The 72,089-nt window shown below is 35.9% G+C and overlaps 1 protein-coding gene across 3 annotated transcripts; it reads right to left on the bottom strand.

Annotated features, from left to right (window-relative positions):
* Positions 1-50,542: 50,542 nt before the first annotated feature.
* On the bottom strand, positions 50,543-60,444 carry LOC101256776 (BRCA1-associated RING domain protein 1). 3 transcript variants are annotated; one of them, XM_010322723.4, is made up of 10 exons: positions 60,228-60,425; positions 59,825-59,987; positions 59,304-59,595; positions 59,006-59,106; positions 57,637-57,823; positions 57,427-57,536; positions 52,403-52,493; positions 51,724-51,889; positions 51,266-51,384; positions 50,543-51,109 (listed from the first exon to the last, which is right to left on the bottom strand). In XM_010322723.4, the coding sequence occupies exons 3-10, from the start codon at positions 59,535-59,537 to the stop codon at positions 50,768-50,770; spliced, it is 1,350 nt and encodes a 449-aa protein (XP_010321025.2). In that variant the 5' UTR covers positions 59,538-59,595; positions 59,825-59,987; positions 60,228-60,425; the 3' UTR covers positions 50,543-50,767. The 3 variants fall into 3 exon arrangements, with proteins under 3 accessions (XP_010321025.2, XP_069154043.1, XP_004239249.2); XM_069297942.1 differs by having other exon boundaries at positions 59,825-60,017; positions 60,228-60,403; XM_004239201.5 differs by lacking the exon at positions 59,825-59,987 and having other exon boundaries at positions 60,228-60,444.
* Positions 60,445-72,089: the final 11,645 nt, after the last annotated feature.

Raw genomic sequence — 72,089 nt, 5'->3', positions numbered from 1 at the left:
CACCAAGTTAGTTATCTTGGATGTTGCAGAGGTTTACATGTCTTTTTCCATGCGCATCAATTCGTGTCAACCCAGTCTAATCGTAGGCTTTCGAGACACATTAAGCATGACTTAACATATCCATTTTTTAGGGTTGTTACACCTCTCCCTCGGATTGACGACTTGTTTGATTAACTCTAATGGGAAAGCTACTTTTCTAAGATTGACTTGATTAGGGTATCACTAACTTAGGGTGAGAGGTGACGATATACCAAAGATGAAATTTTGGATTAGATATGGTCAGTGTGAGTTCTTATTAAAGTCTTTTGGTCTCACTAATTCCCTGACAACATTTATGGATCTCATGAATAGGGTTTTCGAAGTTACCTAGATTTCGTTTGTCATTGTCTTCATTGACGACATCTTGGTATATTCAAAAAATGAGGGTGATCACATAGACCATTTAAGGGTGGTGTTACAAGTGCTTTAGGAGAAACAATTATTTGTCAAGTATAGATAATGTGAGTTATGGTTGATATCGATGGAGGTTCTTGGTCATGTCATCTCTAGTGAGGGAGTTGAGGTTGATCCAAGGAAAATGGAGGCAGTGAAAAATTGGCCTAGACTATTTACTCCAACCAACATTAGGAGTTTCTTTGGTCTCACGGTTTATTATCGGAGGTTAGTTGATGATTTTGCGTATGTTGCATCTCCTTTAACTACTTTGACCATAAGATTAAGAAGTTTGACTTGTCGGAAGCATGTGATAAGAGATTCCAAATATTGAATGATAGGCTTACTTTCGCTCTGATATTGACCCAACTGGAGGGTACAAAGGGATTCATGGTATATTGTGATGCATTTCGAGATAGGTTGGGGTGTGTTCTTAGGCAACATGAGAAGGTTATAGCCTATGCCTCTAGGCAACTTAAGTTACATGAGAGAAATTATCTAACTCATGACCTTGAATTAGCGACAGTTGTATTTTCTTTACATATTTGGAGGCATTACTTGTATAGGGTCCATATGAATGTGTATAAGGATCATAAAAGCCTTCAATACTACTCACTCAAAAGGATTTAAATCTTTGGCAAAGGAGATGGTTAGAGTTGTTGAAAGATGATAATATGAGTGTTCTCTATCACACCGGTAAAGCTAAGGTGGTAGCGGATTCTTTAAGTCGTGTGTCCATGGGAATTGTGTCCCATGTTGAGGAAGCCAAGAGAAATCTAGCTAAGGATGTTCTTTCATAAGTTGGCTTGTCGGATTGAAGATTCTACTATAGTTGGTGTGGTGGTACGTCATAACTGCGAGTCATCTTTAGTGGTTGAGGTGAAGTCCAAACAACACCTTGATCACACATTGATGGAGTTGAAGGAATCAGTTCTTCATAAACTTAATGAGTCATTCTCCTTAGGGGGGGATGGTGTCTTGAGGTACAAAGGATGGTTATGTGTTACCAATATAAGTGATTTAAGGAGTCGGATTCTTGAGGAAGCTCATGGGTCCTGTTACTCCATTCACCAGGGTTCAACAAAGATTTACCATGAACATAGGAAAGTGTTTTGGTGGGAATGATTGAAAAAGGACAGTGAAATTTATTGCTAAGTGTCCAGATTGCCAATAAGTGAAAGCCGAACACCAATAGTCGTGTGGTTTACTTCAAGAAATCCAAACTCTTACTTGGAAGTGGGAAGACATCAATATGGATTTTGTGGTAGGTTTGCCTCGAACACAAAAGCAATATGACTCCATATGGGTGATTGTGGATAGGTTGACCAAATCTGCTTATTTTATTCCCATCAAGTATACTTATTCGGTAAAATATTATGCAAGGATCATCATAGATGAGATCCTGTGTCGCCAAGGTATCCGTTTTCCGTCACACCAGATAGGGGTGCACAATTCACACCTATGTTTTAAAGTCATTCCAACAAGGTTTAGGTACCAAGGTGAAGTTAAGCACCACTTTTCATCCCCAAATGGATAGTCAAGTAGAACTTACTATTAAAACCCTTGAGGATATGCTTAGAGCTTGTATCATTGATTTTATGGGATATGCATTTTGCTTTGGTGGAGTTTTCTCACAATAATAGCTACCATTCATCTATATATATGTCTCCTTATGAAGCCTTGTATCGTAGAAGATGTAGATCACTGAATGGATGGTTTGAAGTGGGTGAGTCTTCACTTTTTGTGACTGATTTGATTTATAAAACCTTGGAGAACGTTCATACTACAAGGAACCAATTGTAAAAAGCCTATAGTCGGAAAAAGTCTTATGGCAATCATAGGAGAAGGAATTGGAGTTTGAAGAAAGTGATAAGGTGTACTTGAAAATTTTGCCTATGAAAGGGGCGGTTAGATTTGGCAAGAAAGGGAAGTTGACTCCTTGTTATGTGGGTCCCTATGAAATCTGGCAAAAGTTTTGTAATGTTGCCTATGAATTGAAACTTCCTAGTGAATTGGCTTCGGTTCATTTGGTCTCCATGTTTATATGCTTAAGAAGTGTATCCATGATTCTGAGTCCATTCTTCCTATTGAGGTTCTTAGTGTGAAGGATAACCTTTCTTGTGAGGAGGTTCCGATTCAAATTCTTGATAGGCAAGTAAAGGAGTTAAGGAAAATGGAGGTGGCTTCCGTAAAGGTGTTATGGAAGAATCACCTAGTTGAGGGTGCGACATGGGAGGAGAAGGCCATCAGGAAGTACCGTTACCCTCATCTATTTGATAACTAAGATCAATTTTTCTTACTAGTAATTAAAATAATGACTAAAAATTGAAGTTTCTTGATTTTTTGTGAAGTTTTGCAAAAAAAATACATTTGTGGTGTCATTACAGTGAAGTTACACTAAAATTGTGCATATTGACTTAAAATTTGGAGTTCTTCTTGTTTTGAAATATGTTGTGCATTTTGATATGGTGAATCTTTATGAAAGGATATATATAATGTTGATAAGTTAAGATTTGGCATAATTGACTCAGATATGACATGTTGAGCTCATGTTGTTGTTGTGAGAAGGAAATTCCTCATGATTTTATTTTAAGCCTTATGTGTGGTAATTGAAGTTTTAAATTGCCTCTTGTAAAAGATATGATTATTGTTTTTATGCATTTTTGTTGGTTGGGCTTCTAGTCTTGAGTCTATTCCTTCATTCGAAAACTTTTTAGTGTAATTCGTGGACAAATATTCCTAAGGGGATAATGTAACACTTTGAAAATCTAAGAAGTGTTCTAGAGACTAACATGAGTATCATAAGGTTTAGAAACTCTTTTAAGGTCTATTTAATGAATATAAGTCATTTAAGAATTTTTGAAGTCAAAATGTCCAAGAACATCCATGACGTCCAAAAAATTTGTTCAATAAGGTGCTAGCAAGCCTTAGCCTATTTTACTAGCTTTTATGAGTTGGAAAATGATAAAAATTAGTGGAAGGGTGTATAACATAAATTATAGTTAATTCATAGTCAAAACTTTCAGAAACGACTCCCCAAGGACTAACCAAGGTCCCTTGAGGAGGACCCTATCTTTTTGGGATTAAAGAACAACACAAGGCAATGTGTACAGACGAGTGCCATCGACGAGGCGTGTATCAATTGATGGGGTGTCGATGGACACCATCAATGGTAACTTAGACAAAATCTTGGAAGGTTCATTTTGCATAGTCACTGACCAAAACGACGGACTAACAAGACGGAGGGTCCTGTGGCCGTCATCTCACAGATGGACTGTTGGTCGGGGTCTTGTCTGTGAGGGCCTATTTTTGCTCTACGTTTTTACCTAATTCATTTGATTATTTAGTTTAGTTAGGAGGTTAATTAGTGTTTATGATAGGTCTAATTAAGTTAGTTAACCACTTATATCAAACCCTTAAGCTAATTAGACTAACCTATGTTCTCATAATTTCCCAAACCCAAAACTCTGTTATTTCTCTCTTCTTCCTCTCTCCCAAAGAAAGCCCATTGAAGTCAAGTCTAGAGGTGGATTAAAGGGATGAAAAGGATCGAATATATCCATCAATAATAATGAACTAGTACGGTATGAGATTCGTTTCACCTTTGAGGCCTCTTTCCTCAAAGGTTCCATGGAATTAATTGCAAAAGTTGAGTTTTCAAGTGGGTTTTCATCCAATACGAAATTGATGTTGTGAATTACTTTGTTTATGATTTATTTAGGATATTATGAATAAATTAACATGTATTTTAACTCAATTATGTTATATATTGATGAATTGGTCTAGTTTGTAGAAGATGACCTATTCCCCTTTAACCTTAGGTTATGATCTTGCTATGAATTGTGTAATGTTGGTTCAATTGTGTTGGTTATTGGTTGAATTACTGGTATATATTTTATTTTATCTATTATGAATATATTAATATGAGTTTGAGTCCTATCATTCTAGTTCTTATGTAATTGATTTAGATTATGTTCTTGACCTAAGTCTTTTATCTACAGCTATGAACTAGTGATGGATTGTGATATAGTGATTCAATTAGCTTTGTTATCATGTTGGTTATCATTATGTGATGATATTACATCCTTATTGGGTTGAATTAAGGGTTTATGGTATGACCTTGATGATTGATTATGAAAGAACTTGGTAAGACTTGTGATCCTATTCTTTACTTCAATTAGGTTAATTGTGATTAAGTCATGATGTTGCATTAAAGTATTCCTTGTATTAGGATTTATAGTGTGAGTATGATGTTGAATTGAAATGTTTTTAGGATTGATTATGAGGTGTTGGCTAAGATGTAAATATTTTAAGGATGGCAATGATTTACCAATGTGTCTTATTATGAAGTGATATGTTAATGTGCTAACCTCACTTATATGGATTGTAATGAAAGGAAAATACTCATGCATATCTTAGTGATATATGATGATGATGTTTATACAAGGTTTAGACCCTATGACATTCATTAAGTTATTATGATTGACAAAGGTATTAAAGGAATTTCAAAAAAATGGACTTAGCTTAGCACCGAGTGAACTTGACAATCGGAGGTTTTGACTTTCCATATAGGAAGATTCACACTATAGTTCCACATGAGATGTTGACTCCCCTATGAGGGATACTCACTTTATGTATTCCCATGAGAGGAGGCTCCAACTGCCAAGTGCAATGTAGAGAAGTTTTACTTATCTCTTAGTTCTTAAACTATGTTGTCCCTATCGGAAGACTAGCTAGTGAATCCACCTACAAAGCTACATTTATGTTTGGTTTTACTTTTTACAGTAGACCACCTTCCATTGGTGTAAGGTTTTACAATAGTGGATTCCACACTTATCTCCTGTGGTCTATGTTGGTTAAGGCAAGTGTTCCCTAAATTAAAGTGAAGTAATAAAGTATAAACCAACAAAGGTGACTTAACATGTTTGACTTAGCCTAGGTAGGGGTATGGGACTCTACCTATGCCTTGCATTAGTTTGCCTTGAAGAAAGCCCTAGGAGATTTTTCTTATGTATGTATATGCTTATACATGTCAATGATATGTACATGATGATCTTATATGTTAATGGAACTAGGTGATGTTGATTACTCTTATGAACATGTATTTGGCCTTTATTGCTAAAGTATGATATTATGTATGTTTTTTAAATGAAGTTGGACATTGGTTATGGTTCTTTCTAGGTTTACTTGATTAAGTAAGATTATGTGGCTTTTCTTAGTTATTGCACAAGTTGACTTAAAGAGGATCATGAGTAATGGTCTTGTTTTGGTTAAGTGAAAATGTACTCTTATTAATTCTTGTTGCTACTATAACTTGATGATAGAGTTACTCTGATTTTGTGTTCAATTGTATGATATGCATGTTGAATTGACTAGACTTGGTGTTGTTGGTCTTGTGATGTATATGCCGATGCCTAAACAAATATGTCTTATTGATTGGTATGGTCTTGATTTAATGTGCAAAAAGGCTTTCAAAGTAAATTGCGTACTAAATAGTAAATTGCATACTTAATGAAATGGCCTTTCTTAGCATGCTTTCATGATATCTGTGCATATGATCTCATACTTAGTGCAAGTGGTGTACTAATCCCATTGCTTCTTTTTTCCCAACATTTTAGGTTCCGCTCGTTGAAGGGCTTTTGGGGATGACTTTTAAGAAAACATGGAAATCTCAATCATCCAAGCTGGTAGGTCCTAACTTTTTGAGGGCAAAGCCACTATCAAGATTATGATATGGCTTGTAGTTTTTTAAGAGTCTTATGGTCTTTCCTTTTCATTTGGATACTACACATTCTATAACCTATATGTGGTCTTATTCTATTGATGTATGGGCTAGACCCAAATTGTTATACTCTTATTAGATGGATATTAGATGAGACGACTATTTGAGACTATTATATTTTATATATCTATGTGCAATAAAAGTAGAAGACTAAGTAATATTCATATATAAAGGGTCTATGTATACCTAATATAACTATACTATGTGTATATAGAGTTCTATGTAAACGTTAACGTAGAAGTAGTAAAAAGTTTTAAATTTATGCTAATTTTGACCTATGAATATAATGGTGTAAGCTAAGAGGCTAGTCTAGTCCTCAAAGAGAACGACGACGTCAATTACGTCTAGGGGGGCTTACCGGATATGACAAGGTGTTAGTCTCCCATGACCTATACTAAGTTGTGATGATTAAGAATGACATAAATACATTTTAAAAAGGGAATTTTGCTTAGCCTCGAGTGAACTTGACAATGAGAGATGTTGACTCCCTATAGAAGGGAGATTCACCAAGCATTCTAATGAGATGAGGGATCCAATTTCTAATGGGCATATAGAGGGTTTAAGACATCTCTCCTAGTTCCTTAACTATGTTGCCTCCATAGGAATACTAACTAGTGTATCCACCTAGAATTCTATGTTCATGTTTTGGTCCTACCTTGTCTACTAGACCACTTTCTTTTGGTGTAGATTTTCATGACACTAGATTTCATGTTTAGCTCACATGGTCTATTGTTGCTTAAGGAGATTGTTCCTGAAAGTAAAATAAAATTAATAAAGTGAACACTAACTAGGGTAACTTAAGGGGTTCTACTTTGTGTAGTTAGGGTTGTGGTATTCTACTTATACATGGCACAAGTTGACCTTGAGGAAAGTCTTAGGAGTTTGTTCTTATGTAATTATGATGTAAATAAAATGTATATGATGACTTTATATGTTGATCATGCTATATGATGTTAGTCTCATTGTTGTATATGATATTGATCTATGTTGAGGTACATGATTATGAACATGCATGATATGAAGATATATGAAATGTTGATGTTGCTTATGATCTTGTACTTTGTTTACTTGATTATATGGGGTTATGAGAATTCACATAAGCATTGCACTTGTAGGATTGGAAAGGGGATGTGAGTAAGGGTCTTGTGTGATATGATGTTTTGAACTCTTGTACATGAATTGTTGTTATGACATTATGTGGGAGTTGTTATGCTTATTTGATCTTATTATGATGCCATTCATGTTGACATTATCCATGTTGACTTGAGTTTATCATGATATTGGTCTTGTGTTGAATATGGGATTGTATTTAGTGATTTTAAATGGCTTGTATATTTTATTGATTATGCATAACGGCTTTTGAAAGTTACTTAGCATGGTTATGAACACAATGTCCCTTTAAGCATGATTTCAATCTTTTATGTACATATGTTTCCATACTTAGTACATGTGGTTGTACTAACCCATATTCTTTCCCAATTCCCAAATAATGTAGGTTTGGGACGTTGAGGTATCAAGGTAACTTTGCGAGAGACTTGGACTTTTCCCCAAGTTTTGCTAAGTCCTCTAGTTTGAGTGTTGTGCCACGTATTCTACCTTAGTAGTATTGCTATGGTCTAAAGACATTCATTTCTTTCCTATTATTGAAGGCATTGTTGTAGTCCCTATGTGGCAAATATTAATTTGTATAAGGGTTATTCCCAAATGTTCTACTTCGTTTTAGTTGGTTTTATGTGATACAATATTATTAGACTAAATTATTACGTATTGGTTATGTTGACTAAACAAGAAGCCTACGTAAGCTTCATATGCGAGGAGTCTAAGTAAACTCCATATATAGTATGTGAGAGGTATATGTATACCTCAATATGTAAAAAAGTTTTACTTTTTTCGGATTTTAACGTATGATATGTTATGTAGAATGCTAAGAGGCTTATGTAAATCCTTTCCGAGGACGACAACACTGGTTATATCTAGGGGCCTCTCCCCGATCGTGAAAGACTAAAACTTCGGTAAACTATTGTTCATTTTGTTTTTATGCAAGTTTTAGTAATTTGTAGCTTTTGAACCTTGAACAATCATGTTGATCACAAGTACAAGAAGATGACCCTTAAAATCTACTTGTAACGATTTGATCAACTTTAGAAGGGTCATTTTATGCTAGTAGGATAGTTGGCATGACTCCCAAGGCGTTTAGTGCGAGCTTATACGATTAAGCATTTTAACTTTCATGCTAAGGCCTAAGTTTTACTTCCAAAAATATTTGAGTAAACAATCAAATATGAGAATTTTTTCAGTGCGGTTAGCTTTAAAATATTGAGTTTAGTCTAGAACGACCCTTCCTTCGGATCTTCAGGCCTCTAGGAAATTCTAAGTTCCCTTATAGATTTTGGATTAAAAATTGGGTTTGGTATGGAAACACTTTTTGCTAAAATAACATAGTATGGGAATATTAGCTGCCGTATTAAATGTACAATATCAAATTTGGTAGGCATATATCGTTTGCATGCATGGGATTCTAATCAAATACAAAATGTCTCACAGAAGAGAGGGAAACTTGCCAGAAGCTGATATTCATCACTTGATGGAGAGAAAATTAGTCTTTACAACTGTGGATGTTGGTTCACATTCATTGAGAATACCATCGCATTTGGGGGTCTAAGTTACATTTATTAAGGGCTAGGCTGCTTTGTTGTTGCATTCGTGGATACCTAGTCGTGATTGTGGAGTTGTCATTCCTTGGACTTCTTGATCGTGAACTCGATGCCTTTGATTCGCAAAGGGAAACTCCGCAAATCTCTAAATTCGAAAAGAGTAAAATCATCTAGTCTTTTATTTAAAGACTAGACATGATCAACTTTTATTGCAAAGGTTCAACTAGTGATATTTTAGTTGTTTGACTTTGGATTTAGGCGATTTGAAGTATGGTGGATTCATCAAGGTTTTTGCTAAGATATGGAGTAACCAAAAGTCATTGGTGAGCATCTGTTCGAGGTTAAATTGCGTTTTAGTTGCCTGCCTTGTCTCTTTAAATGAACTCGATTGTTATCTTTGTTGCATGTTATTGGTTGTGGCTATTCTGAGCCTCAGATTGTGCATTGTGTTCCTTTTTGGACACAAGTTTGGAAGTTGTTTAGAAACTTTTAAAGAAGTCAATTATTAATTGTGCGTGGGTACCTTAATTCCTGTTTAATTTTAAATGTTATTCATTTCCATTTTCTGTGTTTTGGTGTCTAAATGACTCTATTGACATTGTAAGCCTATTTGATAGCATGGCAGTGTTTGGAGGCCATTCAGAAAGGAAAATCCCCAACCATGTGATTTAGAGCGCATATGTTAGGCCTGCATGTAGGATACAACTTCCTTTTGATTTGGATTTAGCTTTAATTTGAGTATGCATTATGATTACAATGAATTAGGGGTAAGTACCTAGTTATTCTCATTTCTGTTTAGAGTACCATGTTATATGGTTGATCAATATTGTTTAGGGTTTAGGACCATGCTAGTCGGGGATTATATGTAATTTTTCTTGCTTTTGGGTATTAATTGTATTTTTTTTCATAATGAGCATGTTCAACCTTAGTCTAGGATTATACTTGTCACGACCCGAGGCACCCCCTAGTCGTAACCGGCGTACTCAACCTCAAAGAGGTCTTATACAAGCCTCATGGATCATTCATTGCATACAATACTTAAAAATAAAGAAGAATTAAAAAAATTCTTCACACAAAGATAATTTCGTTAAATGGCAACCGGAAACTTCTAACTTTATACACGTATATCTCAAAAACCATCTAAACTTTAGAAAATGTGAGCTAAACATGGAATCCGGTATTACCCACACTCAATATGGTTTTCCTACATTCCTAAGGTAAGACCATGGTTTGTTAGATTTTGGGTGGATCCACTAGCTAAAGACCTATAGGGGCACAGACTTTATGAGACAAGGAGATTAATACTAGAAACCTGCCCTTTCTGACAGGGGACCTTAATTTCAATAGATTGCTTATCGTTCTGACGGGGGATCTTCTATATAATGCAATATCCACTCAGTGTGAATTTATTCCACAGAGTACTTATTAATTCATAACATGTTTTATTAGGGAAGCTCATAAGATCACGCGTTAGAATAACCTTTCACCGTCCATGTCAACATGTAATACTAGATTCAATTAAGTGAGAATTTACTTTGAACTTTAGAATCATTACATTGTGATATAAACTTCACATCATGTTCATTTTGTGTTCACTGTAATAGTCTTTCAATCAACACATAAATATTATTCATAATTATGGACATTTCCCTGTCAAAATGTTTAGAAAGAGTATATATTACCTTCATAAAAATCATGCATTATATCATATCTTGCCTTATTGAATTTCAAAACTCATATCAATTAACACATCAAGAATTACTAATTTAGACATGGATAATAACATGATTCAAATAACCCCAATACTACAAGCATAACCTCATAATTTCCTTTTTTCATTAATTCACTCATATCACAAGGTCATAAATTATAAGTATGGGTGATATCATTGATTCTTAGGGATTTCCACAAAACAATAATAATAAATCATCAATTAAATCATAATAATAATTAATTAAATCATTAGAATCGTTTTTAAGGGAATCCATGATTTGGAGTAAAACCATAGCTTTTGGGGAAATTACAAGTTTTGAAATTGAGTTTGGAGGTACTTCATGGATGAATACTATCAATGGATAAAGGACTGCCGTACCTTAGCGATGAATCTCAAAAGAAATTGAGTAGAAACCTTGCTCCTCCAAATTGTAGCGTCAACTTCCTTCTCATTCTTCCTTGAAGTTTTAGAGAGAGAATTTTTTGGAGAGATTGAGTTCTTTTGGAATTTTTAGAAATAATCACTTGGATATGTTAATTTAGTGAAAGAAATTCCTTCTATACGTGTTAAATATTATGCTATAACGACACCACTTAAAATTAATCAAAAATTGGAAAACCCTATAATTCCCCTAAGGTCAACTACAAAAAAAGCAGTTCCAGGCCTTACCCACGCCCTACCTCTAAAGAATCGTGGTTAAACCCACGACCCGTTCTAGTGAACGTGGATTGGGGTTTTAGGACTTGCTTCCTGGGTGCTTTTCACGATCCAGGGGTACCCCCTAGATGTAACATGATGACTCTACCTCGTAGGGGGTCGCATATAATTCCTTAGCATAATCATACACATAAATTCATAGAAATTATGCGGAAAACTTAAAACTTTTACAATCAAATTCAAATTATTTTTCATAAACAAAAATAAGAGTCTAGACTTGTCTCAATCACTTTCTAGTATAATAGAGTGTACATATAGGGTCGAAATCCCTTAACATCCATTAAGTCTGAAAATAGAAAGTACAATAGAAACTAGAAAAAACAATATCTTGTGCTCGAACTTGAGGATTTAACAAGACTAGGAAATAGTCAACCCAAGCTTCACTTGAAATAAGTAGTACGTCTCAATAACCAGAACCTACACTCATAGAATGTGAATATATGGTTTAGCACAAATAATGTACTAAGTATGAAATCAATGCATAAAAAACTTTAAAACATGCACAAAAGGGACATTTAGTTGAAATCATGCATTTATCATTTTTTGAAAGGCATTATGAGCATTTATGAAGAAACATAATTCAAAAAAACTTATGAGAAACCCAAAGCCATACTAGTGCAATGCAAAGGTAAGATCCCATAACCCTACGAAATTCTAAGTATCACATTTAGATCACCAATATCATAAATATCTTACTATTCCTCACCCATAACCAACATACATAAATAAGGAGTTAATAATATTCATAACTTGTAAAGAGTGAAGTCAACCTAAACCTTAATGCACAGTATACATACATAATCTTTAAGTCTTCCTAAGATAAGAGAATCTCACTATAACCTCTCTTAAAGCCTACTTGTGCAATGCATAAGTGAAGTCCATACCCTTACTCATAAAAACCAATATCTCTTACGAAATCATAATTAATGTCCATGTTCTTATCATAGTTCATATTCATATCATATAAGCAAGAATAGGCTTATTCAACACAGACCATACGAGCTACATGAAATCTGGTGTTCTATCCCCACACAAAAAAAAGGTGTCCTACTTTCCTAAGGTATAACATACATAATAGCTTTTAGATGGAGCCACTAGCTAAAGACCTATGTGGGCACAAATTTACGAGATAAGGAGATTGCTAATAGAGAGCAAAAATTCTAGCGTAAATGCTTTACATCTAATGAGATAACATATATTGGGATGCAATACTTTGTAACATAGAAGATAACATATCCACTCGGTGCTAAGCATAATTCCCCTTAAATCCTTCCAACATTAGAATAATAAATATGTGAGTGAACCTTTCACATCATATTCATTCTGCTTCATGAAATTGCCATTTAATCAACATAACAAACTTATTTTGAACATATATACATACTTTATGCATAAACAAGTGGAAGAGTATAGGGAAAAATGATATTTCGTCAATACCACAATTAAAATATAGTCACAAGATCATTACTATATAAGTAAATCACAAGTTCATATACAATCATCATCAATGTGTATAATCCCTAACAAGTTTCTCTTCAAAGCTAAGGATCAATATAAAACCTAAATTCTAGAATCTTCACATTAGTAGAAAATTATCATGATTGAACATCTTAACTAAAGTAAGCATAATCAATTGTCAAGCCCCATCATCAATCAAGCCATACTATAGTTCAATATTTAGGAATAAACTTGAAATCATGGGTCCAAGAGAGATTTTCATAATAATTCATAAATACTTAAACATTCCAATCATAAATCATCATAATCAACCATTGTAAACAACAATTAAACATTTAAAAATGTTTTTTGAGAAGGCCCATGTTACAGATTAAAAACCCTCGATTCGGGGAATTTGAAATCTTGAAAACATAATTTGAAGGATCTCTTTGGGTGATAGACTCCCAAATATGAAAAGCATCCATACCTCAATTAATAATCTCAAATAAATTTGGATAAGAACCTTGAGAATCTACAAACCCTAGTTCTAATGGTTTCTTCTTCTTCTTCTTCTTCTTCTTCTTCTTCTTCTTCTTCTTCTTCTTCTTCTTCTTCTTTTCTTCTTCTTTTTGGTCTCTAGAGAGATAAATATTTAGAGAAGAGAGGATTTAGGAATTATTTGGGTGTTTGAGTTTATGACGTGAAAATGGGTGAAATTGACTTAAAATTTACATATATAATACCCCTAAAAATAACCAAAATGGACTAACTTGAATTGGACTTAAAAAAGAAACTACATTAAAGACCATCACTTAGTGAACTCATCTAGGAACCATGAGCAGTAGTGAGGACCACGACCCGTGTTCCTACCCATGGAGTTTAGGCAATGGCTTAGGAAGTGGTGACTACAGACCACGAGTCATAGTCCCTCTTGTGGTCCTTAAAGTTGTGAGCTTATCATTAGGGTACCTAATCTTCAATGCCTAAGGCATATTCACGAAGGGCTTGATCAAGACCACGAGGCATTGTCCCTTTTGTGAATTCTAAGACAAGATATAGGACAAAGAGTGTCCAATTTCTCATGGCCAAGGAAGCTTCAGTACTACCTCCACAAGCCGTGGAGTGGACTATAGTTCATTGTTCCTCTAGCAAAGATGGGGGAGTGTGCTCCTAGCTAGGTGAAGTCTTGACCTTTGGCCTTGGATTGTCACTTTTGGACTAGGAACTTGCCCCTTTTTTTCACTCAAATAAATCGCACTTAACTTTTGAATGACTTATTAACATCCGGGGAAAAATTTTATGAGTACCAGTAATTATGTTATGCTCTAGTTTACCCTATCATTTTTCGAGGTGTTACATGACTTGACCTATGGCCACTCACCCACACAGCGTGGTGGGCCTTCGTAGCGTGAGTGGCCCTTCGTGGGTCACTTCCTAAGTACATTATTGGTTTCCTACTGTAACACCTTGAAAATTGAAGACTTATTGTAAAGCCTTCATAGGTGTCACAAAGTCTAAACACTCTTTCTAACTCCATTTTTAGAAATATAGGTCATTTAGGAGGTTTAAGAACCAAAACGTCCGGGAAGTTGGTTCAAAGGGATGTTAGTGTGACTTAGCCTATTTGACTAACTATTAGGAGTCGGAAATGTACTAAAATTGGTGTAAAGTTAGTTAATAGATGTTTCAGTTGTTTTATCATTGAAACGTGTAAGTATGAATTCCCAAGTACTAACTAAGGGACCTTGAGGAAAACCCCTTAGTTTTGTGCAACACTGACTTGCAGTGTGCATAGAAGGAACAAAATATGGCCCGTGTGTGGATTGATGGGGCATCGATGCCACAGTCGTCCAAAACTTAGTCTATTCGATAAGTTCCTTTCACCTTCATAATCTCTGGACTCATCAACGGAGTGCAGAGGTGCAGGTTAAGGTCCGTGTGTGGAGCGATGGAATGTCGATGCCACCGTCGACCAACACTTACACAAATTATAGGGAGTCATCTCCTGCAAAGTCTCTGAGCGAGATGACGGAGTGCAGGACAGAGGGGGGTTGTCCGTCGACTCACAGACGGCCCATCAATTGGGTCTCGTCTGTGAGGGTCGATTTTCACTGCCAACTTTTAAATGATTTCATTTAATTAATTAAGTGGTTTAGGGGTTAGTTGGGGATTAAAGGGAGACTAATTAAGTTGATTAATCGACCCTATAAATACCCTCAACCCTTATTAACCTAAAGACATCTCTCAAATCAAATCTCTTCCTTATCTCTTCTTTCTCTCTATAATTGGAAGACTCTGTAAAAGCTTACATTGGGAGGTGAATCGGGGGATGAAAAAGTCTTCTATTCACCTTTGAGATTCTTTCCTCAAAGGGTTCTTTCAAAATAGATTTCAAAAAGTTTAGTTTTCTTTTGGGTTTCATTCAACTACGAAATTGAAGTTATGGATTGAGTTGTTAAGGAATTCTTAAGGTTATATTGAGTATATTAACATGTAATTCAACTTTTTTATGGTAATTATTGATGGTTTGGTCTAAATTGAAGAATATGATCCTCTATCCCTAACCCTAGGTAGTAATCTTGTCCTATATAGTATTGTGATCATTCAATTGTGTTGGTTGTTGATTTGATTACTATTTTATGGTGTTATTATGATTAAATTAAGATGAATTATATGCCTATCATGCTAGTTCTTGACATGTGGTTTAGGTTATGAATTGTCAAGGTTAAATTAGCCTATGTATCTTGCCTAAAGTTGTGATCTAGAGTTAAATTGGGTTATAGAGATGCAATTGGACCTGTTATTTTATTGGTCATCATTGTCTGATGATATTACTCCCCAAGTTCGGTTGAGTTATAAGTTGATGGCAAGTCCTTGATGATAGACTATCAGGAAGACTTGGTAAGTCTTAGAATCTCTATCTTTACTTTCAATTGTGGTTGATTGTTGTTAAGCATGATATTACATTGGAGTATGCCTTATACTAGGATTATATGGTGGTATGATGTTTTATTGAAATGTCTTGACTATGTTGTGAGGTTGATTGAGGTGTATGTGATATAAGGATGGTGAAAACTATCAATGTGCCTTGATATGCTATGAAATGCTAATGTGTTAACCTCACTTATATGAATTGTGATTAAAGGACTTATACTCATACAATTCTTATTGAGCTATTGATGATGATGATTATACAAAGGGTAGACCCTATGGCCTAAATTAAGCTATGATTGATAATTAAAGGCTTAGATACATTTCAAAAAGGGACTCTAGCTTAGCACCGAGTGAACTAGATAGAGGAGTGTCCTTTCCCACATAGGGAAGGTAGGAACACTATGTTACTCTTGAGTTTGGACACTATAATACATGGCTCATAAAGAGGGTCCCAACTAAATCTCCTAATTTTGTAACTATGTTTCCCCCATGGGAATACTAGCTAGTGGATCCACGTAGTTGCTATGTTTCTTGTTTTGGTACTACCTTGCCAAGTAGTCCTCCTTTTTTGGATGTAGGTTTTTATGAAAACGGATTCCACACAAGGTCATGTGGTCTATGTCGGTTAGGTCAAGATGTTCCCAAAAGGGAAAACGAATTAAAGGACTTCAACTCTAACTTGAATAACGTAAGGGGTCTAGCTTAGTCTAGGTAGTGGTATGGGACTCTACCTAGACATTGCACTAGTTAGCCTTAAGGGTATTCTTAGGAGGAGGTTCTTATGTATGTTTATGTAATGATAATATATGATGTATATATAATTATCATGGAACGTTGTTGATACTATATGTGGATTTAGTATATTTATGAGTATGCCTTGGGTTATAACGATAATAGCTGATGAAATGCAAGCCTAAATGCCATGATATGTTAAGTTGGACATTGTTCATGTTTTGTTGTTGAGGATACTTGATTGAGTAAGGTTATTGGGTTTTGCTTGGTCATTGCTCTTGTTGACTTCATAAGAACTTGTGAGTAGTTGTCTTGCTTATTATGATATTTTTAACACTTATTCATTCTTGTGATATTATTCCTTGATATTAGGGTTGTAGTAAATCATGGTTTCAAGTATATTCGGTTTAGTATTACTTATATGATAGTAAGCATGTTGGTTGATTGATATGACTTACGTGACTTTGCATTAAGTTCCTAAAGGGGTAAAATGGCATGTTTTTGATAAAAAGTCCCTTTTAGCATGTTTTGTTTGCGCATGTGCATAAGATCTCATATTTAGTACATGTGGTGTACTAACCATATTTTCTTTACTTTTGCCAAACATTTTAGGTTTGAGTTGTTGAAGAGTTTGGAAGGCAATATTATTAAAGGCTTGGATTCTTCATTTCATCCAAGTAGGGTAGGTCCTCAACTTTCGAGGGCAATGCCATCCTCTAGCTTTGGATTTTGTTATGAGAATATTAACTCTATCATTCCTTTCATTTTTAATTGAATATTGTACTTTTGTATGACCTACAGATGGTCTTGTTGAATTGATGTAAGGGCTATGCCCATATTGTGATATTCGTTTTGATGGTATGCGATGAGACAATTATTGAGACTAATTCTATATTTTTATATATGTATGTGCAATAAAATTAGAAGGATAAGTGACCTTTCTATATGAAAGGTCTATGTATACTCGATATTAATATATATTATGTGTAAGTAGAGATCTATGTAAACCTCCAAGTAGTGATAATGAAAGTTATAAATTTTTCCACATTTTCAACCTATGAATGTTATGACATAAGACTAAGAGGCTAGTCTTAATCGTTGAAAAGGATGATGACGTGGTTACGTCTATGGGGTAAACTCGGATGTGACACCTACTCAAGGACCCATGGTTTGAAATTCCCTAAAACAAACTAAGGTAAACTAGAGCTTCCTGATGGTTTCTTGAGTTCATTTTAAGTTAAAATAAGTTACATTAGTTTTCTTAGGAAGTTTGTGAGGTTTAGTTATGTGTGGAGGTCAAACGTCCAAGAACATCAATGACGTTCGGAATGTGTACCTTATAAAGCAGTTGTGTGTCTTGATGTGTTTGAGTGAGTTTTACGTGTTCATTTTGCTTGAAATTGGTGTGCTATGTTCCTAAGACCTAGACGAATATGTTTAAGGGTTTAACTTTTGGGAACAACCCTACCTAGGACCCACAAGAGGCCCTAGATAAGTACCCAAGACTTCCTATCAGTGTCCTTTAACGGGACCAGTCCACGACCAGTTCACCAATTGACGGCTTGTCGAATTGGTCCGTCGATTGGACCTGCATGTCTGAAGGGTTTGAGGGTTTCAGACTCAACCAACGGACACTCACCAATGGGGCGTTGGTTGACGAACGGTCCGTCATTTGTGGGTCGTCGATGGGCCTGTGAAAAGCTGTAATTTTCTGCCAAGTCTTGAGGTGTTTGGTAAATTCACACCAAGTCTTTTATGACCCTAGGACATTTATTTTAGGGTTATTTAGGTATATTAAAGTATTTAAAACCCTAATCCTTAATTTTAGACCTCATTTCCTAAAACCCAAAATCCCTCTCCCTTCGAACTCTCTCTCAAGTCTCTTTTGGAAGCTATAAGTCAAGAAGAGATATGAGGACTGTTGGTGTCAAAATTCATCATCAAGATAACTGAATTTTCTCTTACCTAAGGTGTGGTATACATCATTGAACTCTCTTCGTACAAGAAGTATCTTCTAATTGATTTTTAAAAAGTGTTTGCAACCCTAGTTTTTTCTATCTTCAACTCTAAAAATGGGTCTTGCATGAAAACGTGTTGAATAACTTAATAATGATGTTTCTAATGTTAGCTGATGATTTTAAGTTCAAAAATTTAATGAAAACATGTAAAATCTTTTCATCAAACGTTGGCTTAAGAAATTGATTAAATGACCTTAGTTTTGAAGTCTTTGAGCTTTGCTTTACTTATGTTGTTATTGATGTTAAGCTACTGCCCTAAGGGATAATTTATGACGAATTATTGAGGAAAAATTCTACAAGTTATGGAAGTTAGGATTTAAGGGTAAGTTGGTTATGTTGTTTAAGTTTTAATTATTAAATGCTCTTGAGTGGTATGGTCCACCTTCTTGGTGGCGGTGTGACTACGAAATTGATTATATTTAGTATGTATTATGAGTGTGGCTTTGATGGACTAATATGTGAAATGAAGTGACAATGAATATGGTTCTTGTTTTATGTATTATGAAGCTGGAATTGAAAGTTTGACTTGGATTGTGCCTAAATGAAGTATATGACTTTGTAAAGCATGTAAAGTGTGTGATTTGACGAATCAAAGATCTAAAGTATGTGCAGAAGTAAAATGTAAATGAAATTATGCTTATGTTCAAGGTGTACTCACATGTACACACAGACACTTAAGTGAATGAATGAAAATAAGTTAAGTAAATAGAGAAGTTTTGAGGTGGACACCCTTTGTAAGTTGAGATGAAGTGTTTAGTAGGAACCTCACTACATACTAAGATCTTTCCAAGATAGGTCGGAGGATGACTGCCCTTCGTGAGTTGAGATGTGGTGTTCACTAGTTATACTTTACCTATAGTTTATAATGTTTAGAATCCATTGGGGTTCTTTATAGCACTGAGAGTACATGAAGAAGACGTGGTGACACTACCTGTGTTAAGATGTTGTATTCCAATGTACCTCTTGAAATATGTAATCTTCTTTAGTAGATAATAAGTTACTTAGTAGTAATTTCCTTATCCCTTAACTATGCGCCCGCATAGTTGTAGATATTGGGAAAGCCATATAAAAGCTAAAAAAATGACTTAACTCTAGGAAAGTAAGGATCCCTCATCCGATAGGGGTTAATATCGTGTATCTCTCATGGTATATGTCGGTCAAACAAACCCCCACAAAAGAAATGAAAATGCTAAGTCTTCTAAAAGAGTGTACCACATGGGGTAGGTAGTGGAATGAGACGCTATTTATCCATTGCACTAGGTAGGAATTATAAAATAGGAGTCTTAGTGAGCCTTATATGAATTGAATGACATAAGTCTCTTAATATAACGTACTACTTAGGGTAGGTAGTTGAATGAAACACTATCCATTGCAGTAAGTAAACCTTCCGAAAGGGGATTCTTGGTGCCAAGCCTACTAAAAGAGTGTCGTACTTATGATAGCTGGTGGTATGGGACTCTATCTACTCATGAACTTGGTAGGCATTCAGAAAGGGAAGTCTTGGTTGGTTGTTGGGGTGTTCTTCTAATGTCTTGTTTTTAAGTGGGGGCCTTTTCTCCCGAGGTGTGTAAGCCAAAAAGGGTAGTCTTGAGGATTGTTTGGTGTGTATTGAAGGAGGCACATGTGTACTTCTTTTTGTATCTTACTTTGGTGAGTCTTAGGATAATCCTTAGTTAGGGAAACTCCTATGGAAATGATTTCTCTTCCTCTTTGCTTGGACTTGGAAGTTCACTCCTTTGGAATTAGGGCAGTTTACTGCAAATGCTCAAATTGAATTCACTTACTAGTTTGAAAGTGTAATGTAAAGGTGTATTTTGGTTAAAATTATTGAAATTCTTCTATAAGTGTTAAATGATGATTCTTGTGTTTTTTTACTTCTAAATTCATGAATGTTTTTAATTATTTGGCATGAAAGGTTATTTTACTAAAAGTCCCTTTGTGCATGTTTTTGCATATGCCTTGCTTAGTACATTGTTTTGTACTAGCCCCATACTTCTCTATACTCTATAAGTATAGGGTGGAAGATTTTTTGAAGAATTGAAGGTGAAGCTTGGGAAAACTAATCTCTCAAGATTCGGTATGACCTCATATATTCGAGGACATAGTTTATATTTTTCTTAGTTTTAATATTAAGACTTATTATGTATTTTTCGTTCAATGTAAATGGTCGTGTTCTTATGATATTATATCATGTCTTTAAGTTGCTTTGTGACGATGAGATTCTCTAAATATTTATGACAGACTAGCTTTTTATTAAAAATTTTGCAAACTTTAAATTTTTCACTACTTTTCATGTCTTATGTTATGAACGATAGTTGAAGGGCTTATACAAGTCCCCAAAGGTTCAAGTATGCGCTGTCATGACCTAGGGGTTCTTCCTAACTTCTAAGGGGTACTTTCAGCTTATGACAGACTTGGTATCAGAGCATTAGGTTATGGGAAATAGTTTAGGGTCTAAAATTCTTACAAGACACATAGTATATTGGTCATTGGTGTGAGTCTTGACACATCCATGGACAAGAGGCTATATGATGATAGAAATTTCACTTTCTTATCTATTCTAATGTCGTGCCTTAGAGTTGAGTCATATAAGGTGTCTTTTCTCAAGCTAACAAAGGATTTAGACCTCAACCTAATGCTAGTACTCCCGCTTCTAGAATCTGAGATTTCATGAGGATGAACCCTCCCACTTTTCATAAAACTCAGGTGGATGAATATCCACAAGGTTTCATAGATGAGGTTTTCAAAGTATTGGATGATATGGGTGTGATTATCCACTTACCAACTCAAGAATGTGTCTCAAGTGTGGTTTGAGCAGTGGAAGAGAGAGAGACCCTTAGAAAGAGGGTCTGTTGATTTGGAGGAATTCAAAGAGTCTTTGTAGATAGTTTCTTTCTTTTAGAGTGGAGTGAGAAGAAGATGGTGAATTAATGAACCTTCATCAAAAGGGAATGAGTGTGCAAGGGTACTCTCTCAAATTCACCCAACTCTCTAAGTGTGCCCAACAATGGTAGCAAACTCTGGGGATATAATAAACAAAATTGTGATGGGAGTGTCTAGCTTGGTTGAGAAAGAGTTCCGTACAACAATGCTTCTTAATGACATGGATATTTCTTGGTTCATGGTGTATGCACAACAAATTAAGGACTCCAAAATTAGGGTGATAAGGCAAGACAGTAAGAGGCCTTGGTCGTATGATTCTAGTCACCAAAAACCTAAGAAGAGGTTCTATCCCAAATATCTTCCATGGGAAACAAGGATAAGACTCCAAACAAAAATACCCAAGGTGGTGGCCATACTTTTGAGAGGCCTAGGTGCACTACTTGTGGAAAGAAACATTTGGGTAGGTGTCTTGCAAGAACAGATGGTTGTTTTAGTTGTGGTAGAAAAGGCCACAGTATTAGAGACTTGCCTAGCATCAAAGCAAGAGGGAAAGAGGTCAATCAAGCTTCCTTAGATTCTAATACTCCAAAAGAAGAACCCTACCTATGGGATGGGAGCTATGAAGGATAACTAATTCGGAGTTGATAATCCAGGTAAGTCTTGACTCTTTATTATTGTTATTTTAATGTTATGAAATGAGTTTATATAGTTTTATACTCCATATGATCATGCCATCTTGATGAATTTCTCTAAGGATGAATTTTTGAACTTAATGATATTCACGATAGGTTTTTAAAATTTTGAAAAAAAAATTATTTCGTCTTTGGTTGAATTTCAATGTGTAAAAGTGTGTTGTATATGAGCATGTTTAATGTTGGAAAAGGTAGATCCTCCATAAACGAAGGATAAGGATGAGTTTTGAAATTGTGAAGTTGATGCAAAAGTTGCCCATGTTGCTAGTGTGTAAAATATGAAATGGCGCTCCTTGATAGATGATGCTTTGATTTTTAGTGAGTTGATCATCATTTTAATTTCTTATGTGTTTCTAATGAAGTCCTTGAATGTCTTGACCTTTTTGTGTCATTCGAGAGGAGAATGTAACGCCCTAAAATGAACTAAGGTAACTAGATATTCGTGATGATTTTTTGAGTTAATTGTAAGTTACAATGAGTTACATTACTGTTCTTAGGCATTTTGTGAAGTTTGGAGGTCAAACGTCCAAGAATATCTATGACGTTTGGAAGGTGTGCCTTAGAAAGTACTTGTGTGTCTTGATGTGTTTTAGTGAGTTTTACGTTTTTGTTTTGCCTAAAATTGGCTTGGGATGTTCGTAAGACCTAGAAAACTATGTTTAGGGGTTTGACGTCCAGTCACGACCCCACCTAGGACCCACAACGGGCACTAGAAAAGGGCCCAAGACTTGAGTCAAAAACTGTGTGACAGTGTCAACCAATGGGGACCAGTCGACGGCCAGTTGACCAATCAACGTCTCTTCGACCTGTTCCATCCATTGGACCTGCAGGTCTAGAGCGTTAAAAGGTTATTGACTCAACCAACGGACCTCACCAATGGGGAGTTGGTTGACAAATGGTCTTGTTTGTGGGTCGTCGATGGGCCTGTAAAAAGCTATAATTTTCTTCCAAGTCTTGGGGTGTTTGGTGAATTCACCCCAAGTATTTTACGACAATGGGACATTTATTTTACGGTTTATTAGGTATATTAAAGTATTTCAACCCTTAGACCTAATTTTAGACCTCAATTTCCTAAAACCCCAAACCCCTCTCCCTTAGAACTCTCCTTCAAGTCTGTTTGGAAGCTAGAATTCAAAAAGAGATAGGAGGCATTCTTGTGGCCAAATTCTTCATAAAAATCATTAGGTTTTAACTTATCAAAGATATGGTATACATCCTTGAACTCTCTTCAATTCAAGGAGTCCCTTCTAATGGATTTTCATAAAGGGTTCGCTACCTTAGTTTCTTCTATCTACAATTCTAAATATGGGTATTGCATGAAAACGTTTTGAAAGAATTAATTATGATGCTTCTAATGTTAGTTGATGATTTTTATGTAAAAACATCAATGAAAACATGTTAAAGTTTTTGATCAAATGTTGGCTTTAGAAATGGGTTAAATGAACTTTGTTTTGTAGTCTTTGAGCTTTTCTTTACTTATGTTGCTATTGATATTTATCTACTGCCCTAAGGTCTAATTTATGATGAATTATTGAGTAAAATGGATATAGGTGAAGGAAGTTATGATTAAAAGGTAAGTTGGTTATGTTATTTAAGCTTTAATTATGAAATGCTCTTGAGTGGTATAGTCCACCTTCTTGGTTGCGGTGTTTACATAACAAAATTGATTATATTTAGTATGTATAGGTATGTATTTGATGGCCTAAAATGTGATATAAAATGCTAATGAAGATGGCTCTTGAGTTATATATTATGAATGTTGAATTGCATGTTTGACTTAGATTATTCCTAAATAAAGTATATGATTTTGTGAAGCATGTAAAGTGTAAGATTTGATGGATCGAAGGTCCAAATCGTAAGATTTGATGGATCGAAGGTCCAAATCATGTATAGTAGTTAAATGTGAATGAAATGATGCTTATGTGCAAGGTTTGCTCACATGTACACATATCTCACACTTAAATGAATGAATGAAGCTAAGTTAAGTTAATAGAGGAGTTTTGAGGTGGATACTCTTCGTAAGTTAAGATGAAGTGTTTAGTAGCAACCTCACTACATCCTCAGAGCTTTATAAGAAAGGTCAGAGGATGAATGCCCTTCGTGAGTTGAGATGTGGTGTTCATTATTTATACTTAACCTATAGTTTATAATGTTTAGAATCCAAGGGGTTATGTCTAGCACCTACAGGATATAAGAAGTGGTGGTTAAGCTCCGTGAGTTTAGATGTTGTATTCCTATGTTATTCTTGAGATTAGTACTCCTCTTTGGTAGAGAATGAGTTAATTAGTAACCATCTTCCTATCCCTTAAGTATGCGCCCACATAGGTGCAGCTATTGGGAAAGCCATGTAAAAGCTAAAAAAAATGACCTTACTCTAGTTCAGTGAGGATTCCTCATCTTATAGGGTTTATATCAGGATTTCATGTCTTGATCTCATGGTCTATGTCGGTTAAGTTAAACCCCACAAAAGAAATGAAAATTCTAAGTCTTTTAAAATAGTGTACTACTTAGGTAGGTAGTGGAAAGACATGCTATTTATCCATTGTATTAGGTAGGCATTCCGAAAGGAGAGTTTTCGTGAGACTTCTGTGAATTTAATGAACTAAGTTTCCTAAAAGAATGTACTGCTTTGGGTAGGTAGTGGAATGGGACGCTAAATATCCATTTCAATAAGTAGACATTCTAAAAGAGGAGTCTGGGATCCAAACCTTCTAAAAGAATGTCCTACTTAGGGTAGGTGTGGTATGGGACGCTATCTACTCATTGCACTAAGTAGGTTGTAACATTCAACAAAATGTACTTGAGTATTGAAGTGTCTATTAGGTTTTAAGAATATGTATTGGGGTACATAGGCATCCCAATGCCTAATATTGAGTAATATTGAGAATGTTAGAGAATATTGGCTTAAGGGTCTTAGTAAATTTCTATGTATTAATAAATAACTTAAGATATACTTTGATGTTCACATAGTCTAATCCAAGCTTTTATAGGAATTGTTCCTGCAATGAAGACCCTGAGCTAATAATTTTCATATCTTAGATTCCACACGTTAGGTACGAGGCATCCAAGTGTCAAGCCTAGGTACCATAGCAAATGATCATTTTAGATTAAAGTTTGCCCAAGGACATAGTGAGGATCCTTGGAACAAGAAGTGCACAAGAAGTGGACAAGAAATGAGCAGCAACACATGTGCAAGCACATGTATTAACTGCCAAGAGACCAAGAGCCAAGCCCAACTGAATTTGGTTAGGGCGGTTAGGGGATAGAGACATGACGGGTAAAGCCACGTGGGGCCTAGCTTCCTAACTAATCCTAGGATCTAACTCACTTACCTAAATTGATAACCAACCTAAAACTAACTAAAATAAAATATCTAGTGTTCCCGAAATACTAAGACCTAACCGAGTGACACTAGCCGAGTAACTAACTATAGAAACATCGTAGTACCTAACCTATGATTGTCCAAAGGGGTTGGTTATGGTCATAGTCACTTAGGGTAATTAAGTAATTACCCTAGGTCACTTAATTAATTAAATTAGAAAAGTAATTAATTAATTAAAAATCATGGTCAAACCCGATAACTTAGCAAATTTGTAGAATTTGGCTAAGTCAAAAGTTCTACTTTTTTTGTCAAAAAAGAGGGGCGTTTTGGTAATTAGCTAATGGATTTATTTAAATATGTTAATTAGCCTAAGTTGAATTAGTCAATATTTTATTCCTAAGACCTATACTCACATTTATCTAATAGAATCTCACGACTAAAAACAGTGAACAAACGTAAGAAAATTAGATCGGTTCTCCTTAGAAGATTTCAAGGCAATTCTTCAAGATTTTCATCCAAAGTACATGGTGATCTTCGTAGATTCAATTCTACAGTAAGGTATGGGTTTTCACTCTTGGATTCCTTTCCCCGAGAGGCTTTTCAAACGTTTTGAATTCAAGAAAACTGAATCTAGGGTTGTTCCCAATGAAATTTTTGAATCTTCATCTCCCTAGTTCTCCCTAATTCTGATGCTAGTAGTATGTATAATGCAAATCTCGAGCATGTTGTTGGTATGTGGTTCTAAATGACCATTATGTGTAGGTTTCTATGATTTGATAATTTCGAATGAGATCTATAGGTTAGATTCGTATGAATAATGCCTCATTGTGTTCGAGAATATGAAATTGTTATAAGTCATTTATGAAATTCAGTTTATTGTTGAAAGGAATGAAGGTTTTTATTACTGTTTGTGTTTAACAGTAGTATGTCTGTAAGTGTTTGGTATGCAATGTTTCCAAGAAGAAATAAAAATAGGAATCAAAGCTAGTTAATGAATCTTCAATGCCAAATTAACTTCATAGCTTGGCCAAACAAAGCACTGAATTGTTCTTACGATCTAATCGAAAGAAATGTTAAAAGATGGCTTGCTTAAAATGATGAGATTACTTTAATATATACATGAAGTTAATATAATTGGCTAGTAATAATATCATGAAATGTGTTTAGTGAATGCTTGGTTTATGATGATAAATTGGCTAGCAATATTATTTCCAAAAAAAACGATATAGAGTTGGCCAATGACTAAGCCATACAAATGTTATATGGCCAATGTAAATTATGATGTTTCTTGTAAGGGAAAATACATGTTAAAGATTAAATTGAAAATTTATAACTCTATGAACTCATAACCGAGGGTATTAAAATGATTGGGACAAATCCCAACATACCCTATCTAAATTAACTTGTGAACATAATAGCACATTGAATAAGTCCTTGCAATTTTCATAAAGAATGGTTCAACACTACTAAATAATGTTGAACAAGATAAGGTGAGTAATGAAATAACATAAAATCATATGAGTCATACAATATACATATAATGGGGTGTTAAAGGAAATGAGACAAGCCTCCCTTGAACCTAAATAATTATGTTAAAGATTCTCACATAAGAGGGTGCTAGAAATCGTGAGACAAGTCTCATTCACCCCATAATGATAATATAAGATTATGTCCACATCCATAAAAAATAGAAAGGGATGAAAATTCATCCATTAAGCTAAATATGCCTCATACTACAAGCAATCTTCCATAATGTATGAGTCAACTCTAAAAGCTGTAACATATAAGAAGATGAGCTAACCACCGATAGACTAGTAATAAGCTTGTGCAAGCATATTTAAGGCTCATAAGATAATACTACCACCAAGGTGGACAAGGGTCTCCAAATTCTCCTAGTCTTTGAACTATACAGCCAGCATACGCTACTAGATACTAGATCCACCTATGAAAGCTAGGAAGTATTCAGTTTCACTTTGGCCGGTGAACCACTTCTTTTCAGTATGGGGAAGACACTACATTTCATGTTAGCTCACATGATCTATGTCGACTAAATGGTAAAGATTTCTTTAAGAAAGTAAGAAATAAAGAAAGAAAGAAAGAAATAAAGAAAGAACTAGGAAGATGAGGGGTGTTCGGATAGGATGACCAAAGGGTGAGGTTAGACTAAGTATTGATGTAAGTCATTCTTAATCATTGCACAAAAAGATCCCATTGGAAGTCTTAAAAGAATATCCTAAATCAACCTAGCATGTTAAAAGTGAACATGAGCTCAAAGAAGAAGAAACGTACGTTAAAAGTGAACTAAGTAACAAAAGCATAAGTATATAAAATCAAGAGTGTTTGATAAGACTAAAGTTTTAACAGTTATTGGCTTATGTCATAAAGGGAGCAAAACTGACTCATCAATGGGCATAGCCAATAAATATATGCCACAACATATTTATATTTTTCAAATGATCAAATAATGGGCATATCAAATAAACATATGCCCTAGGATCTTAATATTGTGCAAATGATCAAATAATGGGCATAGACAATATATGAAGACTTCACGAATTTAACAAGAATGGAAAGAATAACTTGTATGAAGGGTAGTCATTAGTCTTTTGGATTACTTACTTGATTCATCTTAGGAATGAGACTACGATGAATCATTGCATCATAAGTAAAACATAGGATCAAAGGAGATCATTGAACCATCCAATAAACCTTACGTCTCACATTCCTTTACTTTAAGGACACCATTACGGCTTTCGACTACAATACTCATAACCTTAACACAAGGTTCAAGGTTTCACATAAAGGACCCTCTTAAATTCATTTAAGGTCTCATGTTATTCATACATACAAGACTAAGAGCTTTAGCATCCTAATTCAAGACATCTCATATTCACATTCATACATGCATCAAGTAAGGGACACAAGTCAACTAAGACAAAACATCACGTACTTCACCTTAACACATATTACATGTCATTCTAAAAGCACAAAGAAATAACATTTATAATCTTTAAGTCATCCCATAAACTATCATACCATCATCAATATGACCAACATAGACTCAAATAGTCAATTAGGAATAACCAATCATCAATTTTAAGACTACACACACAAAGCGATAGTCACAGTCTAACATAATCATTTACTTAACACCAATAGAATAACACATCAACTTTCATATTACTTGACATATAGATATATATTGTCATACTTCACATAATAAACTACATAAATAATCACATTACTTCAAGTAGTTGTCGATAAGGCCATGATCATCATAATACATAAAGTAATGTCGACAATGCCATATAGATTGCAAATAAAGCACATAACACCGCCATCATAAGTGGACTATATCAATCACAACATAATTGAAGTCTAATAATCATAAAATAAATGGAAATAGGGCATTGTGCCACCACTCCATCCTTAACACCTTAATTCAATGCTAAACCATCCAATTCAATACCACAATGCCCTTACCCATGACTATAACCAACAATTCAATACAATTATAAGAATATTCAATGAAACTAGGTAAATTACTAAATATTCATCAATATAAGCCCACATAGATATCAATTTAATCCTATTATTACATCAATCAACGGCCCATAGAACACTACATTAGAATTCATAAACATTAGATCAACATTACTTAACCCATAACTTAGTCAGAAAATAGGGTTCATCAAATTCATGGGTTCATAGGTTAATTGAGTTAAAATCATCTAATTAATAACAATTTAAGGAACATCCAATGCTTAAAAACTGCAAATGCAAGAACCCATGCATAGATCATGAAATTGGACAATTCATCTTTGAAAACTTTGGAAAACTTCTTCGAATGTTGAGATCCTTGATGAAGAGAGTTTCAATGATAAAAAATAATACATCAACGAATATAAACCTCCAATTCAATGAAGAATATCCACTCGATTTTCCAATCCAAACCCTTCCTTGAGTTTTGGCTCCAATGGAGTTCTAGGGAAATTTCTAAGGGATTTGGGTTTTGATTTTTGAAGAATAAAATTTTCTTAGTGTTTTAGGATTATAAACACATTTAAAATACCCAAAAGAACGTTAAGGAACCTCAAATACCCTTATTTTGACATGGGGTGAATTTACAAGTTCACCCCTCAAACTTAACAGTGAACTGCATGAAGGGACAGACCCATCGATGGTTGGCAGTCGACGGACAGTCCTGTCTTTAAATCGTTTGTTTCAAAGACTAACATTTGGTATCTCCTCTTCTATGCTTAAGTCTCAATGTATAAGGCACCACCAACGAGGCGTTGATTGACCCATTGGGCGTCGATTGCCTTCCGTTGGTAGGCTCTCTTGGGCACTCTTGAAGGGTCCTTCCTCAAGGAAGCTTGTATGGTCCTAGGGGATGTTTTCCCAAACATTTCCAACCCAAAAATGATTGTATACGATTTTAGTACATTTCACATAAATTTCATCAAAAATGAACACGTAAAACTTGATGACACATGCCGAGACACACAAAGTCTTTTCAAGGCAAACCTTTCGAACGTCATGGACGTTATTGGACGTTTGACCTCCAAACTTCATGAAACTTTATACACTGACTATATATATTATAATTAATCATATAATTACCTTATAACCTCATTAATCTCACATAACTACATAGAACCACATATGAGGCACATAAGTGGCTTAGTCATCGAATGTTTTAGTCATCCCTTGATGTTTCACTTCCAAATACCTGAACTCTTAAACAGTACCTCAATACCAAAATATAGACCATTTTAGGACCTTATACCATCATGACAACCATTTTAGGATCTATTTCAGTTAATTAATTTTTGGGATCTTACATTTTCCCCCACTTGGATAACATTCGTCCTCGAATGACACTTGCCACTCTCCGAACACTTCTAAGAATAGAGATTCTACTATCATCTAATGACCATACCATATAACATATCATACAATACAAACATCTAAGAGAACATCAATTTCACAGATTCAAAAGATACACAACACAACAAGAAATTAGAATACATTCAGTAACTCATTATTCTATAAAACTCACATGCTTCATTTCAAATAGCAAAAACTCTTTTTATATTCAATATTATACTTGTATAAATATGTTCTAACCACAACGTGGAAATTTTATACCAAACAATGAATTAGTCAAATTTTGAAAAATTTAATAGTGAGCAGTCCATTTTACAGTGAATTGGGCCATTTTTCAAAAATGCATTTTTTAGGCAATTCTTGATAGGAACATGCCAATATGCAAGGTAAAATCATATAAACATATCCTACAACATAATCATGGATTCATAAAATACACAATGCAAGAAGTTAATGAAATTCAATTTCAACCAAAACTCCTAAACACCATACACAAACAACATGCTTCTATGACATTTTGTCCCATCTACTAATCACACTCCCCACATAGAACTAAAAAGATAAATGCAAGGACTTACCCTCATCACATCAACATCCAGATTCTCTCCTCTAGTCCGGAGTAAATAGAAACACCTCGTTGCTTTAACATCATCCTTTGGAACATTTAGATCAACTTTCTTACCCTCTTTTCCTCTAGAAGCAATGGTAGGAAAATCTCTCACCTTGTGTGCTTCCTTACCACAACCAAAGCAACTCCAGGTACCCCTTAGACACTCACCATAATTCCTCTTTCCACAAGTGACACATGTAGGTTTTCCATTTCGAGAACCACCTCCTTTCTAAAATTTCACCTTAGCACTCTTGGGTTCTTCTTGAGTTTGAGCCCTCTTCTTAAACCTAGGTTGATCACACTCACTAGAATCACCCCTTTTAAAGTTTCTAGACATCCTCTTAATTTTGGACTCTTGATTGGGCATACACCATGAGTCTATCTAGGGTCATATCATCATGTAGCATCACCGTACAACATTCCTCCCTCACTAGATCGGCGACACACGTCACAAAATGACTCATCTCATCCCTTGTATTAGACACATGGGATGGGGCATATCTATATAACATTGAGAACTTCAAAGAGCATTCCTGAATGCTCATATTTCCTTGCTTGAGATTAATACACTCCTTTACTTTAACTTCCATCCTCTTGCGGGGAAAGTACTTCCCAAGAAAAGCTTCCATAAATTATCCCCACTCAATAGGACCCGACTCCACCATCCTATTATCCTTTCATTGAGGATACTAATACTTGATAATACTCTCTCAATTAATACGAAGCTAGATCCGCCTCCTCCCTAGATGTAACTCCCATAGCACTCAACACCTTGTACACACCATCTAGGAACTCTTGGGGATCCTCTCCCACCTTAGATCCAAGAAATATAGGAGGATTCATCCTCATAAAATCTCTTAAACTAGTCGTCATAGTGCTCTCCACAACATTCACCCTAGGCACCTTACTCAAATTCTCTTGAGTAGTCACGGATCGGGCTAAAGCAAGTAAAGCCTCTCTAATATTACTATTACTCAACTTCGGGGAAACCACCAAAACATCATTACCTCGACCCACAATAGGGACTTGATCACCTTGAGGAACTTGCTCAACTTGCTCAACTTGAGGAGGAATCTCCTCATGCACATCATTCTCGTAAACTCTCCTAGACAATATCCTCCTCGTATTCATCTTCCTAGAAACACAAGGAAGACCATAGTAAAAGAGTACTCACAACTTTTACTCTACGGCACGACATAAGAGTATAATAAAGGGAAACTCTATCGTCCTATAGCCTCTCTCCCATAGATGTGTCGCGACTTACACCGATGGTCAAGACTCTACTAGACGTGATTTGATGAGAATTTTCGATTCCTAAGACTAATTTCATAACCAATGCTCTGATACAAAGCTTGTCACATTCCGAAAGAACACCCTAGAAGTTAGGGTCGATCTTAGATTTTCAACCGGCATACTTTACGTCTAGGAGGTATGGTACAATCCGTTTCTGTATCATTCATCGCATATATATAATGAAAAGTATTACAGAATTATAACTTTTCACAAAACATTAGAAATATCTTTAATAACATCTTTCATTAGAAATCATAGGAAATACTAAGTCTTAATCTCATAAAACTTAAGACATGTGAATATTTTTGGGACACGGCCCATACTTCAAAATATAGAATTACTTAGACTATTCCACTACTTTGAAAGGTAAACATAAAAGACAACTATATATGCCCTAAAGTCAATTGGGGACATACTTCAACTTCACATGAATGAGGCTACGATCCAAGTCTTGCTTCTCAAATGCTCCTCACCCACCAACAACTATAGAGATATATAAAAGCATGGATTGGTACAACCTCTTGTACTAAGTATTGCATAATGCATGAAAATCATGAAAATGGACGTTTATTAGAAATATGAATATACAACCATTGGGCGTCGATTGCCTTCCGTTGGTAGGCTGTCTTTGGCACTCTTGGTCACTCTTGAAGAGTCCTTCCTCAAGGACCGTTGGATGGTCCTTGGGGATGTTTTTCTGGAATTTTCCAACCCAAAAGTTATAGTATACAAGTTTAGTACCTCTACATGAATTTCTTCCAAAAACAAACACTTAAAACTCGATTAAACATGCCTAGACACACAAGGTCATTTCAAGGCAAACCTTTCGAACGTCATGGACGTTCTTGGACATTTGACCTCCAAACTTTATGAAACTTGAAACAATGCCTATATATACTATAATAACTCATATAATTAACTTATAACCTCATTAATCACACTTAAGCACATAGAAGCACATATGAGGCATATAGGTGACTTAGTCGTCCCTTGACGTTTCACTTCCAAATCACCTAAACTCTTAGAAACTACCTTAATAACACATTATAAACCACTTTAGGACCTTATACCATAATTACAACCATGTTAGGCTCTAGTTCACCTAAGTCATTTTTCGAGATCTTACACACATGTAGCCGGACTAAAGTACAGCGTTAAATAGTCTAATTGTCAAACCAAGGATTTAGAGATATGAAACTTGTCATATTGTATGAATAATAATAGTTAAATATTCTTATTAGCTAGGAATACGATTTTATGAAACTATGGGGAACACTTACACCCTAGTTTTTCTTAGAACTTGATAAAAATCTAAGCTTTACTCCTATTACTTGTTTTACTTATAGATAGTAGAAGACTATAGCTTCACAAAATCCCACCTTTAATTATCCATTTTTAGAAATAACTAAATTAAATCTAATTAATCGTACGTTGAAGTTATGTATCATTATTTTTATGGGATCGAACCCAACCAAATAGTTCGGTTTTGTACTTGATATGACCGCTTATACTTCTTTAGTGATGTGTAATTTGAGTGTATTAGATTTTGGCACTGCTGTCGGGGAAAATTGGCTTTTAGATTAACCTTAATAACATTACTTAAGTTTAGTCAATGATTTCTTGATTTTACATTTTGTTTTGTTTTTGTTTTTTTTAGGTCTAGCTCAAGTGTATGACAAGTACACGGAGCCGAGGAAACCACTAGTTCCATTTGACACCAAACTTAACCGTAAACTTCAAAGAATGTACAACCAGCAGAACCCAGTAAATCATGATTATGGGTTAACAAAAAATCTTCCACCACCTATTGATGCAAATAATCAGGCAGTTGCAGAAAATCAAGCTGAGAATGTTATGAGGATGTAGCCTCCCATTCCACGCCCTCAAGGGTTCTATAAGGTAAATGTCAGCATTAATGATAACGATGGACCTCTAGTTCTACCCCATGGACACACATTCGTGGTGACTAGTATTTTGATGTAGGTGCTCATCGCGGGGGGTTTGTTTTCAGGGATACCATCAGAGAATCCCTTTGCTCACATAGAAAAATTGAGGTCTGTATGCAAAAGTTGTGTGGGGAGTCCAGACTTAGACATGAACGTCATCGGGTGGCAGGTGTTTCCTTTATCATTGACGAAAGACGCAGCGGTATGGTTTAGTGAGCTACCCTATAATTCCATCTACACTTGGGATTGGTTGAAAGATGTATTCCTAGAAAACTACTATTGAGTGTCAAAGAAGATTAATCAAAGAATAAGGTGAACAACTTTGTGGCACCACCGGGAGAGTTGGTAAGTAGCTCTTGGGACAGTTTAACTACATTTTTAGGAGTGTCCCAAACCACCACATTGATGATGAGTCGTTGAAAAAGTACTTCTCTCGGGGTCAAAATGATAATAATAAAATAGTACTCAATACTATCGCGGGGGATTCTTATGGTGAGTACACTTATGCCGATATCGCAGAAAAGTTGGAGAAAATTTATTGCAACAATAAGGCTTGGAGTAATAGAAAGTCAACACTGAGAGAAGCACCTTTGCAGTGCAAGCTACACACAATCTGGTGATCGGTGAGATTCATGAAGAGATGGCTCAAATGAGAATGAAGCTCTAGTTCATCTTAAAACATATCACTGGAGGTGCAGAAAAGGTAAATGCAGTTAACTATTTGACTGAACCACCACCGCCAGCAGATGAGAACTATCATGAAGAGGATAGTTATGCAGTCAATGATCAGACCGAGGGTTTTCGACCAAACGCCCAAGGGTCCAATCAAGAGAATTGGCGTCAAGGTCAAGGAAATCAAGGTCAGAACTATGGGAATTACAAAAGAGAGGGACAGTATTTTCGAGATGGAAACTACAACCGCGATAACAACTTCAACCGGGGTAACTATGGTAACATAAATGATCAAAGTGGGCCCTATGTTCCACTTCAAAATCGGGAAGTTGGTCTTAGGTATGGTGGAGGTGGTATAGCGCAAGTAGAAGATATGTTGCAGAAGATGATAAGAAGGCTTGATGCTAGTGATGAGCACGTCAAGGAACTGAGAGGTGATTTATCTAATATCGGGCAAAAGTGGTTGTACATACGGTCTCGATTAAGCATCTTGAGTTACAAATGGACCAATTGTCTACTACTGTGAACCCACGACAACTGAGCACTCTTCCTAAAAATAATGTACATTCTATGGCAGTCACTACTCATGGAGGGAAGCAAACTATTGATCCACCTATGCCGTCTGTGGTAGAAGATGAGATGAGAAAAGATGAAGCGGTGGTGGAAACTAGTGGTGAATTGGTGAACAAAGAGGGGAAAGAAGCAGAGGTACTCCATAAAGCGGTCCACATTCCTAGACCACCATCACCATTCCCTCAGTGATTGGTGAAGAAGACAGAGGATGGTAAATACCAGTGTTTTATCACTATGTTGAAACAACTTTTCATCAATGTCCCTTTGATAGAAGCTTTGGATCAAATGCCCGGTTATGCCATGTTCATGAAGGGTATTGGGTTTACAAATAAGAGATTTATAAGTTTTGAGGATGAAGACCGAATGCATAATTGTAGTGCTTGCTAAAAGGTCTCTTGTGTAAATAAGGAAGATCCGGGCACTTTCTTTATTCCATGTGCCATCGGATTATTACAGTTTTCCAAAGCACTATGTGATCTAGGTGCAAGCATAAATCTCATGCCTCTTTCCATTTATACGAAATTATGATTGGGTGACCCAAAACCCACTGCAATGTGGATACTGATGGTCGATCAAACATTGAAGAGGCCAATCGGAATACTCTATGATGTGCTCGTGAAAGTGTAGTCTTTTATTATTTTGGTCAATTTAGTGAATCTTGACTATGAGGTGTACTTTGAAGTCCTATTATACTTGGGAGGTCGTTCCTTGCTACTGGTCACGCCTTGGTTGATACGGGAAAGGACAGATGAAGTTTAGGTTGAACAATAAAGAGGCAACATTCAACAATTGTAGGTCCATGAAGCAGAGTGGTGATATCCAAACGGTATACGCTTTATCCTTTAGGGTTGAGAGTACGTCTGAGGTACAAATTGACGAGTGCCTAGGTGTTGAGGCACTAGCCGCAGTTATCATGAATTTTGAGAGTGATGGTATTGAAGAGTATGGTTCATTGATTGCGGCACTTGAACGAGGCAACTATCGGTCGAAACCAAAGAAATTGGAGTTATATATGAAGCATCGCAAGTCTCCATACATGAAACAATCTATTGAAGAGGCTCCAAAATTAGAACTTAAGGCCCTACCACCTTATCTGAGGTATGTATTATGGGGTAGATATGACACTTCACTGGTAATCAGTGCATCGGATTTGAATGTACAATAAGTAGAGTGTTTGGTTAAAGTTTTGATGAGGTTCAAATGAGCCATTGGTTGGACTATTTTAGATATTATGGAGATCCTTCCCGGTAATTGTTCACACAAAGGTCAAGTCATGACTGATCACAAGCCAAGTATTGAGCACCAGATTTTGTTGAATCCTCTATGCAAGAGGTAGTGAAGAAGGATATCATTGAATGATTGGACGCCAGAGTCATATATCCTATAGCAGATAGTAGTTGGGTATGCCCTGTTCAGTCTGTGCTCAAAAAGGGGGGAATGTTAGTAGTGCCCAATGAGAGGAACGAGTTTGTTCCAATGAAGCCGGTGACTGGATGGAGAGTTTGTATGGATTATCGAAAACTGAATGCATGGACTAAGAAGGACCATTTCCTATGCCTTTCATGGACCAGATGCTAGATAGACTCCAGAAAAAGGATGGTATTGTTTTCTTGATGTCTATTTGGGTTACAATCAAATCTCTATTTCCCTGGAGGATCAAGAAAAGACAACCTTTACTTGCCCTTATCGAACTTTCGCATTCAAGAGGATGCCATTCAGGTTATGTAATGTACCGGCCACTTTCCAGAGATGCATGATGTCGATATTCTCTGATATGGTGGAGGACACTATTGAGGTGTTTATGGATGACATTTTAGTTATTGGAGACTCCTTCGATACTGAGTAACTTGGTGGAGATTCTCAAAAGGTGTGAAGATTGCAATCTTGCGCTAAATTGGGAAAATGTCACTTTATGATAAAACAAGGTATAGTATTGGGTCATCGCATCTCTAAGAAGGGGCTAGAGGTTGATCGAGCAAAAGTTAAAGTTATAGAGAGAATTCTCCACCTATCTCTGTAAAAGGTGCGAGAAGTTTTCTTGGACATGCGGGTTTCTATCAGAGGTTTATTAAGGATTTCTCAAAAATTGCACATCCTCTATGCAAATTACTTGAGAAGGAATGTAAATTGTATTTTGATGAATCCTATTTGAAAGCATTTGGAGAATTGAAGGAAAGGTTGGTGTCTGCGCCCATAATTATTTCTCCAAATTGGAGTAAGTCATTTGAGGTGATATGTTATTTTAGTGGGGTTGCTCTTGGTGTGGTATTGGGACAAAGAAGGGATAAAATCGTTCACTCCATCTATTATGCAAGTAAGGCCCTAAATAAAGCACAAAAGAACTACACAGTGACTACATAAGAGCTTCTTGCAGTGGTATTTGACTTCGACAAATTTTGCTCCTATTTGCTTGTCACAAGAGTCATAGTGCATACTGTCCACTCAGTTTTGAGGTACATGGTAAAAAACAAGGATGTGAAACCAAGGTTGACTAGATGGGTTCTACTACTGCAAGAATTTGATTTTGAGGTAAAAGATAGAAAAGGGACTGAAAATCAAGTTTCCGATCACTTATCCAGATTGCAGGATGAAGCTATACGAGAGTAGGATGAAAAGTTTCAAATTGATGATACCTTCCATGAAGAGCATGCATTGGCTTCTTCTCATGACTTGATTACATGGTTCGCCGATTTAGCAAATTATCTTGCCAGTGATATAGTCCAATCGGACTCATCCTTCCATCAGCGGAAAAAGTTTATGCATGATGTGAAAAAGTTCTTTTGGGATGAGCCTTACTTATAGAAGAGTTGTGATAATGGTCTTATTCGTCGTTGCATGCCTGAAGTTGAGATGTTAAGTGTTTTGTAGGCATGTCGCTACTCACCTAGGGTGGGCACCATAGGGGTATCGGATTGCGCATAAGATTTTTGTAGTGTGGGTTCTATTGGTCAACCATTCACAATGATGCTCACGAGTTCTCCAAATCATGTGATCGGTGAAAGCAAGATGGAGGAATCTCGAAAAGGCAAGACCTCCCTTTAAATCCTTTTATGGTGATTGAGTTATTTGATGTTTGGGTCATTGACTTTATGGGACCTTTTGTGGGTTCTCATGGAATGAAGTATATACTTGTGGCGGTTGACTATGTGTTAAAATGTGTGGAATCTATAGTGCTTCCTAACAGTGAAGAAAAGAGTGTCACTTCGTTCTTGAAAAAGAACATCTTTTACAGATTTGGCACACCTAGGGCCATTATTAGTGATGGTGGCTTTCATATTTGTAGTAAGTTGTTCAAAGGGCTATTGCAGAAATATAGGGTTTTCTATTATGTGGTCACTCCTTATCATCCACAGACTAGCGGGAAAGTTAAGGTGTCCAATCAAGAGATCAAGCAAATCCTATCAAAAACAGTAAATGCTAATAGAAAGGATTGTTCAAGGAGGCTTGCTGATGCTCTTTGGGTCTACCATACTGCATACAAAAACCCCATAGGTATGTGTCCACACCAACTTGTGTATGGGAAGGCTTTTCACCAGCCAGGTTGAGTTAGAGCAGAAAGCCATGTGGACAATGAAGAAACTGAAGAATGATTGGAATGAAGTTGTGGAGCACAGACATAATGGATCGAATTAGATTGATGAGTTTCACCTAAAAGCATATGAAAGTTTATCCATCTACAAAGAGAAGAAAAAGAAGCTCCACGACCAAATGATTGAAAAGCGAGAATTTGCGGTTAGGGACTGATACGCTCAAACTTACTTCTCAAATAAGAAGTAAAGCGGTCGTGTCAAGTAAATAACCCAACTAATGAGGTTGGGATCGTTCCCACGAGGAAAATAGTTTAGACTTAAATTCAATCTATTATTACTATTGTTCAGTTAATTACTTTCTTGGAAAGCAAAAATGACAAAAAGAGGGGTTTCCAATTTCTAAATGAATGAAAATAACTAGAGAAATTAAAGAAGACAACTAACAGCTTCAAATGTTGGAGTTTAATCAATTAATAAAAGTAACTAGGATTTATGTGTTTCCCACATGTTCATACTTGATAATTCTAACTATAACAATTCTTTGCTACTATCTTGCATGCAAAGTGATAAGTTATGTATTTCTAAATCCTTGGTCCGGCATCTAGAAAATTTCACTCCGCAACTTGGTCCGGCTACGTGTGTTGCTATAGTAACCCTTACCTTTACCTCATATTAAGCATCGTATTTGATATTTGACTAAGTTATTACCTCGTACCAGTCAATACTAGCCTATTAGATAGTATACACTAAGGCGAGTTCTAACATTGGCCATCTGTTAAACAGACTTCTAAGAAAAAGAATTATCAATACATGCAAGACACTATTCTAGAATTGTTATTTTAGTTAGGTTTTACCTAATTATTCGCCTATTCTTCCCACAACCCTAGTTATGGAGTTTAGTTACCCATAGTCATAATCACCATATTCAAATATTTGATATAAGAATTCATTCACTTACTTCAATGAGAAAGAGTAAAATCCAAAAGTTCACTTGATTAATCAATAAAAATCACCAACTATCAATTACTAAAATTTATTGAAGAACAAAGATTCTCCAAAAGTGTAACAATAATCCTGAAGTCTAATCCACAAAAGAAGCTCAAAATCAAGAGTCTAACAAAGATTCTAAAAATAATCAAGGGTCTAACCTCAAAAACGAGGTTTTTTGAACTATTTAAAAAAAGATAAAAACCTAATTAAATAAGTACTCTATTTGCTGGAAATTTGTCAAAACGCGATTGGATCGACAAACCTCGCGATGGATCGTCATGGTCACGACGGACCGTCATGGACTCCGCCTTCCCATACTTGTGCAATTTCTTCTGCTTCTCTCTTCATTACCCTCGACGGCAGGTATGACGGATCTTCACAGGCACAACGGTCCGTCGAGGGTCTCTGTTCCAAAACACTTGAACTCTTGGAATTTGGGTACAGGGACTACTTCTCTAATCTTCATGACGAACTAGCAGGACAGACCGTCATGGCTACGATGGTCCTTCACTCACTCCGTAACCCCACACTTGGTCAGAATTCTCTATCTTCCTTCAGCAGCTACACTGCGATGCCACCTACGGATCGTCACGAGCACGACAAACCGTCACAAGCTCCATAGGTGGTACTTTTCTGTATTTCTTGCTCAAAAACCTCTGCATTCATCTTTTAGACAGATTTTCTGCAATTAAAGAGAAACTTACATAAAAATTAGTATAAAAAGGCTTTTGGACCCACTAAACTTAAGGAAAAATCATTAAAAAAATACCGTGAAACCACGGTATATCAGGGATTTGGTGCTTCTATTCAACTCAAGGCTGCATTTGTTTCCGGGAAAACTCAAGTCCAAGTGGACGGGACGATTCCTTATTACTAAAGTATTCCCACATGGAGCGCTGATTTGGAGAACAAGGAGTGTGCAAAGTTCACTGTCAATGAGCAAAGAGTTAAGATCTACCTAGAGCATGCGCAGTGGGTCCATGAAGTGGTTGAGTCATACCACCTTGATTAAGTCTGAATAATCAAGGATCGTGTGTCGTACCGCGACATTAAATAAAGCTCTTCATGGGAGGAAACCCAAGGTGTATCCTCTAGCCAACAATAGGTTTTTCTTTTGTTTGTAGGAATAGTTGCATTCTCTTGTTTCATTTTGTTTAACTCATCTTCATGCATTATTTTTCCACTGTTGGCTAGAGATTAGTTTAGGGTCCGTGTCTTAAAAGTGTCCAAAAAACACACAAAAAATAGGTTATTGGGTGTTTAATGTGCAGGGACCAAAACAAAGAATTCTAAAGAAAATGATTTGGTGCACATATTTACGAACCCTATCGATGGGCCGTCGTTTCAACGATGGATCGTCGATGGTGTCCGTAGATCCCAAGTATGTCTTGAAATATTATCTAAGTTTGTGTGCAATCGACGGTTTGTCTACTAACATATGGACCGTCGACGGGGTGTCGTCAGTCCAAAGAGACAGTTAGCCGACCCAAACCCGGCTTGTTATATTAAAACAAAACCATTCATTAACCTCCAAAATCTTTTCAAATTATTGTCCCAACCGTTTCCCTCACCTTATTTCCTTCATTTTCCATCATAACATCATATCTCTTCCTTCCAAACTAATCATATTCCCCAAACTCCCAAATTCCCCCAAATTCCCAAAATCCTCTTATTCTAAAATTCTACTTAGTTGTTCTTTCTTTCTCTGGTAGGTTGTTGAAAAGATAACTCACCCAGTTACTCCACTACGATTTTCAAGTATTTTGATTCCCTTTGATTTATGAAATCTCGTTCATTTACTATTGGAAATGAAAATTGGTTTGTGGGTCTTGACTTAGAGACAAAATTGTATGTTTGTTCTTGTTAACTACTGGGTAAAATGTCCCTTAGAATGATGGAAAGTGAATGGGTAGTGGTATGTTCCGGTTAAAATGAGTTATATGCTTTCCAACTTAGGGTTTTGTAGCATCTTTGAATTCGATAATGAAGCTTGCGAAATCGAAACCCTAAGGATGAAGAAATGGTCTTGTAATTGTTGCTATGTGTTGGGAAAACTTATGCGAGTCTAAAAGCGGTCAAAATGTGCTACTAAAATCAAGGTCTAAAATCTTTCTTTGATCAACAGCAGGAGAACCCGTCGACAGACCATCAATTGATCAATGGGTTGTTGATGGGGTCCGTCAAGTGATCAGCTTTTAAATTGCTCAACCATGAGATGACAGTAGTTGACTACGGTCCGTTGACTAATTGATGAGTCATTCTGCATGTCCGTCATTTCTAGATGAGACCCTAATTTGTGAGAGTCAGTGTCAGACGACAAAACTGGACTAAGGTTTGTCAATTGATCGACGGGAAGTTCTGCACGTCCATCGTTTCCAATTGAGAGGTATGTATAATGAAGCATCTAAAAAGTTCCTAAGTGACCAACAACGAATACTATTGACGGACCGCCGATAATGCCTGTCAACCAGTACTGCAGTCTGAACTTGACTATGATTTGTTTTTCATTTTTTTTTGATTGTTTTGTGTGTGTAGTAAGATTTCTATGAGACTAATAAACTGCTTTACAGGCACATATGGCCCTAAACAAGACATTGTTTATTCCAGGTGCAGGTCCAAGTCTGTGTCACTATCCCATCGGATGATTGGCACTTTCGACAATGAATTGGATCCTGAATACATGCTCCTAGGCACCCGGACCCCTACACCAGCTGCAAGAGCCACTCGGGGCACCTCCAAGAAGGTGACTGACGGCGTAGTCACTGTCTCTCGGTCTAATGAGGAGATCACACTTACCAGCACACCGTCGAGATCTCCCTCGGGTTATGAGGGAGCGCCTGGCTCTAAAGCGGCATCATGTTCAGAGTAGGGCTACTCTACGGGGTCAAATGAGGCCACTACCTCCGGTTTCGGATCACTTGGAGCCACTCACCTAGAGGTGCCTGCCCACCAAGCCTCGTCTGATGAGGCTCATAGTTCAAAGTCTGCTTCGGCACTCCAGGATGATGTCTTTGCACATGCTCCTAATGAGCCCAACCGATGGTGCGTAGATGGTCAGTATCAGGTCTACAGGGACATAGAAGTTCTAAATGACAAGGGGGTGATGACCAGGTTGAAGCCTTCACGCAGTCCCTGATGTGCATAGATTGTTTACCGCCATAGGCTCGAGTGGATGGTTAGGAGTTTTGGGTCGTATATCAAGGATATTGTTCGAGAGTTCTATGCCTCATTTGAGGCAAATCTCTGAGGTTCTTTCGATAGGAAGGCGAAACCTGCCAAATAGGACCCACTCACATATGTTCAAGTTTGAGGTTGCCTAGTGGACATTTCTCTTACCACCATCCTCCGTTTCTTATATGGCACCTCCATAGATATTACTCGAACCCCCTTGACCCGGAAGTTTGATTACATGCAGGGTATGGTCAAGAGTGGCCATTTTTAGAGGTCTAGCGATAAGAGAGATTCCACCAAGAGGTGGCTTGCACAGCATTCGTCCATTGATGGAGAGAAAGACCCAGAGGACTTATAAAAAAGGCCAATCTCAATTTCACAACCAAGTTCTTCTGGTTGTTAGTTTGCCACTGCCTATCTCTCACGGCAGTAGATAACATTCTAACATAGGATAGAGCAGTACTGGTAGCAGCTTTGGTGGCTGGGTTGGATATCGACTTTGCGAAGTTATTGATTTCAGTGATACATGGGAGGGCTTTTAAGAACTCCACTACTTACCCATTCGCTTGTATAATCTTCCAGTTATGCAGTAATGTTGGAGTACCCATTTGGCACCGTGATGCCCTCCATACTCCGGTCAGGACTGTAGGTATACGTCTCACCAGGGATGAGGCCAATGTTGCGACACTGCAGACAGGGCCTAGAGTTTAGTTGCAACCCAAAAGTGAGAATTCGGTGGATACGGTAGAGTTAGCCCATGGGGCTGATCCTGGCACTTCAGAGCACACTCACACCACCCCAGCCGAGTCCTCCCCTGGAACTAGTAGAGCACCCAGTTCCTCCTGGTCTACTCCACATCTGCAGCACTGGTCCCGATAGCAAAGGTCCAAAAGTTAGAGGCACAAATGGCTACCCTGATGTATCATATTCAGCCTTAGATGCAGAAATGCATTGTCGAGGCTGAGGACCGAATTGAGAAGTAGGTGTCCCAGCAGACTCAGTAGAAGATTTAGGCAGGTAACTAGCACCTTGATGCATTTGAGTTGCAGGTTATAGAACGCCCATACCACACCATTAATTTGACCACTCTTCAGGAGACTGTGGTGAGTTTGCGGGCAATTGTTGACTGCATTCTAGAGAGGAGGGGGTCGGAGTACGAGACTGCACCAGTCGAGATAGAAAAGGACACAGTGTTTGTAGCAATACTCACTACCCCCACCACACCGTTGCCTGAGCCACCTGAGCGTGCCAAGCGGCACCATTCCAGTCGTACCACTGAGGGAGAGGATGCTCGTGCAAGGAAGAAGGAGCAGACGAACCTTGAGGCTGCGAGGAGAGCCTCTGTGATTGATGAAGAGACCCGTCAAATGAGGGCTCAAGAGTTGGATGTTGAGCATCTAGTTCTAGACCTGATCCTGTTGAGAGGAGCACCACTGAGGGTACGAAGATTGTTGTGGGCACCACTGAGGGCGACCCTACTACTCTGTGATTGATGATCATCGGCGCTATGCTCCTCAGGTGTACTTTACCTAACACCCTATCTTTATATTTCTTATGAATTGAGTAAAATTGCATGTTTCCTTTGTTGGGGTGGGGTAAATTTAAAGTGAGTGTTAGGGTGAAGTCTGAGTAGCTTAACTCAGGATCCTCTCTTCGGGGTTTTTTTACCTGTGTTCTTTTTCCCCAAGAGAATGATTACCTTACTGTTGAACCGGCATTTCGTAACTTGTACAAAGTATGAAAGTGAAATATGAAGCATGATCTATAAGAATGAATGATATCCCATTCAAAGAAAATGCTTGCATGAATAGGTATAAAAAAGTTAAACGTTTTGTCTCTAATCATAATATAGAGATGCACCCACTACATGACCCTAAAGTGAACACTCAAACTAGGTGTCTAACAATTTGATAGGGTAACAATCTATCAAGAGAGTGTGAGGAAGTTTGATTGTTCCGCTATTGGTACCTAGCTAGAACTTGTGTAACACGACTAGGAAAGGGTCATAGGCCCTTGTTCAAATTAGCAAACATCTAGCCTAAAATAAGTGAATCAAATGAAATTGTAATTCTTTTTTTATCCAAATATGTTGAGCCAATAATAGATTATTTTTCGTTTTTTTTCTTTACCAACTCACCTTCCTAGGTATAATGTGTTGGCCCTGGTCCCTCCTTGGACATGTGCACCTCAGCTAGGCCAAAAGCATAAGTTGAGGGTGGCTAATGAAAAAATTGACCTCGTCTTGGCCCTGACCCAACCTTGGGTAATGTGTGCCTTGACTCATGGAAAAGCGATAAGTTGAGGGTGGCTATTATGAGTTAGGACCCTAAATGTGGGTATGAAAAGAGTAATGTGGAAAAGAAAAGAAAAAGTGATCAAAGAGAAGTGACTCAGTCAAAATTATCAATTGAAAAAAAATAACAAAGAGAAAAGAAAGAAAAGGAGTTGAACAAAAATAAGTAAGAGTCACTTCCACAAAGAAAAAAGGAGAAATCAAGGCAGAAAAGACAAAAAAAGAAATGTAGGGCGTAATAGATAATGAAAGAGGTAGGACGCTTAGTCAAAATTTCAAGGAGGGAAAAGTCACTAAAATGTACCTATATGTATCATACCTGACCTTGAACCTACGTTACAAGCCAAGAAAGTCCTATCATGATCCTAGGAGTCTAATGTGGTGAACTTAAGCAGTGAAAATAAGGGCAAGCCTATGGCGACACGTACTAACTAGGTGTGAATTTGTTTAAGCGTTAGTGTTAAATAATAATCCTTGTACCCAGAGTTGAAATCACTGTGCGAAAAAGGAGGATTTCTTTTGAAGTGAGGGCATTAGTTGCAATATTGGATAGTTGGTACCTTGGCGAGATACCAGAGAGTAGAGGTGTCGGTGCATAGTGAGTTTATGTCATGGTCTGATCTATATGAGTTAGCTTATCAAGCCTAAGAGTAGAAGCATGCACTAAAGCAAAGAAAAAGTTGGGATAGATAGCCATGTGATTGTGAAACTTAAAAGAGGATACTTGTGTGCATGGCATTGTGTTGAGTCATAGTGTGTCGTTTGAGGACAAACAACGAATTAAAGTTTGGGCGTTCATGTATCGCGGATTCACGGTACTTTCAATGATTTTTTCTTAAGATTGTTGTGTGTCTAGAGCCTTTTGATAGTATTTTTAACATGATTTTATCTTTGTTTTGCAGGAAAGGTGTCCAAAACCAAAACGCATGAGGTAGCTGAGATTTAGTGCACTGCAGAGGTGACCCATGAATGCCATCAACGCCCCGTCATTCAATCGACTGACCGTAGGTGGTGACCGTCGATTGAAAGTTCAAGCATCTTAAGAACCTCAGAGAAATTTGACCAAGTGTGGGGCTACGGAAGGATTGACGTTCCGTCGAGTAAATAATGGACCGTCCTGTTGAATCATCGATTGTATCAGAGATAGTCCCAGAACTCGAAGTTGAAGAAAGTCTAAGTATGGAACGACGAAAGGCATCTACGGACCATAGACGCATCGACGGACCGTGTTGTTGTTCCGTCGATTGATTCAGAGAAGATGATAAGTGAAGGAGAAAAAAATGCTAAGTCTGGACTGACAGAGGCAGTTGACGGTCCATCGTTTCATCGACGGACCGTTTGTGTCAATCGTCCATTACAGTCGTGTTTTCGTACAACTTTTCTTATTTTAATTTCTTTTAATTTAGAAAAATATTTTCTATAAATAGGGTGTAAAACTTCATTTTTGGGGTTGGATTCTATTACTTTTCATAGTTTGTTGTTGGAGATTGGGTTTTTGCAACTTTAGCATCAATTCAAATTTCCAGATTTGGTTTTGAAGTAATTTCTTGTTGTTTCAAGTTGAATTTCTGGATTTTCTTCGAATTTGTCAAAGTAAGTTCATTATTTATTGCTTATCTACTGTGAATTGTGTTCTTCTATGCATGGGTAACTAAATCCACAACTAGGATTGTGGGAACCATGGCTGTTTAACAAAGTTGACCTAGCTTAATAACAATTTTAAAATAGGTTATTGCATGCATTGATAATTATTTCGCTTAGAAGTCTTTTAACGAGTGCACGAGTTAGAATTCACTTTATTACTACTTGCCGGTCCAAGGAGGTAGTTAATAGGAAAAGAATCATCAACATAGATTTAGTGAGATACTATCTAATAGGCTCATTTCGATTGGTGCGAAGTAATAACTAAGTCATACATCAAATATGATGCTTAATATGAACGTAGACGGACCAAGGTACAGGGTGAAATTCTCTAAATGTCGGACCAAGGATTTAGAGATACCTAACTTATCACTTTGCATACAAAACACTAGGGAAGAATTGTTATTATCTAGGAATACGACGTTATAAACCTATGGGAAATACTTACACCCTAGTTTCTCTCACAATTTGATAAAAATCAAAGTTTCACTCTTATTACTTGTTTTACTTAGAGATATTAAAAGACTTTAGCTTCACAAATCCCCCCTTTTATTATTTATTTTCGAAAAAAACTTGACTAAATCTAAGTAATCGTACAGTGAAAATAAGTCTAAACCATTTTTCTCGTGGTATCGACCCTAGCCTAATAGTTGGATTTTGGACTTGATATGACCGCTTATACTTCTTTAGGGAGGTGTAATTTGAGCGTATCACTACTTGCTATACTACTTCTGAATGCTTGAATTTTGAGTCTTATAATTTGGTAATGTGTGGAGTATTATTGATATGATTTTTTTTATATTATATGTTATTTTCATGATTATAAAATAGAAGTAATTGATTTTCTTCTTTTTCTAACATCAGGTATTTGACAAAATAAAATATCATCTATCATCATTCAGTAAATCTTTTCCTCTTTTTCTTAGTGATTTCTTTAATATATATTTAGTCTTATGATTTCATAATTTGTGGATTATTATTATTTATATGATTTTTTTAATTATATGTTATTTGCATGATTATGAAATATAAGAGATTTTGTTTTGTTGATTGTTCTTTTTATCTTCTTCTAACATCTGATGTTTGACGAAATAAAAGATCAACTATGAAGATTCGATAAACATTTTTCTCTTTTCTTAGTGATTTCTTGACTATATGTATAGTTGCATAATTTTGAAATAGAGGTGATTGATTTTTTTTATTATTCTTTTTTTTCTCTATTAACATCATGTTTGACAAATTAAGAGAATCATTTTCTCGTTAAATTTTTTCTCTTCTTTTCATATTCCTTTTCAGCGTTTTGAGAGTAAAATTTATGTTAGAAAAAAAATGTAACAAAAAGTAAAATAGTCATAAAAGTAAAATCAGCTGAAAATATTTTTGTCAAATTTATGTTGAAAAATAATTTTTGATGTTGTCCTTTTGAAAAACGATATTAGTGGCAATTCGAATTTGAAGTTGTTAATTTTATTGTTATGAAAATTTAAGTATCTAACGAAGACTGCTAAGTTATTTGTCAAACGAAATCAATTGGGAGAAGTATGTATTATGGTTTTTTTTTTGTTATTTATATTGTTCTATCATTCGTTTCATGTCATTCAATTCTTAATTTATCAATTTCATATACCATTCAATTCTTAATTTATCAATTTCATATATGTTTAATTATGAAATATGGTACCAAGATTATTATTGTAATTAATATAGTGGTTAGTTAGTTGCAAAAAATGCAACGATATTAACTGTGATTAACTATAACATTTACTTTGACAAGGTTTGCACAAAAGTAAATAACGGATAATTTTAGATAAATAAAATATATTATTTAGACTATTATTTATATGAAATTGTTTTAAATATTTTTCAATCAAATTTATACAAGGGCTCATTTCAATTATAGTCTTAATATATGATGATCTTCCTTTTGTTTGCTTTTTTCCTGTTCATTTCCTTCCTTTTAATAAAAATGTCTAAGGTGAGTTGTGTAATAATCTTTTTGTCGATATTGTTTATTCTATTCATTTCATATCAGTTGTTTCAATTCTCTTTTACAAATTCTTTCAGAAATCATAAACAAGAAGAATTTTTTTATTAAATAATTATTTAAAGTTAAAATAAAAAATCAATTTTAATTTGATTTTACTAATGATAAATATTTTAGGACAGTCATTTTAATAATGTTGATAACTAATAAAAATAGATAGAATATTTTTCTTCCTTTAATTTTGTTCATTCAACATATTTTAATTTTTAAAAAATCAAATAGTACTCGTTAATGAATTTCTTTAAATACATCTTAATTATAAACATAAAAGTTATTACAAATTAAGAAAAAAGGTACTTCTAATTAAGAGGGCATAAACTATGGCAATCATAAATTTTCTATTTATTTTATTTAAATGTTAGAAGTGTTTAAATTCATATTATTTCCATATTTCCTGTCCTTGGTATTTCCCATAAGTTAATTTAGGCGTAGATGACATTTTAAGAAACTCAATTAGACATAACAAAGATAAAATTCTTTATGTATTTATGAATGTTTTCCATTTAGTTTTTCTTTAGTGGACATATTCATCTTATTATGTCATTCTCCAAAAATTTAATTGTGAATCAAGTTTCTTTTATATATTTTTTTTCCTCCCATTATCTTAGAAAGATTGTGCCTCTCATTTTTAATTGATGTTCGATAAAAAAATAAAATACTTATTTTATGTTTGACGTTGTTACATTCATATAGTTAACTGGTCAATAAATAATTAAACGATAAAAACATCAAAGTGTAAAGGTGGAGATTATTATTAAAACAATCAATGCTTAAATTATTTATGTTTGATATATGTATGGGTTATTAACTAACAACACTGTATTGGTCTCACATCATAATTTATATGAATACAAAATTATATTTTAAATTTTTTCACAGAAGAATTTTGTAGTGAATCATTTTTAAAAAAGAATTACTAACGACCGCGCAAAATCAACCAAATTTATTAGTGTACAAATTAAATGTCCAAGTTCGTGTTAATATTTTTTAACCAAGGGAACCGTTTCTCTGCTTTCAGTATGTAATAATTAAATACCCAACTTCATATTTGTTAATATTTTTAACCATTAAGAACCATTTAGCATAAGGCTATAAATGAAAATAAATTAAAATTTTGGCATAATCTTTTTTTCCTTCTCTTGAGAATGTCTTATCCTAAGTTTAGGAATCTTATCCTAAGTTTAGGGATGTCAAGTGAGCAGGTTAGATTAAAACTAAAAACAAGAAAATAGATTTGAAATAAAAAACTATGTTGGGTCATGACCCACCAAATTTTTTGGGGCTTCATGGTCTAAAAATGAATTGTCATAAAATATTAATATTTTATCATTTAATAGGATCACTTAACCACATTTTCAATATTTATTTTCAATATTTATTAAAAGTGAAGCAGTGTTTCAATGAAAAAACTGTTGAACTATTATTGGATACCATTAGAGTATATGGATACCATCATAGTATATAAATACTACTAGTGTATATATACTATAATGATATTAAGGATGCAGAAGCAATGGTTCATTGAATAGAACAAGGAGACAGTCAGGTAAATAGCTTGGACCAGTGAGTTCATTCAGGATAAATATTTTCAGGATAAATATATTGGGTTTAGTCCAATTTGAATAAATTGTTAGAACTTGAAACCAAGGTTGTAATATCTCTTTCACATTTATACACAAAATTTAGCATTTAAGATTCAACTATATTTCCCAGGTGCAGAAAATGTACAACTACTTTTGTTCTTCTGCCACAAGTGGAAGTATTTCAGTTGCACAAAAAACTTGTTGCGATCACTCATCAGCAGAAAGGTATCAATTTACATGCAGCAATAGATTCCAGAATCCAAGTATGCTGAACGGTCTGAGAACCCATTTGCTCGGCTAGATCCTCAGCTTCTGCTAATCTTTGCAGCAAAATTCTGATTTTTTCTTCAAAGCAACCTTGCGATAGATCACAGTTATATACGACTAGAGAAGATGGCTGAGTTTCCTGTGCAGCATGATTCTGTTTCACCAACTGCTCCTCACTGTGAATGACAGTGCCTCCAGCCTTCTCGACTAGATCTAACAGGTCACTTTTGTAATCTGGCATAAAATCTCCAATAAAATAAAACTCGAAACCATCAAAAAGCTTTGGCCCCTGTAACATAAAGGGATAATTGGTTACTCGATACTAAAGCTTTAAATATGTGCCACCTCAGTTGAGAACCAGAAAAAAATATCTTTAGCCATCAAGCTTATTCACAAGGAATATAATAAACTAGTTTCTCTAGTGCTGCAATAACCAGATACTTACATTAGTTGAGGCCATCAACCTTCCAGCTTTGGGGCCCCCAGAACGGCCATAATTGTCTAGACTTATTTCATAAAGTTCTTCATTTACTGGACCATTTGCTGCAACACAAGCTTTTACCCCTGCAAATAAACAAGTTCCATGGTAGGAGAATGGAATTAAAAGAAATTAATCATCCGTCTTTTCATTAGACACCTAATTAACTATTGACCCAGGCCAAGCAAACTATTTCCGAAAAAATGTCCATGCATTCAAAGTGGCTCTGGAGAAGTCACACATCTATCCAGGTATTTCCTTCTCTTCCCTCAATAACAAAACAACTTATTCTTATATCCCCCACACATTCTACTTTATTGCATTTCTTGATTCAATAGCGATTAAACGTTCACCCTCATTCCATGGAGAACCAAATGAAAAACCTATCCCACAAACAATTTTATATAACAGGAAACAGTGCTTACAGTCCATAGTTACGATCCATTTTCCACTCAAAATCGCCATGAGAACTTTCATTGTTCTGGTGCATGCACCCTTTACATCAGTTGTTGCAACAACATGTGTGACATTTGGTTTCCAGAACTTGCACACAGTTGCACCACACATACCAGCAAATTTCACCAACATATACTGCAAAATGTCAAAAAACCAATACGATGGATTAATAAAGTCTGAAATGCACCATTTTCGGCTAACAATTCCAAACAAAAAGAAGTTACAATTTGTTTTACTTCAAAGGCTTTCTCAAAATAAAAGGGCATTAAAATAGGCTAAAGTACAAATACCATAAAAGTAAAAGCAAATAAATGTGAAGATACTAAAATAAGTGGATCTTTCATACATTGCTATTCCCAGGACATGCATCAATGATCAACCAGGACTAAGACATCAACTAACGTTGACAAACGTAGAGTTAAACCATCTATGCATGACCATCAAAAGTTGACTTCTCTAGTATACCAGAGAGCTGAAATAATCAAATAAACAAAGGGTTTTTGACTGGAAACATGCCAATGGCAGTTCTCCATGTGACTTGTAACTGCATACATGATTGTAAGACTGATCAAACACTCTTAAATAGATACAAGGGCCATATGATAGAACTAGCAGAGGATATAGTCACTGCAGATAAGATAAACCAACCTTATCTTCTGAGGATAGAGCAGACCCACAAAGAACCCATTCTTTTGGTCCATCTGATGATCTTGCCCAAAAAGTCAATTGCTCGGTGGTTCTGCATGCACAATGGTCAAAAAGGAAGAGAGTTATGGACTTGCTTATAGATGAGGACAATTACCCTCATATTCTAATGACTGCACATATCACAATTGCCCTTTGATTTACATGAAAAAAAATGATGTGTCATAGTATACAAGCAAGTTTTGTTATGTATTTCATGAATTAATATAAAGCTCTTCAACTAATAAACCCCGATATTATGTGGCTTCCTTTATGTAACGGAGCTTGATATCCAATATGTTCCAATAGATATGCTAGCTAACTTCTTGACAAGGATATTACTTCATTCAAAGTCTAGAAGAAAGAGAAAACAAAAACATTTTCCCAATTTCACACTAATGGATAAATCATAATGGACTACTCAATTTAAGTATTTAACTAGACTTTTAAAACCTAAACAGATACACATCTCTTCTAGTGTGCATATGTATGTGAAGATACTCCTATTAGACATGCTAATACCTTAACAAGCCTCTTCTCCACATGACAATCAAATGAGATACACTTGCTTATCAAGAGCATAGTGAAACCTAATTATACCATCAACTCAAGCAGTTCCTCTTATAGCTTCACTTAACAAATAGCAACATTGTGGATTCACTACATTTTTATGACAAGAGATACCAACACCTTGTCATTCAATCAGGGTGGATCCAGGGTGAGGCTAGTATAGTGTTAACCAGTCTCTCCTTTTTTTTATTCCTTCAAAGACCAGATCTAAGTACTGTCGAGCAATCGCTTGAAAAAGCCTTCTATAAGGCGGGCTGCAGTGGGTTCCATAGTTCTCTATCTGAAGAGGTTGAGACAGTTAGTCATCTCTTCCTAAAATGCAAGAAAACTACACAACTGTGGATGATTTTTGTTAGACTTGGGGGCATTAGCTGGGTCATGCCTAACAAAATAACTCACTTGTTATATGGTTGGGAGGAAGCAGGAGTACGAGCAGCAGACAGGAGTACGAGCAGCAGACAGAGACGGATGGAGAATTGTCCCAACTTGCATCTGGTGGACAATATGGAAGGAAAGGAGTTCAAGATGTTCTGAAAGCAAAAATTGTGACCTACAGATGATCAAACTAAACTGTTTGACTTTTTTGTTTCTGGTGCAAACAAATATACTTGAGGATACCGACTCAATTATAGACGGATCTTGTCAGGATTTTGAGTTAGTTTTTCTGTCTATTGATATATATGCACATATGGTTTCAGTGCAACCCATGTACTGACTTGTCAATATACACAAATGCTACCTTCTCAAAAGAAAAGAAAAAATAGGTGGTCCAAGTAGATTTTCAAGGATAATGGCTTCCCAAATGGATAGAGTGTTCCCCTCTAATCAAAAGCCTTTTAGCAGAAAGAGAGTCTTCAGTAACCCTGTCCAAACGAAGGGCTTCCTCTACCTTGAGTTTTGTTTGGAATTAGGCCTCCAGAATATCTTGTCTGAGGGAACTGACCTAAGCATAGCTCTCACTCTCAAATACAAATGTCAAGAAAGGAGTTCCCTTGATAAGTGGAACTCTTTGAAGGCTTTTGTCCTACTTATAGTATCAGATCTTCGCCAATACTTGTTTTTTAAATTAACCAAGAGCACATACACTTTGTTCACTAAAAAAAGGTTATTCAATCCACTAGTGCAACTTAAGGTGCTCGGCCTCTTTTGACCAACTCTCAACTTCACATGCACCTACTCTTACTGGAAATCTCGTCTCTCGCAGGTCCAGTTCTGGTCTCTAACTAACTTACTTAATAGGCCAGGTCAGAAGAGAGACATTCAAAAAACCTGATTTCCTGTATTAAGAGTCTGACTCAAAAGATAAAAGTAGGCTGAACTAAAAGAGATCTCACTTTTGACGATTGAAAAGTGGTGATGCTCTTTGATTGCGTCCGCTTGCTTGATCATTTATCTTCTAGTTGTCCCCTAAGTCCCTTTCCCCTATTGAGTCTCAGTTTTGGATAGAGTCGATTACCTATCTTTCATTGTTTGAATGAGACTATATGATGTCCTTTCATCGAAATAGAATGCAACAAGAGAGAAAGCTTAGGAAATCTCGTATAAAGGAGGCTATGGAGTATGGCCCCTATCCTTTCATTTTACGGTAGTTGCCATGCTCATTATCCCTTAGGGCTAGACCTCAGCTCAGATCATCCTCGAATGCTGCCAATTCTTTCACCAAACTCTTCAAAGAGGACACTGGCTTTCAATCATTGAAGGGTTTACCAACAAACCAGAGGGTTAAGGCTCTCACCTTCTTTTCAAATAAAAGAAAGAAGAGTCTTTTTATTCGGGCCTTTACCCACTTTCCTTTGTGAGGGACGTTTGTGCAAATGAATCAATAGTCAAAGTATAAGAAAGATGGCATAGAGCATAGAATGAGATTGATGTTTTGAATGCCCTGTATACTGGGGTTGTAATAGAAGGATTTCTGGCAATTTCTGAAGAGGGAATCAGACTAGTGTGTCACTGTTTTAGAAGAGGAAGCATAGCTGGCCCGTTGAACCATGTTTGTCAACGGTGGAAGAAAGCCCTAAAGTGAGGGACCTAGAGATAATATTTCGCAATTGTCGATCGACATGACAATCATGCCTTCTTGAAAAAGCCTTTTTCATTCCTTCTCCAAATAAATGAAAAGAAACTCTGGTGACATGGATGTTGTGCTCGACACTCTCTTTCCTATTCCACTAAACTATGTGGTCTTTGTCTTTCTTGTTGGATGACTATTATGAAAAAAGATGACAACTACTCCAGTCTTTGGTCTCATGTTGATGCTAGAAAAGTTATTCATGTCGCCCACCCTAAGGACACAACGAAGATTAACCACTACTTTGCTCAAACCATTGCTACCTAAGTTATATAGTTGACTGCGAGAAGGACGGTTCAAGCTATGGTTGCCCCATAGGATGCTCCCTTGAAACCATTGTCTGGTCAATGCGAGAAAGAGAGGTGATGTAAACATAAGAATGGAAGGTTTGCCAGTAAGCTGTCGGCCAATGATGGTTGCTCTTCTAGCTTTACCGATACGGCAAGGGAAAGATCAATAGAGAGGTGAGAAATTCACCGCACGAACTATCTCATCAAGTTCTCTTTTTTTTTCAATCACAGGCAGCTGTTAAAGTCGTGCTTGATCATCACCTACATGCTCCGTTACAGCTTCGTTCATGTGTCAATCAATTGATACTGAAGCAAATAAGGAAGAGTTTTGATCACCGTGTGGGTGGTCTCAATCAGGGTTTCCATTCAGAACAAGTTTCTCCTTTTTACAAGATATGTTGGACTCGAGTCAAGCGTCAGTTTGAAACATCACTACCTCCATGATGTACTGGTAAGATTTGCATAGACTCTACCATCCCTAAACCCACTTGTGAGATTCCACTGGGTATGTTGTTGTTGAAACAATATTGAAGATGACAAAAAAAAAGGTACAAAATTATATAAAAGTTAGAAAGAAAAATTATCTATGTTTACCAAAGTTATTTTAGAACGCTGAAATTAAACTCCTATAATCTTCATATTAATAAAGAGAAAATAGTCATGCATACCCCGTCCCACAACCTATTAGCTAATGACCAACTACACATATAGTTCATAGAGTCCTATTACCCCCTGGCCTACTTAAAATGTAATAAATAAATCCTTAAGTGTTAAGTTGGCACAGAGAATGCATTTCACTCTCTCAAAGAGAATGAGTTGCCTTTATTCTTTTTCTTTTAGAATTTTTCTCCTCTTTTTGCTTTTTTTTCTCTTTCTCGTTATTTACCTAAACAACTATATCTCCTCCACCATTATCATTGTCGAAGCTTCATACATGAATGTCTGGTATACAAAATTGCCAGCAATTGATGCATTTATGAACATAATTATTCAATAGACTTGTTTAGAACACATCTAATAAATCAAATCCATTTTTAAAAGGCATATCCTTTAATTTTCCTCTTTCTAAGTCATTGACTCAAGAGTAACAACAACAAAGAGAAGAAGCAATGGGGTGGTTGTTTTTGAACTTATTAGAAGGAACTGAAATGGAAACAACTGCTACATGCAGAAGGTACTAGGTAGCCATAACTCACCATCATCCATATTTTTTGTAGAACCCACTAAGAATCAAAGCCAATCTCATATTATAAATGTTCATGAATATTTTGGAGAGATAAGAATGACGAATTTTTAAATTGACGTTACGAGTTGATTTTGCCTCTATTTGGAACTTGACAGGTGATGGCTCAGAGAAGATGGCAACAATTTTGTATGGATAAAGTAGTGCCTTAGATTTGATTCTGATTTATTAGACACATAAGAATTTTTTTAGGTAAAACAAATGGTGTTTTAGAGTAATTAGGGCTGAAATGATGATTTTGAAGAAGAAAGGAAGATGAAGGACAAAAAAGAAAAAGATTAGCTGATGAAATACACGTGTCAAGCGTGTGTATTTCACCATAAAACACATGACTGATTATGATATTTTAGGGTGGAATCAATTTCACTTTGAAATGGTTCAAGAGGTACCCATGAATCATAGGTGTGTAGTTGGTATTGGCTAATAGGTTGGGAGGCAATTGACTATTTTCTCTATTAATAATAAAGTTTTTACAACAACCTCCAAGGTAATGTATTGCAAACAAATGCCGAACATCTTGTTAACTAGAATTAATTCTTCTTTTTAAAAATAATAATGTTATTTTGAAGTCAAAGTAGTAGTTTACATTATTTATATCTAGAAAACCAGTATAAAATATTGATGGTACTAGGAAGTTACACCAGTTTCAAAATTAACAAAACATAAAACAAGGAGTTTAAGGCAGGTGGGTAGATTGAAGTAGTAGCACACAGATTTTAAAATTCATATGATGATGTTTTTATCATTCTCAACAACTACCAATAATTTAAGAGCCGATAGAAAACAAAATAGCAAGTGCCTTAGTTACTCTTCTTACAGGGGAGAAGCCTTTGGATGCATTTCCCTCCTGATATGTTCTATAGACTTTGACTTCTCACTTGGAAATTTAACAGATTTATGGACTGGGCACAGCATCACATAGTTCTCCTGTAATTAAATATGTGAACTTTTAAGGGAAAATAAGAAGATGAAAACTTTACAATGCTTAATTTGATAAATATGTTAGCTTCTAGTTGTATTTACTTACCATATCCCATTGGCAATCCTGGATTTCAAATGCACAGGGCACATGATAACTCCTCCTGCAAGACGTCATGTAGCAGCCAAGTGCTGCACCCTTCATGCCACAACTACTACACTTGAGTTTTGTAGCTCTTGCCAACTCGGTGTCCAAATTTTTTATAATTTCTCCTTCATAATATACTTGAGGTGTCCTGTAACCAATGAAATTAAGTTCCGAAAAGGTATCCAATCAAACCTAACTTACCTAAGTTTATTGAATAGCAAATAATTGTGGCGTTCACAAATAAAGCAGCACACCAAAGGATCAACGGAAATATGAAGTAATATAAGAATGAGATTATGCTTTAGCAGTGGAGATACAAGTCATGTAGTGAAACAGCCTATACGTGTTGCCTGATTAGCTCTATATCAGTTAAGCCGTATCTGGATTATTCAAATATGACTAAATTCACTAAAAACACAGTTTCATAAGCAAAACAGATTACGATGTTCGATTGTTACAACCAAAGGTTACTAAAGACATTTGGATTGTGTTCTTGGTGCATCTGCAGGGAGGAAGTTCATGCTCATATGTTCTTTGATAGCTCTATTCCCAGCATATCTGGAAGACTCTACTACATTGTATGGGACTTAATAGGCAGATCGGATCATGGGAGGCTGAGGTAGGGTGGCTGTCAGTCAAGGTGAACAATAGAAGATCTATGAATGCTATCATGGGGTTTCTATTTGTAGCCACTGCTATCATCTCTGGTTAGATCGAAAAAGTTGAGATTCAGTCAGAAAGCACATGAAAGCAAAGCTATCATTAGAGTCATAGTTATACAGTTACATATAGTGGGTAAATGGACAAGCTGTTTAGATAGGCTTAGTTGTTTTTGTTGTTTGTAGACTTGGTTCTGTTTTGTTTAGCTGACCAACTAACCATAGTTTCCTCTTGGTTATTTTTGAGGATCTAACTCTAGTGTCCAATGAGCTAGTATGTGAATATTGACACTTCTATTAAATAAAAAGAATTCGTTAGACCAACAAAAGAAGGTTCCTTTTTTTCTCCAACTGCAATTGTCCATAACATCTATCCACAGCTAAATAATTCAAGCATAAATATGAAGAGACATAATGCATTTAAAGTCCACTTGTTCCATCTCATCCTGTTATCCAACACCTACATAAAGAAATAAAGTGATTGCACAGGATTGAGCTGTCACTTAACTGCTACTTAAAGATTCCCTTTATCAGTTGCGCAATAATCAAACATTATTATGTTTTTTGAAATGGCAAGTAATTATAAAACAAAAATATATCTGGAATATCTAGCAAAGTGATTTTTTTTTTTTTAATGAAGAATATCAAGCAAAGTGATTTAAACCACCTACCATTCAATGCACTTACTGTGCACACATATGACTTTGGAAAGAGAAGTAACATTACCCACAACTTCCCTTCCATTTGCAAAGTACAAAAAAGGTCCAGTTTTCTGCAAATATTTGACAAAAAATGAAAAAGTTAGTATCAAGAATGGGCTACATATAGCAGAATATGTGCAGATAAACAAAGGAGTGGACCACAAAATAATTAGATAACTTTCCAAATGATAGCAGTGGAGTGAGTATTAAGAAAAGTATAAAGCAAGACAGCTGATAGCTTGAAGTTTCTCCTGTACTGATAACTCACCTCTGTGGTCTTAGCAGAATAACAGAAAGCACAAACACTTGCTTTCGGAGGATGTTGATCTATAACTGCTTTTGGCTGAACAACATTAGGAGATTCACATATTTTATACTCCAAATTGTAGTTGGAATCAGCAACAATTTCAGAACTAGGGCATCTTTGGAGAATATGATCATGACTTTCTAAGCTCATTTCTGACAAACCAGAGTTTAGTTTCTTTTGCTGCTTAATATCCATTTCATGAAATATGTCTTAAACCCCCAACTATTTGTCAGTATCCTGTACTGACTATATTCTGGAAAGAGAGGATCAAATTTGTGTAAAGCTTCAAAAAAAAAAATTCATATAGGAGAGAATACTAACAAAAACTTTTGCATGTCCCATTTTTTTAATCTAACAAACCAATTAAAACTTATTATAACCCAAGAATCACAAAATCATTAGTTAGCAAGCATGAAACTGCTGTTCCCCTTGATTCGTCCTACTAAACTCCTTCTTTGTTTGAAAAATCGATGGTTTCTTACCTTTACTGATTATCAAGCCAAAAAGTGAGGTTTTCTCTTGCTTCCAGATGATTTGAAGCTATAAAAATCTTGAACTGATAACGCCACAGAATATATGAATAAAATTTTTGGTGCTTATGTCTTAAACCCCAACTATTTGTCAGTATCCTGTACGGACTATATTCTGGAAAGAGAGGATCAAATTTGTGTAAAGCTTCAAAAAAAAAAAAAAAAAAGAAAATCATATAGGAGAGAATACTAACAAAAACTTTTGCATGTTCCATTTTTTCAATCTAACAAACCAATTAAAACTTATTATAACCCAAGAATCACAAAATCATTAGTTAGCAAGCATGAAACTGCTGTTCCTCTTGATTCGTCCTACTAAACTCCTCCTTTGTTTGAAAAATCGATGGTTTCTTACCTTTACTGATTGTCAAGGCAAAAAGTGAGGTTTTCTCTTGCTTCCAGATGATTTGAAGCTATAAAAATCTTGAACTGATAACGCCACAGAATATATGAATAAAAATTTTGGTGCTTATTTGGATTTCCAAGGGATAATCCATTGCCCTATACTACTGTACGAAATGGGATTGTTACCAAAGAAAAATAAGTATTAGTTACTCCCTTTTAAAAACGATGTCTACTTTAATTTGAAATAGAGTTAAAAGAAAAAAAAAATTGATGTTGTTGTTTTAAATTAAAGTTATGTTAATGTATTAAATTAGTATTTAATTTTGTGTTCTTAAATATATCACATGAAAAGTTAAAGTTAAAGTGTTGCCAAAAAAAAAATAGTTACTCTTTTTGAAACCGACTAATAAGAAATAGGGTCATTTTTTTTAAACGGAAGAAATAGTATTTATATTTTTATTTATTTTATACCATATTAGAAGCATGAGTTCCAATGTGGTATTAATGTGATTATTTTTAGGCATTATATCTCAAGATAAGGATATGTTTGTCATGTTGTTTCTTAACTTTGTACTATCATTTAAGGATGTGTCTTTTGCTTTTGTTACCAACACAATTTATCGGTTACATAGTATTATTTCTGTCATTTCATAAATATATAAATGTATAAGCTTCTTCATCTTCTTTTATGTCTTTGTTCAATTATACATGTTCTTTCCCATTTTGATTTCATCAAATTTGAGGTTAGCTACTCTTTCAATTTTAGGTAAATCTTTTTATTTCATTCTTGTTATAATATCAAAGCTCATAGCAATGTAAGTACAAGAGAAGAAGACAAGATATAGAGATGAAGAGAGCTTTTCTTCTTATTCAAGTGTATGTTATAATGATGAATGATATCTCTATTTATAGGTAGAGAAATCAATCAAAAGGTCACCATGTTTAATGTCCAATTAATAGGTACATAGTTATCTACAAAGGTTCTGTCACCTTGGATATATAGAAACATGATAGGATTAGTTCATGAAGAAAGCAAATGGACAATCCACTATTCAATGGATTTATAACACTCCCCCTTGGATGTCCATAGATTATGTGTGTAATGACCTCAAACGTCATTTTTTTTGAAATTTCTACAAAATTATCGTTTCACCCATCTCTATAGTTGTCCCGAATTATTTTTGATTTGTTTGAAAAGTTGATTTGAGAATTTTACACTATTTGATAACTTCGGTTATTTAGTTTGATGGTATTTATTAAAAAAAATTAATTTTTATTAATGGGTGATTCATGGGCAAATTTGTAATTTTATTTAATACCCTAGGTTTAACTCTTTTATTAAAATAAGTTACAGAAAATTTAGTAATTTTCGATCGTAACATTAATAAGAGCCGCATGATACAAAATCGTTTGTGATAGCACACGATCTTTCGTCTACAAGTAAAACTAATTCAAAGTTTCAATTTTTTTGTTTGATAAATGTTGGTAGTGGGGAGAGAATTATTAATTATTATTATTATTATATTATATAGTGGGTATTAATAGCCATTTGGCATTTGTTATTTGCTACTATGCAGCGTTATAAATATTTTTCAATATTATGGGTGGCCAATGAGGGATAGAAGTGATTATCTGCAATAGGCAGATTGCTAAATATGATTCATAAATAACAAATTAGGAAAGTAAAGTGACTTCACTTTCCAAAAATGGCATGTTGCTATAGGAAGAGTTTTCCTTGTTGATGCATAGTCCTTATGTTTTTATGTGCATACACCCATACTTAGTACAAGTGTGTACTAACCTATATACAATTACTATTTTTAATAGGTGCAGGTCCTTGTAGAAGATTGAAGATCAATTGAAGCCTTTTGGACTAGTACCTCCATATTTTGGTAGGTCCTCTTGAGTTCGAGGAAGCCTACTCTTTATATTCTAGCTTTAATAGATTAGACATAGCTAGTAGATTTTGTCCCTAGTCTTACCTATCAAAGTTTTATTCAATCTTTCGTGGTACGGCCTATTTGGCAACTATTAATAAAATTATGAATTCTTCGTTTTAATTGTCAATCTTTTAATAGATGGTTGTTTGGTTTGAGCGGTTAGTATATCACTCTTATGAAGAAAGTATATGAAGTCTAAATACACTTCAGTAAACTTAAAAAGTGGTAAATTTTCCGCTAATTTTAACTGTATAATTGTGATAAAAGCTAAGAAGAAGCTTGTCTGTGACCTCTGAGAGGTTAAAGATGTCGTCTCATCTAGGGTCTAGGACTTGGGTGTGACAAACTTTGTATCAAATCATGAGGTTAATTTACCGAAGTAAGGCTCAAAACAACCAAGTTGCGTAGTTTCTAGCTTTATGATTGTGAAGTGCACCACAACCAGGACTTAGAGACTTGGTGATGTTAAGACTCTTCCCTTCTTGTACTCTTTATTGTGCTCTGCATATTATTTACATTTTGTGTCATTCTAGCATACAACTTCCTTCTTGTGTGTGTGTGTTGAAAAATTAAAAAAGAAGTAATGCAGGAAGGAGAATTGGAGAGGCAACTGATGGGGCAAAACCAAGCTCCTCCTCAAGCCTTAGCTGCTCGAGTTCAAGTTCATGTCAACCCAGCTACGGTGACGGATGGAGAAGTAAGATTAACACTGGTTCAGATGGCCGAAGCCATCACTACTCCGGCATAGGCTATCAGAGCCTAGGACACTAAAGAGGGTACTCCCAGGGAGAAACCACATGCTAGCTCCATGGCCAACAGACTAAGAAATTTCACTAGGATGAATCCTCCAGTCTACTTCGGGTCTAGAACCAATGAGGATCCCTAGGAGTTTGTGGACGAGATCCATTATATTCTTTGTGTTATGAGTGTTAATGAAGAGGAAAAGGCTGAGTTGGATGCATACCAGCTCATGGAAGTGGTTCAGGTATGGATTGACTCCATAAATGCCATGCTACCATAGACTGTCAAAATAGGGTAGTAAGGTTTCAGTTTCCTAATGAGTTAGAGCCTGAATGGGAAGGGCATAGTTCACAACAAACAGGCGAATAGTTTCCCATCTTAATGCCAGTAAGATCTAAGGGGTATTTATACAACTTAGGCAGATTCGATTACTTAGAACATGAAGTTACTTCCATAGAATTTGTGTCCATAGTGAATAAGTTTCAAGATGTCTTTCCAGAGGATTTACCAGGAATCCCTCTTGAAATTGACTTAGATCCCAACACCAAACCAATTTCTATTCCTCCCTATAGAATGGCTCCAGCTGAACTCAAAGAGTAAAAGTTGTAGTTAAAATATCTACTTGATAAGGGCTTCATCCAGCCGAGCATATCACCATAGGGTGATCCAATGTCATTTGTTAAGAAAAAGGATGGAACCCTTAGAATGTGTATCGATTATCAGGAACTCAACAAAGACTATAATGAACATATGCCCTCTTCTCAAAATGGATGATCTATTTGATCAGCTCCAACATTCAAGTTTCTTTTCTAAAGTAGAGATTTGGTCGGGGTATCACCATCTTAGAGTGAGACAAGAGGGCATACCTAAGACTGCCTTCCATACTAGGTATGTTTATTACAAGTTTGTTGACATTTCATTGATCTCACTAATGCACTAGCCGCGTTTATGGGCCTTATGAATAGGGTCTTCCATGAATACCTTGATTCTTTTGTCACAATATTCATAGATGACATCCTCATATACTCTAATATAAGATAAGAACATGAACAACATTCGAGAATGACATTGCAAGTACTCAAGGAACATCAGTTGTATGCAAATTTCAGCAAATGTGAATTTTGGCTGAGATTAGTGACCTTCTTTGGTCATGTGGTGTCTTATCAGGGTGTAGAGGTTGATCCAAAAAAAGATTGAGTCAGTAAAGAACTTGTCGAGACCTCTCACGTCTATAGACATCTGGAGTTTCTTGGGTTTGGCTAATTACCATAGCAGGTTTGTTGAGGCTTTTTCTGCTATTGTTGCTCCATTGACAAATTTAACAATGAAGAAGGGAATTTTGAGTGGTCTGAAACTTGTGAAAAGAGTTTTCAAGAGCATAAAGACCAACTCACTTCAGCCCAGTTCTCACATAACCGAGAAGTGGTGAAGGGTATGTGGTGTACAGTGATTCTTCTCGAGTAGGTTTCAGATGTGTTCTTATGCAGGATGGCAAGGTTATTGCATATGCATCAAGAGAGTTGAAAATCCACAAGAAGAATTACCCTACCCATGATCTTGAGTTAGTTGTTGTGGTATTTGCGTTAAAACATTGGAGACATTACTTATATGGTGTAAATGTTGATGTATTTACTGACCATAAAAGTCTTCAGTATATTTTTACACAGACAGAATTGAATCTTCGTCAGAGAACATGGCTAGAGCTTCTAAAGGATTATGACATGAATGTCCACTATCACCAAGGTAAGCCAATATTGTGGCCGATGCTTTAGCCAATTGAGCATGGGCAGTGTCTCATATTGATGATGAGAAGAAGGAGTTGGTTAAAAGGTACACCAATTGGCTAGGTTATGTGTACGGCTTGCAGATACACCAAGTGGAATCCTTATTTGTTGTAGATGTTAAAGCTAAGCAGCATTTCAACCTAGTACTCATGGAGTTCAAAGACTCAGTGTTGAGTAAGCTGAATGAATCATTATCCCTGGGGGGATGGTGTTCTTAGATACCAGGGCAGATTGTGTGTGCCCAATATTTATAATTTGAGACCTAATATTATTCTAGAGGCTCATGGCTCCAGGTATTCCATTCATCCAGGTTCCACAAAAATGTATCATGATATCAAGGAGATCTATAGGTGGAAGGTATGAAACGAGATATTTCTATGTTTGTGGAGGAGTGGACAAATTGCCAACAGGTTAAGGCTGAACACCTTAAGCCTAGAGGTCTTACCTAGTCGATTGAGATACCAACCTAGAAGTGGGAAGCTATTAATATGGACTTTCTGGTTGGTCTTCACAAGGACAGGAAACTGCACGATTCTATTTGGATCATTGTTGACATTATTACTAAGTCTGCTCACTTCATCCTGTGAAGTCTACTTACAAGGCCGAAGATTATGCCAAGCTGTATATTGATGAGATAGTGAGGTGGTATGGTATCCCTTTATATGTCATTTCAGATAGGGGATCCCAGTTCACTTCTCACTTTTGGAGATCTTTCCAAAAGAGCTTGGGTGCAAAGGTGAAGCTCAATATTGCTTTTGATCCTCAGACGGATGGACAAACAAAACGTACCATTCAGACCCTTCAAGACATGCTGAGAGCATGTTTTATTGACTTCAAGGGGAGTTGGGATGATCACTTGCCACTTATTAAGTTCTCTTATAATAATAGATACCATTCTAGTATTGGGATGGCTTGTTTTGAACCACTGTATGGCGGGAGATGTAGGTCCCCAGTTGGGTGGTTTGAGGTAGGAGAGTCTTCCATCTTTGGCTTAGAGATCATTCACGAGGCTATAGAAAAGGTGAGAATGATCATGGATAGATTGTCTACTACTTACAGTCGTCAAAAATCCTATGTTGATAATAGGAAGAGGGATCTTTAATTCGAGGTAGGTGATCAACTCTACCTGAAGATATCACCCATTAAAGGGGTGATGAGGTTTGGTAAGAAAGGGAAGTTGAGTCCGAGGTGTATAGGTCCTTATGAGGTCTTAGAGCGAGTTAGGGATTTTTCCTATAAACTGAAGTTAACAAATGACGTTGCTTATGTTCATCCAGTGTTTCATGTTTCGATACTTAAAAAAGTGTCTAGGTGATCAAGCATCCATCCTGCCTGTTGACAGGTAAGGAGTTAATGAGAACCTTTCTTATGAAGAGATTCCAGTTTAATTATTCGATCGCCAAGTGAAGAAGCTGAGGAACAAGGATGCTGCCACCATAAAGGTGTTATGGAGGGAACCACCTTTTTGAGGGAGCAGCATGGGAGGACGAAGCCGACATGAGATCCCATTACCCTCACTTGTTCAGAATAACTTCTAAGAAGGGTAGTGAAATCATTTCCATAGTCTTTTGGATTACTTACTTGATTCATTGTAGGAATGGGAATACGATAAAACATTGCACTCGTAAGTAAAATATAGGATCAAAAGAGATCATTGAACTACAAAACAAAAAGAAGAAAAGATTTAAAAATAAACTAAGTCTGGGGTGATGAGCTCTAGTCTTAAAGAGGAGCGAAATTCTTAAATTTTGCTTGAGTTGTTCTAAAACTATGTTCATGATTCCAAGGTCTTATATTCATATAGAAAATGATTTATGTTCTTTAAATACATGAAAAATGTCATATTCATAGTATGATTCGTCAATAACGAATTAGGAAAGTAATGTGACTTCACTTTCCAAAAATGGCATGTTGTTATAGGAAGAGCTTTCCTTGTTCATGCATAGTCCTTATGTTTTTATGTGCATACACCCATACTGAGTACATGTGTATACTAACTCATATACAATTACTATTTTTATAGGTGCAGGTCCTTGAAGAAGATCGAAGATCAGTTGAAGCCATTTGGACTAGTACCTCCAGACTATGGTACGTCCTCTTGAGTTCGAGGATGCCTATGCTTTCTATTATACCTTTAGTAGATTAGACATAGCTAGTGGATGTTGTCCCTAGTGTTCCCTTTCAAACATTTCTTCAAGCTTTCTTATTAAGGCCGGTTTGGCAACTATTAATAATATTATGAATTCTTCGTTCCAATTGTCAATCTGTTAATAGATGGTTGTTTAGTTTGAGCTGTTAGTATATCACTATTTTGCAGAAATGATATGAAGTCTAAGTATAATTCATCCTGTATGATTGTGATGAAAGCAAAGAAGTGGCTTGTCTGCTACCTCTGAGAGGTTAGCGACGCCGGTCTCATCTAGGGTCTACGATTCGGGTGTGACATAAGCATTTCGAAAGGGAAGTGTTAGTGGTTTGTTTGTGTTATTCTAATGTTTTCTCATTAAGTGAGGGCTTGTTCTCGCGAGGTGAGTAATCACAAAAGGGATAGTCTTGAGGATCGCTTTGGTGTGTATTCAAGAAGGTATATGCGTACTTCGCTCATGTCTTACCTTGGTGAGTCTTAGGATAATACTTAGTTAGGGAACCTTCTACATAAATGAGTTCGCTTCCTTTATTCTTGGATTCGGAAGTTCACTCCTTTAGAATTAGGGTAGTTCACTGTAAATGTTCAAATCGAATTCACTGTATTATTTTGGAAGTCAACCATAAAGGGTTCTTTTGGTTAAAATTATGGAAATTCTTTAGTAAGAATTGAATTATGATTCTTATGTTGTTTTACTTCTAAATTAATGAATGTTTTAACAATTTGTCATGAAAGGTTATTTTACTAAAACGTCCCTTTTTGCATGTTCTTGCATATACCATACTTAGTACATTGTTTTGTACTAACCCCATACTTTTCTATACTCTATAAGTATGGTTGGAAGCTTTATGGAAGAATGGAAGTGAATCTTGGGAAATCTACTCTCTCAAGATTTGGTATGTCCTTATATATTCAAGGATATTATTTATGTTTTTCTTAGTTTTAATATTACGACTTATTATGCATTTTTCTTTCAATGTAAAGGTCCGTGTCCCTAAGATATTTTATCGTGTCTTCAAGTTGGCTAGTGATGATGAGATTCTCTAAATATTTATGAAAGACTAGCTTTTTATTAAATGTCTTGAAAAGTTTTAATTCTGCACTACTTTTCACGTCTTATGTAATTAAATATAGTTGAAGGGCTTTACAAGATCCCAAAGAGTCAAGTACGCCCGTTCATGATCCAAGGGTTCTTCCTAACTTCTAGGGGGTACTTTCGGGTCGTGACAGACTTGGTATCAGAGCATAAGGTTATGGTAAATGGTGTAGGGTCGAAAAGTGTGTAGGGTCTAAAAGTCTCACAAGAAAAATCTAGTAGTATCTTGGTCAATGGTGTGAGTCGCGACACATCCATGGAGAAGAGGCTATAGGATGATAGAGGTTTCACTTTTGTCTTCTCTATTCTAATGTCGTGCCTTAGAGTTGAGTCATATAAGGAGTATTTTCTCAAATTCTTCTCTTATTCTTTATAGGACATGAATACGAGGAGATCAATCACTAGAAGGGAGGAGGGAGGTATAGATATGAGAGGATCCCTCCCCATGTTGACCAAGTTCCTATTGAGGTTCCCCTTCAAGAACCTCAAGTGACTCCGGAACCTCAAGGCCTCAAGTCCCCCCAAGTTCCTCCTATACGTCAATCTCCTTTTGTTGAGAAGATATGAATAATGTGGAGTTGAGGGCTGTCCTATTGAATTTGACCGAACTCATGACGGCTCAAGCTGATGTCCTACATAATCTTTTTGTTGCTCAAGCTAACCAAGGAGTCGGACCTCAAGCTAATGTTAGTACTTCCGCTTTTAGATTTCGGGATTTCATGAGGATGAACCCTCCCACTTTTCATGGAACTAAGGTGGATGAAGATCCACAAGGTTTGATAGATGAGGTTTTCAAAGTGGTGGATACTATGGGTGTGACCCCTAGGGAGAAAGCGGAGTTAGCCGCTTATCTACTCAAGGATGTGGCTCAAGTATGGTTTGAGCAATGCAAGAGTGAGAGAACATTAGAAAGAGGGTAAGTTGATTGGGAGGAATTCAAAGAGGCTTTCCTAGATAGGTTCTGTCCCTTAGAGTGGAGTGAGAATAAAATGGTTCAATTCATCAATCTTTGTCAAGAGGGAATGAGTGTGCAAGAGTACTCTCTCAAATTCACCCAACTCTCTAAGTATGCCCAAACCATGGTAGCGAACCCTAGGGATAGGATGAAAAAAATTGTGATGGGAGTGTCTAGCTTGGTTGATAAAGAGTTCCGTACAATAATTCTTCTTAATGACATGGATATTTCTATGCTCGTGGTGTATGTACAACAAATTGAGGAATCTAAAATTAGGGAAATAAGGCAAGAGGGTAAGAGGCCTAGGTCGGATGATTCTAGTCACCAAAGACCTAAGAAGAGGTTCTATCACCAAGATTCTTCCATGGGAAACAAGGATAAGGCTCCAAACCAAAATTCCCAAGGTTGTTACCATACTTTTAAGAGGACTAGGTGAACTACTTGTGGGAAGCAATGGGTAGGTGTCTTGCCGGAACGGGTTGTTGTTTTAGTTGTGGTTGAAAAGGCCACAAGATTAGGGACTTTCCTAGCATTAAATTAAGAGGGAAAGAGGTCAATCAAGCTTCCCTAGATCCTAATTCTCCTAAAAAAGAACCCTACCTATGGGATGGGAGCTAAGAAGGATAACTAATCTAGAGTTGATAATCCCGGTATGTATTGATTCTTTGCGATTGTTTTTTTTAATTATTAAATGAGTTTATATCATTTTTATACTTCATATGATCATGCCAGCTTGATTAATTTCTCTAAGAATGAATTTTTGAAATTTTTTTCTTGTTTGGCAGGGTTACAGTGATGTTCACTGTAAGAATTAGAATTTTCAAAAAATTATTTCGTCTTTAATCTAAGTTTCAATGTGTGAGAGAGTGTTGTATATGATCATGTTTAATGTTTGAAAATGTAGATCCTCCATAAAAGAAGGATAAGGATGAGTTTTGAAATTGTGAAAATGATGCATAAGTTGCCTATGTTGCTAGTGTGTGAAAATGTAAAATGGTGATCCTTGCTAGTTGATACGTTGATTTTTGACTGTGTTGATAAATATTGTAATGTGTTATGTTTTTCTAATGAAATCCTTGATGGTCTTGATGTTTTAGTGTCATTAGAGGAGAAATGTTATTCTAAGTGGGGGAGAATGTAACGCCCTAAAACGAACTAAGATTAACTAGACCTTCACGATGGTTTCTTAAATTAATTTTAAGTTACAATGAGTTACATTAGTGTTATTAGGCAGTGTGTGAAGTTTTGTTAAGTTTGGAGGTAAAACATCCAAGAATGTCCAGAAGGTGTACCTAAGAAAATTACTTGTGTGTCTTGATGTGTTTGAGTGAGTTTTACGTGTTTGTTTTGATTTAAATTACGTGTGGGATGTTTGTAAGACCTAGAAGACTCTTTTAAGGGGTTTAACGTGTGGGAACGACTTCACCTATGACCCACAAGGGGCCCTAGAGAAGAGACCAAGACTTGAGTCCAAAACTGCATGGTAGTGTCCACCAACGGGATAGTCAACGGCCAATTGACCAATCGACGGTTCATCGACTTGGTCGTTCTATTAGACCTGCAGGCCTGAAGGGTCTAAGGGTTTCATAGTAAAGCCTCACAAACGGGCCATTGGTTGAGAAATGGTCCGTCGTTCGTGAGTCGTCGATAAGCTTGTGAAAAGCTGTAATTTTCTGCAAAGTCTTGGGGTGTTTGGTAAATTCACCCCAAGTATTTTATGACCCTAGGACGTTTATTTTAGGTACTATTAGGTATATTAAAGTATATTAAACCCTAATAGATAATTTTAGACCTCATTTCCTAAAATCCAAAACCCCTCTCCCTTAGAGCTCTCTCTCAAGTCGTTTTGGAAGCTAGAAGTCAAGAAGAGCTAGCAGGGCTGTCGATGGCAAAATTATTCATCAAAATCACTGGTTATTAACTTATATAAGGTATTTTATCCATACTTGAACTCTCTTACATTCAAGGAAACCTTCTAACGGATTTTCAAAAAGGGTTTGCAACCCTAGTTTCTTGTATCTTCAATTCTAAATATGGGTCTTGCATGAAAATATTTTGAATGACATAATAATTATGTTTCTAATGTTAGTTCATGCTTTTAACGTAAAAAATTCAATCAAAACATGTTAAAGTTTTTCATCAAATGTTGGCTTAAGAAATGGGTTGAATGAGCTCTGTTTTGTAGTCTTTGAGCATTGCTTTACTTATGTAATTATTGATGTTTAAATACTGCCCTTAGGTATAATTTATGATGAATTATTGATTAAAAATGCTATAGGTGATGGAAGTTAGAATTAAAGGGTAATTTGGTTATGTTATTTAAACTTTAATTATGAAATGCTCTTGAGTTGTATGTTTATCTTCTCGGTGGCGGTTTTACTTGAAAAAAATGATTATATTTAGTATGTATTATGGGTGTTGATTTAATATCCTAACATGTGAAATGAAGTGATAATGAAGATGGTTTTTGTTTATGTAATATGAAGCTTTTATTGCATGTTTGACTTAGATTATGCCTAAGTGAAGTATATGATTTTGTGAAGCATGTAAAGTGTGTAATTTGATGAATTGAAGGTCTAAAGCATGTATAGTAGTTAAATGTAGATGAAATGATGCTTATGTGCAAGGTTTTCTCTTATGTACAACACACACTTAAGTGAATAAATGAAGCTAATTTAAGTAAATAGAGGAGATTTTAGGTGGACACTCTTTGTGAGTTGATACGAATTATTTAGTAGCAAACTCACTACAACCTAAGAGCTTTCTAAGATAGGTCGGAGGATGAATACGCTTCATGAGTTTAGATGTGGTGTTCACTAGTTATACTTAAGCTATTATTTAGAATGTTTAGATTCCATGGGTGTTATGTGAAGCACCTAGAGGATATGAAGAAGAGGTGGTTACACTCTGTGAGATGAGATGTTGTAGTTTAGTTCAATGTACGTCTAGATATGAGTACTCCTCGTTAGTATAGAATGAGTTACTGAGTATCAATCTCCTTATCCCTTAACTATTGTCCAACATAGGTTTAGCTATTGGGAAAGCCATGTTAAAGAAAAAAAGAATGACCTTACTCTAAGAAAGTGAGGATCCATCATCCGATAGGGGTTAATATCGGGATTCTATGTATAGCTCTCATTGTCTATATCGGTTAAGCAAACCCGCACAAAAGAAATGAAAATTCTAAGTCTTCTAAAAGAGTGTACTACT

This window comes from Solanum lycopersicum, chromosome 5 (genome assembly GCF_036512215.1).
Source record: "Solanum lycopersicum chromosome 5, SLM_r2.1".
In the NCBI taxonomy this organism is placed as follows: domain Eukaryota; kingdom Viridiplantae; phylum Streptophyta; class Magnoliopsida; order Solanales; family Solanaceae; genus Solanum; species Solanum lycopersicum.
This window is presented reverse-complemented; position numbering and strand designations above follow the sequence as displayed.

What these genes read in the sequence shown, in the direction of transcription:
- LOC101256776 (XM_004239201.5), bottom strand. Translation starts at nt 59,537, where the DNA reads ATGGATATTAAGCAGCAAAAGAAACTAAACTCTGGTTTGTCAGAAATG. An exon ending in CACAGTAAGTGCATTGAATG is followed by an intron (nt 57,824 to 59,005) that starts GTAGGTGGTTTA and finishes CATTGGTTACAG; the next exon opens with GACACCTCAAGTATATTATG. An exon ending in CTCTATCCTCAGAAGATAAG is followed by an intron (nt 51,890 to 52,402) that starts GTTGGTTTATCT and finishes GACATTTTGCAG; the next exon opens with TATATGTTGGTGAAATTTGC.